Source organism: Solanum lycopersicum, chromosome 7, assembly GCF_036512215.1.
Source record: "Solanum lycopersicum chromosome 7, SLM_r2.1".
Classification (NCBI taxonomy): domain Eukaryota; kingdom Viridiplantae; phylum Streptophyta; class Magnoliopsida; order Solanales; family Solanaceae; genus Solanum; species Solanum lycopersicum.
In genome coordinates this window covers 5,278,644-5,350,732 of record NC_090806.1, presented here as the reverse complement: position 1 = coordinate 5,350,732, position 72,089 = coordinate 5,278,644, and the positions used below count along the sequence as shown (strand labels likewise).

At 30.6% G+C, this 72,089-nt stretch overlaps 6 protein-coding genes and 1 pseudogene across 13 annotated transcripts; 6 read left to right on the top strand and 1 right to left on the bottom strand.

Moving 5' to 3' along the window:
- Window positions 1-20,662: 20,662 nt before the first annotated feature.
- On the top strand, window positions 20,663-25,003 carry TRM5 (TONNEAU1 recruiting motif 5). 6 transcript variants are annotated; one of them, XM_010325039.4, is made up of 5 exons: window positions 20,663-21,071; window positions 21,955-22,133; window positions 22,243-23,745; window positions 23,847-24,036; window positions 24,155-24,988. In XM_010325039.4, exons 2-5 carry the CDS (start codon window positions 22,014-22,016, stop codon window positions 24,733-24,735), a joined length of 2,394 nt encoding a protein of 797 aa, XP_010323341.2. In that variant the 5' UTR covers window positions 20,663-21,071; window positions 21,955-22,013; the 3' UTR covers window positions 24,736-24,988.
- Window positions 25,004-38,095: 13,092 nt separating this feature from the next.
- Window positions 38,096-38,596, top strand: LOC138337186 (protein EIN4-like). Its single transcript, XM_069286817.1, has one exon. It carries the CDS (start codon window positions 38,096-38,098, stop codon window positions 38,594-38,596), a length of 501 nt encoding a protein of 166 aa, XP_069142918.1.
- A 2,994-nt stretch (window positions 38,597-41,590) lies between these two features.
- Window positions 41,591-44,553, top strand: rps16 (30S ribosomal protein S16). Its single transcript, NM_001247515.1, is given in 3 exon segments — window positions 41,591-41,723; window positions 41,954-41,999; window positions 44,334-44,553. Coding segments are annotated over 3 exon segments (399 nt in total).
- Window positions 44,554-45,563: 1,010 nt separating this feature from the next.
- Window positions 45,564-55,765, bottom strand: LOC101257873 (tRNA-specific adenosine deaminase TAD2). 3 transcript variants are annotated; one of them, XM_069286698.1, is made up of 8 exons: window positions 54,890-55,765; window positions 51,616-51,669; window positions 50,671-50,708; window positions 48,436-48,502; window positions 47,015-47,174; window positions 46,833-46,929; window positions 46,635-46,738; window positions 45,564-45,844 (listed from the first exon to the last, which is right to left on the bottom strand). In XM_069286698.1, exons 1-8 carry the CDS (start codon window positions 54,899-54,901, stop codon window positions 45,807-45,809), a joined length of 570 nt encoding a protein of 189 aa, XP_069142799.1. In that variant the 5' UTR covers window positions 54,902-55,765; the 3' UTR covers window positions 45,564-45,806. The 3 variants fall into 3 exon arrangements, with proteins under 3 accessions (XP_069142799.1, XP_004242811.2, XP_019070494.2); XM_004242763.5 differs by lacking the exon at window positions 54,890-55,765 and adding an exon at window positions 52,597-53,291; XM_019214949.3 differs by lacking the exon at window positions 54,890-55,765 and adding an exon at window positions 52,224-52,403.
- Window positions 55,766-56,100: 335 nt separating this feature from the next.
- LOC101257578 (receptor-like protein EIX1) lies at window positions 56,101-59,445 on the top strand (annotated as a pseudogene).
- A 3,369-nt stretch (window positions 59,446-62,814) lies between these two features.
- Eix2 (receptor-like protein EIX2) lies at window positions 62,815-66,008 on the top strand. Its single transcript, NM_001375921.1, is given in 1 exon segment — window positions 62,815-66,008. A coding segment is annotated over 1 exon segment (3,066 nt). The 5' UTR covers window positions 62,815-62,841; the 3' UTR covers window positions 65,908-66,008.
- A 2,085-nt stretch (window positions 66,009-68,093) lies between these two features.
- On the top strand, window positions 68,094-71,349 carry Eix1 (EIX receptor 1). Its single transcript, NM_001247498.3, is given in 1 exon segment — window positions 68,094-71,349. A coding segment is annotated over 1 exon segment (3,096 nt). The 5' UTR covers window positions 68,094-68,101; the 3' UTR covers window positions 71,198-71,349.
- The last annotated feature ends 740 nt before the right edge of the window (window positions 71,350-72,089 follow it).

Below are 72,089 nucleotides of genomic sequence, written 5' to 3'. Positions count from 1 at the left end.
TTTTTAAAATTCCTCATTTTCGCGCATCGCATTAGTGTATCATGTATAAAATGTACCTCGCGTAGTGTATCTCGGGCATCAAATTAATGTATCTCGCGCATTAGATTAATGTATCAGTGCTTATATTATTATATCTGTTTTGAGGGATTTTTGTTATTATAAACTTTTAAAGGGTTAGATTGTAATTTTAACTTAAAAATATGTAATTTCTGTAATTTGCCCTAATTAATATACGATTCCGAAAAACAAATATTTATGCACTTACCCACCAAAATAAGGGGCCCAATGTTTTTTGTCTTTGGACTAAAATTTACTTTTGGGCTAAAGCAGGTACAAGGCCCAATTATATTATGCAGCCTTCTATACATGGGCTAAATATTTGAATCTTACTTCTATAGGTGATGTTTACAATAATAACTCTTAAATTTATGTTTTCAGCAAATTAATAAATATTGGCAAAAAAATATTTAATGTAATTGATTATACTCCATACTTACATTTGATAGGGTTACTTTGAAACAATTACAAAATATAGTTATATATTACATTTTTATAGCAAAATTCACATATTTCTAAATTGTAAATACAATTCTTATGTGTGTGTGTATATATATATATATATATATATATATATATGCAACCTTTTCCGGACTCCACCTATGAAATTTACTGGGTATGTTTTTTGTTGTGAGCATACAGTAAATATGTTATCATCGTATACATAATATACCAGTGTATACATAATTTAAATAATGCATTATTTATGATGTCCACATGGACACAGATATATCATTAAAATACAATATTAAATAGTGTAGGATAAAAAGTTCTCCATAAAGTTTTGCATCATAACAATAATTTCGATTAAAATTTGAATATATTTCAGACATTTTTCCCTAAAATAATAATTCTTTATATATTGTAATTTTTTAACGGAATTCATCTTTCACGTTGAAATGTCACGAACCTTGTAAGTAGGAGCTAAATTAGGTTATAGGTGGATGATAAATAATGTAATCTCAAGTATTGCATTGGTTAATGTTTTTCAATGAAACAAAAGGAGGAAGGGGTGCAAAAAGAATGTTAATCTAGGTTAAGTTTAAAGGAATAATCAATTATTATTATATTATTATTATTATTATTATTATTATTATTATTATTATTATAATATAGTAGAGTTACTATTTATTAATATTATTACCCACTTGGTACATAATTCCCGGGCCAATTACGTTTCAAGGACAAGTTTCTACATTGGTAATCACATTTAATCCTCGATTTAATTGAAGAATTTTTATTATATTCAACGGCAAAAGAAACAATAATGATGTCATTCAAACTTAAGCAAAAATAATTAAGAATTTAAGCATTGCATCAATTTCGAAAAATAACGGATATATATGCTTAGCATGTTATATATTTTTTAGAAAAATATATCATTGATATTTGAGCCCCTTAAGATTATAATATAAAGTTTGCATAGAGAAGTAAGATCTTGTGATATTATTAATTTAATTAATGTGATCTGGATTGCAATAGAAACCTCATTAACATATTCACTGCATCCATATGTTTAGAGATAATTGCTTAAAACACTTATATATGTTTTAAGATATACTTTTAATTTATCACGTTACATAAATTACATAGTAAGTGATCATAAATTTTCATAAGAGCGTGTAACTTTTTAAGTTTTAAAAAAGAAAAAAATTGAGAGACTGTAGAAAGTATATCTAAACTTGACGAGAATCTATGGATGTATTTCACTTATGTTGCAAGATCGTATGTGTATTTAAGTTTAGTTATTGAACTATTGATAATCTTATGAATATTCTTATATTTGACCTAAATACATCCTTGATCTGCCATATGACATAGCAAGTGATTTCAAACTCTTGTAATAGCATGTGATTCTTAATAATAAAAAAGAACGGAGAGAAGTATTGAAAATACCTCTAAATTTGGCGAGAATTTAAAAATGTGTCTCAGTGTTGCAAGATCGAAGTTATTTAAGTTTAATTAATCAACTAAAGAGATATTTTTAATGCGATCAATAATACAAAGATAAAACTGACAATTTTTCACCAAATTTGAAGTTGTGTTTCAATACGTATCTCGTCAAATCATAGTATATCTTCACTTATATTATACAACTTGATGTTTGAGTAATTAGAATAAAAGGTCGTTTGGTATATTGAACAAGTATATATAGTATGGGATAAAATTTTATCATCATCTAATTATTTTTTTGGTTATTAAATAATTATTAAATTATTGTCACTTATTTTTGACAAATGATTTAATTAATGATATCGGAATCAGCTAATCTAGTATAGATAATAAAAAATAACATAAACACCGCTAAGATTCCTTAAACCATTTTATATATCAAAAATAATGTGGAGAATATTTTTATAAGCAAATAAGTTGTTAGAAATTACATAAAAGTTATACCATAATTACAAAATTATTAATCCATAATTTAAAACTATACCAAATATAAAATAAAATAATTCCCCAATTTATCCATAATTAAATCTCACCTACCAACTTTTTTTTGTGGAATTAAAAAGCTATTATATATAAATTTTTTTCTTTTTGTGATCCTATGAGCAGCCTAAAGTTTTATTTTGAAAAGTCTGAAAACTGCACATTAAAAAGTATCTTATTTTTCAAGTGGCAAATTATGCAGAGAACTATTTTTTTTTATTGTTTCAATAATATTTTTCTTGCAGATATATTTTTTTAAAAATAAATTAATTATATGGTAAAGGTAGAGACAGATCTAAAACCTTTAGTGGGATTAAGGATTATCTTAGTTTAAATTTAAGATTAGATTTATCTATTTTTCATCTTAGTTATTCTCCTTATTGTAGTCCTAGAATATAATAAATACAATATTGTAAAAAATATAACAAGAAAAAAATGACTATAATTAATAATAAAGATAAATTAGGAATTAAACTTAAAATTATTTATTGATTTCATAAAATAAACGAGTATTGTTGCACATTCCAAAATAGTAAAGTAAACAACTATTGTTGAAGCGAGAAAGTATATAAATTCATTCATAACTACTCCTCCGTTCCCTTTTACCTGTCACTTATTTCTAAAATAAATTTTGATTTTTACTTTTCACTGTTGAAAATCAAGAAAAGACGATTATTTTTTTTTCATGTTTTATCTCCACTATTAAATATTTATTCTCCAAATCATTTTTAAAATCTAATACTAATACATCATTTAATATGAGATAAATTGAAAAAATAGTAAGTAATTACTTTTTCAATGGACGTGTTGAACTAAACAGTGACAAATAAAAATAAATAGAAAAATAATTTTTACATTACTAATACTTGCGTAACTTTAACCAACTATTAAACTACTCAAATTTAATTTTCCAAATATATTAACTAAATAAAAAGTAAAATTTTTTTCTCAAGTTGTGTGTGTATAGTGGGGTGGGGGTGGGGGGTGGGGTGTGCATGTGAAGGAGGTGAGGCTTCTCATGGCTTTTTGCATATTGGTTTATATTCCCAAGCATAGTGGAAAAAAAAAGAAAAAAGATTTAAAAAAAAAAAAAAAGGAAGCAAAGCACTCTGTGCAATTAATGAGTATTTTATAGTAATAATGAGTTATCTGTCAAACACTATCAAGCATCTCTTTTTACCATCACTTTCACCTTTTGTCTTCTTTAGTTCCCTCCTAAAATTTTCATTTGCCCCTAATAAATGTTAATTTCCCCAATTGATACACCCCACAACCCCACCCCTAACCCCACCAATGGTGGATTCGTATACGGAGTAATCGAAGGGGATTCAATATCTATTATATAATACATAATATATTAGTTTAATCATGTATAAATAATATAATTTTTTATTGAAAAAGATTCGAATAAATCCTCTTATACCAAGGTGGCTCCGCCCTGACCCCACCCCACCCTACCCAACAAAAAAAAAGACAATGAACTTATCAAATAAAGAAAAAGAAAAGAAATATCCATTGCTCTTGTGTCAATCATAATATTCTTTTATTTTAATATATTGGTAGTAAATCCTTTTTCTCCAACTCTTTTTAAGGGAAAAGAATCTAGGACTTATTTAGAAAACTTTGATGGAGACAAAGAACAAAGAGAAAATAAAGACAAAAATTTATTAAAGAAGAATTATGAAAAGAAAATATGCATATCATTTCGTCCTTAATTATTTGTTCAATTTTCTTTCTAGCTTATCTCTTTTTACTTGTCTATTTGTCAAATTAAGAAAGAAAAAAAATTGTTTACCAATTATACCTTCAATTAATTACTTTGAAAAAGATAAAATTATTTGAAAATCTTAAACTTTTAATTCGTCAACTCTATAATTAATAGGTTTAAAATGGTAAACTCACTATGTCAATCGTTATTTTCTTAATAGATGTTTTAATTCAAAAGTGGACAAGTAATTAAGTACAAAAGAAGATGTAAGAAGTTGTTATAGAAATACAAGGAAAGGTAGAGATAAAGACAAAATAACCCTTACGAAAAGGTGATTAGATAAAGGTGTTTGGTACGAAGAAAAATATTTTTATTCATTTATCTCATTTTTGGTTGGTTGAAATGTTTGGAAAAAAAAATTCAAATCAACTTATTTTCCTCAAATTTAAGAAAAATGACTTACCTTGAAAAAGTAAAAAAGACATTTTCCAAAACTTAATTTGAACCTCACACCTCAACTTCTCATCCTAACTCAAGTCTCAAGTATCGATTCTCGATACAAATTCTGATTCGGCTCCTGATTCTCAATTTGAGATACAACTCTTGACTTCGAATTAAGACCCAACTCTCGAGTTTTGATTTGAGACGGGATCAAATCTCAAATTAGGATTAGAGGTTTAATTTTGATTGAACGTCGGGTCGGGCCTCGAATTAGGTGTTAGGATGAAGTTTTGAGTTAGGTGTCCTAATTAACTTTGGAAATGACAGTTGAGGATGAGTCTCGTATCATGTCTTGGGTTGAAGTCCAAAATTAATCGTTAGGATCAATTGTCAGGGTCAATGTTGAAGTTGGATCCCGAATAAGGTATTGGGGTCAGGTCTCGATTCAATATCGAGTCTTGATTTTAGTGTTGGGTCTCAATTTATATGTTGATGTTAGGTCTCAATAAGAAAGTCAAGACTTGGATGAGTCAAGATCGGAGTTGGGTCTTGGGTCGGGGGTTTGGGTCAGTTCTTGGATCGAAGTCAGAAACTAGGTAGAAAGTCGGGGGGTCATTCTAAGGTCAAGGTCAGGTCTTAATTTGAAAATCAAAACCTAGGTTGGAAGTCAAAGGCGGGAATGAGGATGGGCCGCGAGTTGGGACAAGGTCTTAGATCAGGTGTTACGGTCAAATCCTGGTTCAAAAATTTGATCACGAGTCAAAATATTGAGGTCAAAAGTCAAGGTTAGGTATTGGGTTATGGACAAGTCTTGGGTTAGGGTAAAAAATAATGTCTCTATCTTAACTAGATAGAGGTAAAACTACGTACATAATAACATCATCATATCCTAATATCTCGTTTGCAGAATTATATTGAATTACGTCATTGTTATTGTTGAATGTGTGGTCATTTCTAGTAGATTTCACAACATCCATTTTGAACTTATTCAATTAATTTGAATAATGAAAAAAACTTTAAAACTTCCGATAGTATGAAATAGAGTAAGTATTAATCTTAAAATCATAAACATAACTCTAATAGATCTCAAATTGATCCTTGATAAAAAGATTGGGAGATTAAAATTAAATGTTCATGTTGTTGGAACATGTTAATATTCACAAACTACTAAAACAAATTATACTATTGATAGCTAAAAAAATGTAGTATAGGCACTATGTACCTAGTTTATAGCTCTAGATCCAGATTATTCTTTTTTCTTTGTATTAGTACTTAATTAATGATAGGATGACTCTGACTATCATGTGACATAATATATTATATTAAAATTAAATCCTCCCATGTAACGAAACCTCTCTAAACACATTATAAGTTTGTTAATTGAGATTTAATGATATTTTAACTCAGTCTGATCTGTAAAAGTAATTTCTGATGGTTTAATCTAAAATAAGTCTACAAATTCATGTCACACATAGTTTCTTAGGATAGTGATGAACGATCAACTTATTTGCATCTTAATTATTTTATTAAAAAAATAAAATTTTTATCGTTTTTTCTCTATTTAATGACGGAATCACAAAAATATAGATATTTCACTACAACTCTCGAGTTATTTTTCAAAATTGACTGCTATTGACTCACATGTACAATCTTTATAACTTCATGGTATATCCATATACTAGTCAGTTCTAATTGGAGAGTTAAAATTTCTTATAATGCTATGTTATAAGCGTAGACATTAAAAGTTTCGTAGAATTCAACAAGACGAGTTCATTTCAGCTAGGGTTGTTAGAGACTTCTCTATTCTAAACGTTCCTAACTCATGTCTATATGAAGGATAATTATTCTCGTGAATACATATCTAAAAAAAAATTTAAATTCGTGAAATATTCACAAAAATTGAATCAAGATGCGGTCGAGCACTCTTCTTGACAACAAATATGAGGAGGTCCACATCATCCTAGTTCGAGAAATATGCTATTAAAGAACCTCGAATCACGAAGAGATCTTAAGAGAAAAAATCAATTTGTACTCGCATTATATATTTTATCAATAAAATATTTGTGTTTTTTCATATTTTATTTAAAAATAACGATTTATTTTCTACCATTTTAAAATTTATTTTAAAATTATATATTGTCTATAATAACATTTCGTTATATATATTAACAACCAAAAATTTTCCACTTGCCACCATCCTCTTCCCTCTATACTACACTGAAAATTTTGAAGTGAAGATTTTTACAAAATTAAAAATTTTATATAAAAAAAATGGTGAAAAGTGGGGACTAAAAAGAAAAAAAGTGAAAGGGGAAAAAGATAATTCACGTGAAAAGTTGGAGCAAGATCTAGCACAAAAACATACTAATAGGATGTTCATGCAATGTCATGTGCAAATTCATTGGCTCATTTTTAGTCTAAAATTTTATAAAAATATAAATATAGTCATGTGCATGTTAGGTGATTCTTTGTTACTTTTTTTTTTTTTATTTCACAAATTTTGGATGATTATAAAATGTGTAATTTCTTGTTTAAGGAGGCATGTAAACATATTAACTATTGTAAAATTATCAATCACATATTTAATGTGCGAGAGAGTTAAAAGGGATATATCAAGCTTTAAATGACAAAATTAAAGGATATATATAAATTACTTTTATAATAAAAAATATATCAACTCTAAATGATAAAGTTGATAAATATATCAAATCTTTTTCCGAAAAGAATATATAATACGAAAAAATATATGTTCATACTTCATATGATGATAGAACCCTTACATGATATATCACTATAATATAAATATGCTTCTATCTCTTCTCATCTTTAATATTGTTGCAGATTTAACTATACTATGATTGAAGACATATATAATGACAACGGATTTTTCTTTTGGATAAAATATTTATTGTTACAAAAATATTTAATGATAATTAAATTAATGTTAATACATTAAATCTTTAGAGCTTCTAGCAATATTTATAGAGGTCCTAGATAGAGAAAAATGCACAAGTACCTCCTCAATCTATGTTCAAAATTTTAGAGATATACTTATACTATAAAAAGGTCCAATTATCCATCTGAACTTATTTTATAAGTAATTTTCTAACATTTTCGACCTACGTGGCACTAACTTGAAAAAAAATCAACCAGAGTTGGACCCACAAGATAGTGTCACGTAGGACGAAAAATGGTAGAAAATTATTAATAAAATAAGTGCAGAGGGATAATAGAACCTTAGTATAGTATAAGTGTGTCTCTGAAATTTCGGATATAAATTGAGGAGTACTTGTGCATTATCCCTTCTAGATATAAAAAATATTATACCGATTATTACCGCTAAATAATTATAAAAAAAAATATTATTTGTTGGACTATCATATCATCCCCTAACTGGCTTAAATATATAAGGATAATAATTATAAGTAATAATGACTTTTTTTAGAGTTGTTTTAGTTCATTGCATCAAACCATTTAGGGTAAAATCAATTGACCCACTACTTACAAACATGCATGAGAACTTTTCACATGGTGATACTTTTATTATTTACTCTTTCTTTTTTATTTTTATGTCTATATTGTTTTAAAAATTTGTGTAAAATATTAGAATACTCAATTTATGATGTATTTTTGAGTTAGTAAGGACACTATATGAAAATATTAATTAGAGAACATATAGTAATATGTGTAAAAAATTTATAGGATAATTAAAGGAGACAAGGAGTCACAAGGAGGGTTGGGTAGCATAGTCTTCAATGTGGTCCAACTACTAAAACCTAGAAAGAAAAGAGGAATCAATTGAAGAATGGGATCCCAATTTTATTCTCATCATGATTGATTGGCCATTTCCAAAATTCACTTTAAACCAATGAAATAATTGAAAAAAATATTGAAATAGTAGTCCTTAGAGGTATATGGAAGTTGGACTGTATCTAACTTGGGGCACAATTCCCTTTGGACTTTAATTAATAAAGGAAATAATATTTTATTGATAGCGGAGATAGTTTGTAGTGATGACGGTAGTTGATGTTTATAGTTAATAACGATGATAGCTATAGTTGTAATAGCGAAGATGGTTAGTATTGTAGTAATTGACAGGTTAGTGAAGGTTGAAAGTGAAGGTGGTGAAAATGATTGTGATGGTGAATTTAGGTGATGCTTGTAGTAGATGGTATTAATGGTACTGATGACTTAATGTGTGGTGATTGATGATGTGAGAATGATAGTTGATGTCGTTGCTAGTTATGATAAAGGATTCGATTGGTTGTAGGATTGAACGTTGTAATAGTAGTGGTTGATAATGACGGTGGAGGTGGTGGTGATAACAGCATCGAGATAATGATCATATCGATGAATATAATTATAATAATGTAGATGGTAAATGTATAGCAACTGATAATAATGTTGTCGTGACAATAGTCATTGCGATGAATATAATTTATACATACAGAGTATTAATCCATGATCAACGCATATACCATTCTACTTGGCGCCAATTCAATCTCAACTAACTCAATTCTTAAAATTTAAATTCAAAATTTTTGAATCTTATAGTAAATTTTGTTGCAAAATCCTAGGTTAAAAAATTTAATAACTTTTTTTTTTTTACTATTACCATCACTTTGACTGGAATAAAATAAAGTATTTACTGCCAGAACTTCACCGTCCATATACATTATCCTACACAAACTTCCTAATAAACTAACTAGATATTCCCATTTCCCTATTCAATCTTTTTTATATTTAGACCAAAAAAAATATTCATATTTATTTTATTATTATTTGTATAAATAAATGTAACATAGCACAATACTCTAGACTCTCTTAACCAATGGAAACATGACACATATAGCTTCAAAACAAAGGCCAATTATTTTTTTTTTACTTTACCACTTTGTCTATTTCAATGTTGGCTAATAATTGTTTCTTGGTAACTCTATTATTTTTTTATGACATATATATCATAGGTTAAGATAAATTATTGTGTTTTTTTATTTTAAAATAAATAGAATTAAGGGATAGAAAGTGTCTACTTGACTATGTCAGAAAAATTGAATATTCATAAGTTTTTTTAGAAACTGAATGTGCAGATGGTCAAGATGTCTATTTATCAACAAGTGTTACTCCTCAATTGAATATAAGGGAAGTTACAGATATATATTATTCGATAATTAGTTTATCGATATGATCAAAATATATATAATGTGTATGTATATTCGATGAAGTATATCGTATACTTTATATATTTTGAAAATTATTTGGTCGAAGTGTTTGATCAGTTATATATAGATTTTGATGCTTTTTCTTTTATGTTTTTCCTTATAACAAATCATTTCTTAAAATTTTAATAATTAGATGACTTTAAAATATTCATGTGTCTAATGTTGGGGTTTGAAGCTGTGTTTTAATTAATTTGGGGATAAGGGTTTGAAAAATATTCGATTGAAATTTGTTGTTATGATACTAAATTTTCATGAGGATTTATTACCTCACTGAACTATTTAATAGTATATTTTTTACTCCTTGAACTATTTAATAGTGTATATATATGACCACGTGGATACATTACTGTTTATAATTTTACATTATTGTTTATGTTCATATGGCAAATATATATGTTTAAAATATGATATTAAATACTCTAGGAGGATAATAGGTGCTCATGAAAGTTTGGTATCGCAACTACAAGTTCGATAAGAGTTGAAATATTTTTCAGACGCTTATCCCATTAATTTGAATATACAAGAACCAAATATAATTTGACTACATGTATCATAATCGAATTAAGATATGTATTTTAACTTAATGTATATAGAGTGTGAGTGATAAGAGAGTTTTTTCTTTTCACTACGAGAACATAGATGTTAGCTTAGTTACAATATTCACCAAATACCTTTATCAATTGAGAGATTTTTTGATTAATTGGTAAATCTGAACAAATTGTTACGAACTTGAATAATTAGTTCTTCTTCAATAATAAGAGAGAATAATGGTGAAATTTCGATGAAATAAAAAGAGAAAAGTGAATGATGAGGATGATGAAACTGAAAAGTTAATGAAAGAGAAAAAAAAAATTGAAAAATGAAAGATGAAAAAAAAAATTAATAGTACTAAAGCATAGGAAGAATTTTAAATGGGTAATGGATGTAAAATTTGATTCAAAGTTGGACTGTTTTGAGAAATAAAATTTGAATACAAATTATTTTCAAAAATATTGACATTTTTAATAATTATTTTAAAGTGTAGATATTTTTACTAATTAAATTAGAGATTACGACTAGTCTGCTAATTTTTCCAATTATTTAAGTTTCACAAGTATTAATTTTTATTTTTTGGTAGAGAATATTTTCTTTTTTACTTCCGTAATAAGCCCATATTGCACATATATTCAAATTGATAGAGTTAATAATTTTGAATAAAGAATATCTAAAAACAATAAAATAAATTAATCCGTGCAAATATTTTATATGCAAAGTAAACTCGATCTACTTTATAGAGACGCAAAATATTTTTTTTTATCATTTATTATATTATTTTGTTTTGCTATCTCACTTTACATTATCAAAAACTTTTTCTTTAGTTATTTACTTATTCAATAATTAAAATAGGCCGCATACTCAATTTTCAATTAATGATCAACTAAAGTCATCTATATTTCAACCTTTAGCTAAACATTAAAGTATATTTAAAGCAAAAATTTCCTAACGTTTTAAAAATATGTAAATTTATTTCAAATAAATTAATGAGCCAGTATTTCAATTCACGCAGAAAATTAATTAAATTAAAGCTGTATTTCAAATCCTATCAATATTTTTTTATGAGATAGAGAGGGATGTGGGGTGGGGTGGTAGGGTTTGGGAGATGTTTATTTGGGACGGAATTTGTCTCTCCGTTCATTGTATAAGTAAGGTTGTATATATATTGGTTCGGTTTAGTTTTTCACTAAAGAAAATTTAAATCAATTATGTCGGTCTATTAAATTGAAAAATCAAATTAAACTATGTAAATTCAGTTTTTTCGGTTTCGGCTTTAGTCAGTCCCTTTGGGTTTTTTGATTTTTTTACCACTATACAATATACAATATTTGAAAAAGCGATCAAATATTTTTTCACTTACTTGTGTGATAAAGCAAAATTAAAAAATGTTAACTGAACAAAAATTTTCAAAAAGACCGTAACATTCACACGAGTACAAAAATATTTGTTTTTGAAAAATATCAATGTTCATTATGTTAATTTATTAATACTAAAGGCTAGAGGCAAATCAAATACACAAAATATTTACAAGGTAAATTATTAACTTTGAATTTTCAAAACGATAACAATATAATTGTAACTTCGAATCTTAATACAAAATAAAATATTAACAATTTTTACAAGTCCAAATTTGAAATAAAACATATAAACATCGAAAACTATAAATTAACTAAAAATGTATAACGATTTAGTTTGGCTTCGATTTAACATTTTTTCTTTTAATATCAAACAAATCAAGAGTAATCGATTTTTTTTTCAACCAACCAAACCTGATCACAAGTAAATTTTTCTTTTTTCGATTTGGTTTACTTCGTCCATTTAATTTAACTTTACGATCTGACTTGCACACTTCTATTTAGGAGAATTAAATAATAAAAATATTATATTAAATTGATATTATAAAATATGAAAAACTAATTAAAAACACAGCAAGTACATGAATTTATATTCCTGAATTTTACCGTTAGTATTGAATAGGTTGAGTGAATTTGACAAATGAGAATTAATTATAAGAGTGAATTTTTTTTTTATTTTCTGTGGGGCAACCAAAAAGGTAAATAATATATCAGAAAATGCATGTGAGACTGATAAATTGAAAATTACGACAGAAAAATTAAAGCAACATATTGAAAGGGGCTTCTTGCTTTTTTTCATGATGTTAATCATTAGAGTATGAGATATCGAATAGAGTTTATAAGAATAATATTGAATATAATGTAAAATAATATATGAAGAAAATTTTAATCAGAAATATTGATTAGAGTTTAGTTAAAATGATAAATAAATATTATGTTATTTATTTTTGTAAAATATTTTTTTAATTAAAAAATTAGTTTAGTTTAAAATAAAAAAATTATAAATTTTTTAAATATCTGGCCAAATTTTCTGGTCATTAGACCCATGATATATATTGGTATTAGTTATATTGCTAATGATTATGTTGAGATTGTTTATTATGCATTATTTTAATATATTAAAAATAAAATGCATTATATATTTATTTATAAAACATCTTCGGTAAATATAATAAAAAAGATATTAATTTTTATTGAAAAATAATTACATCATATCAAAGACCCTCGTATTATTAATTCTATGAAATATATAAGAATATAATAGAAGAAAATTACATTGAGATTATACATCAACAACAATAACAATAAATAAAATCAAAGAAGAATAATATATAAGCGTATATTCTTTGTGATTAAATTGTTGTTTATAATTGACCTTCAATTAAAAGAATATTTTTCAAAACAAAAATGAAAGAAATTATGGAGTCCATTTAATTCAATCTTTCGTTAAAAGTCTTTAAAGATTAAATATTTCTTACCAAAGGCAATTTTACATTAGTGTTACTTCCTCCGTTCATTTTATTTGTGCAATATACTAAAATCCATGCTTCATTTATCTATCTTTTTTATTGATCATAAAGTCTAAATTAATTTATATGTCGTTCAATTAATTTTTATGAAGCATCTGAGTATCCACAAATCTAGATGATCGATATCAAATAAAAAATTAACCTAATACATTTAGCTTGGGCAAGACAAATGAAAGTTGATCAAGAAACATAACCATACATTTTATTTAGTGTGTATCTAGTACTCCAAATATATGATACTTATTTCTTTAACAATAATGACTTATTTAACGAAAAAATTAACCAAATTAACTAAAAGATTCTTTTTTTATATATGAACAAAAAATACTGAAAAATTATCGTATACCTTCCTGTATTTGTTCAGAGTATAATTAATATTATCCTAAAATGACACGTAAGGAAATATAGACAAATGAGACCATGTGAAATTTTTTATATACACATGCTTCCCTGTGCCATTTACACCCCCCCCCCCCCCCCTCTAAAAAATTATGAAATAATCTTTTATTCAATAAAACGAAAAGATAATTTTATGTATATTTTGTCTTCTTCGATCTTTATAGACTAGAGATTATATTTTCATCAGCGAGGATGGATGAACTATATTAACTATTCGTTTTATCAAATTTTAACTTTTATATAATATATGTCGAATAAACGGAACAGATAACATTCTTTCACTCTTAATTAAAGTTTTAAATATGAAATTTCGAAAAAAAATTGATGGTAGTTATCTCCTTTTAATGAGCTTTACAAAATGTATATTTGGCTTATTTAACAAAAACTTTCACATATTTAGACTTCACTCTTAACGTAATAATATTTTAATATCATAACGTAACAAAATATATAATAGCTACAATTATATCTGCACACATAACATGCATATATTTTAAATATATCAGTGTGTATATAATATCTCCATGTCATATAATAAATGTATCCCCATATATACCATATTTCTCCTAATTGTATCAACCCAAATAATAAATATATTCACATATATGACATATTCACTATAAAATCCCAAACTATAACTATGGTGAAATTTTTTTTCCCCCACTATTTTGGTTGGATATATTCCATAAAAGATGTTTTTTTTGTATCACATATTTTTTTTTCTTATTTTTAAATTCTCAAAGCAAATATCAAATTGAGTTTTTTTTATAAAAAAATACAAACAAAAAAAAGTCTCAAGGAAGAAATGACATCAATCAAAGGGACATAAAGGGTATATGTTAAATTTAGTATACTTGCCCCTTTTACAAAATACTTCCACCGTTCACGATTAATTCTTACGACTTCTTTTTTTTAAATTAAATTATAAGAATTTTGACAAGCATTTTACGATATATATTTTCATCATATTGATAAGTACAAAATTATAATTTATAGTATTTTTTGTATAATTTTTTAATGTCTATTTTTAAAAAATATATAAATTAAATTAACATAATCTAATTTAATTTTAAAAATTAATTAAATTTATTTTCAAAAAGTACAATATAACGAATAAACATAGACATAGAGAGTATCCACTATGGTCATCATTAAATAATGTGGTGCAGTCATGCTGCGAATAAAATTATTTTTGAATAAAGAGTACGAAAAACCCCCGTAATAAGAAGCGTTTTTCTCTAAATAGATTCATAAAAAACATGAATTCAAATTAATCAGAATCTAATACGAATATCGAACTTCAAAATAAATAAATAAATAAAAAGTTGCAACTACCACCACTATCATCCAAAGGTCAAATCATTGGGTCAAGCCTGGCTACTACCTAGGTACATTCTGCAATGACTTCATAAATTGTTTCCACATAAAAGTTTTTTTCCTTTTTTTTTGTCTTTAAATATCCATATAAACTTTATTGTACTTATATAGTTTTAATTTAAGAAAAAGGATAATGCACAAGTATCCCTTAATTTATGCTTAAAATTTCATAAATGCACTTATACTATACTAAGGTCCTATTACACCGTTAAACTTATTTTATTTATAATTTTCTACCCATTTTCAATCTACCTGACATTATCTTGTGAGTCTAACGTTGGTTTATTTTTTTTTTAAGCTAGTGCCACGTAGATCGAAAAGGGAGAAAATTACTTATAAAATAAGTTCAGGAGATAATAGAACTCTTATACAGTATAAGTGTGTCTCTGAAATTTCGAATATAGATTGAGGAGATACTTGTGCATTAAACGACATAGTAATACATATTTTTTCTTTTGGAGTGAAAGGATTATGACTCTCTCAATAATTTTTGAATGAACAAATATCATTTTAAAATTAAATAATAAAAAATTCTGCAAAATATGTTGAACATTTATTATATTCTATACTTTTCATTTGTTGGAGGTTAAAAATTTTTTTTAAATAGTTTTGGAAAACGTTGGGGATCGTTTAATTAGTAATCATGATATAATCACATATCCTATGTCAGATAAATAATATCAAAATTTTGATGGATTTTTTTAAGTTATAACTTACAACCAAATACAAGACAAATATAATCTTAAATTTCATTTAGTGTCGATAACCAAATAAATATTTCGGATCTAAGTATTAAAACAAATAATTAAGTAGTACTGTTTTTACCAAAAAACAATTTAGAAAACTTAATTTGAGATGATTAACTTAAATCATGACATTCCTTAATTAAAGTACTTAAGGAATTAAAGTAATTCTTGAAATGCATTAAGAATTAATTTGAATTTGTGAATATTTATAAATGAAGGATTTTATAAAGTTATTTGAACTTCTCTTACATATTTCAATTTTTAATAATGCTTTTACAATTAATTTTTCTTTCAACTATATAAGTGGATTATAGAGGATTATTCACAAAGTAATTTTTCTTTAGTAAATAAATTATTGACAACAATTCAAGTGCATGATCTACTATATTACCTTCATGTATCTCACAATAAAATAAATTAAAATGCACTGAAATTGTTAAGATCAAGATTACACCATAATGATATATAATGGTAGTAATTAGTAACAAACATTAGTTGATTTAACAAGCAATGTTATGAGAAAACCATGTTAATCTAATCATTTTTTTACTTTAAAAAGTAACTTTACCGTTACTTGGAAAAATCAACACTCAATCTCAATAAAAACAATAAGAAAATACACAAAAATATCACAAACATATTTTACACCCCCCACATCTCAATCCACATTCCCATATTTGTCTCATTTTATCTCGAAATAATTATCACTTTAAGAAATTTTAAAATTGTCTAGTGGATTAACTTATCTCTAACCCTTCCTTGATTGTTCCAAGAATTTCCTCCGTCTGTTATATCTGTTAATTTTTAGATGAAAATTTCAATTTTTTTCTGCTAATTGGGAAAACTCTCAATAGATTGGCTTTCGGACATCACAATGCAATCAGATAGAGATAATCGAGAACAAAAAAATATCCTTATCAGAATTAATCTCGTTAGGTTATGATCGATGAGAAAGAATTTCATTACTATAATCTAATCTCGTCAGATTATGATCGATGAGGAAGAATTTCAGTACTGTAGTCCCTAAAAAGGTTCACACCTTATTGAAAAGGAAGTGAAAAGAACGAACCTACACAAATTTCTTTCAATTAGATTCTTAAAATTAAAGAATATAGTTGAAAATAGGGATAATGCACAAGTACCCCTTAACCTATGTGCGAAATCTCAGAGCCACACTTATACTATACTAAGGTCTTATCTAACCTCGTCAGATTATGATCGATGAGGAAGAATTTCAGTACTATAGTCCCTAAAAAGGTTTACACCTTATTGAAAAGGAAGTGAAAAGAACAAACCTACACAAATTTCTTTCAATTCGATTCTTAAAATTAAAGAACATAATTGAAAATAGGGATAATGCACAAGTACCCCCTTAACCTATGTGCGAAATCTCAGAGAAACACTTATACTATACTAAGGTCTTATTACCCCCTAAACTTATTTTATTAATAATTTTCTACCCCTTTTCGATCTACGTGACACTATCTTGTGAGCCCAACGCTGGTTGACTTTTTCTTTAAAAGTAGTGTCATGTAGGCCGAAAATGAGTATAAAATTATTTATAAAATAAGTTCAGGGGTAATAGGACCTTAATGTAGTATAAGTGTGTGTCTGAGTTTGTACTTGTGCATTTTTCCTTGAAAATATCTAATAAATTAAAAATATTAATAAATTATAACTTATAATTGTTTTATTTTTTTTTAATATTGCAGAGGGAATATTTATTTGTATATTTTGTAGAGACCCCAAAAAATTGTTGCAAGGTACGTCATTTTTAGTTTAGAGCAATATTATCGTACATCATAAAATTTTGGTCATTTCGTTAAAATCACGCAATCCCTGCAAATAGCAATAGTTTATTTTAACTGTTTATTTTATTTTTAGAAAATCGATAGACTTTATTGAATTACTAAATTCATAATAAAATGCGTATTCTTTAAATTATATTTTTGTTATAATTTGCTGATTGTAAAACAAATAAATATAAATTATAGATTTTACATCATAATACTCCCTTAGTTTTTTTTAAAAAAATATTTAATTTGTCAAGTTTGTATTTTTAATATTTATTAAATTAATTTGATTGTCACAGCTTGAATAAGTTTGAAAAATTATTACTTCATAAGAATTGATAATTTTTTTATTTTTTTTAAAAAAAGAGAAACAATTCTATTTATTTGTTAAAAGGAAAAAACAGAATCTACTTTGCTCTTCTCTCTGTCTTAATTTATGTAACATATTTCATTTTTTACTCATGACATCTTTAAATGTTTTAAAATGAAAATTTATATAACTGTAACTACGTAAAAGGAGTGACAATAATTGACAATTCAAATATTCAAAAGACATATGAAAAATTTATGGTTAAAGAAATATTTATTTGATTCTCAAAATTCGAAAAAAGAGAGCAAAAATTAAAACTCATTATTTATTTGTTCTTAAATGGTCATTATTCCTCTAATTAATTTGTTTTTTTAACGTAAATTTTGTTAAATGAATCTTCAATTAGAAGTACATCTAAGTGCAAAAATATAAGATTTTTAAAAAAGTAAAAACACAGGAATATTAAAGTTCAACTACATGCAAAAGAAAGTGACATATCTATAGTTTTTAGTATCTTTCATTTTAGTTGGGACAAATGGGGGTCCAATATAGATGCAAAGTTAAATTTATAGATATTCACCATAGCAAAAATACACTTGTTAAAAAAAATAAAAATATTTATAGTGGAGAGACGGATGAAAATCGTTAAAAATACATATTTTATTGGTGTGATTATAAAAGCTAGAAATCGATTTTCTCTACCATCAATACCTTTCCGATTGAAATTATCGCATCGAATGCATCTGATGCGATTTAAATTTTTAATCTAATAATTTTTGTACATAAATGAATATATTTAGTGTGCGTTCGAAACATTGTAATTGCAAATTTTCCTAGCTAAGAGTTCCAAATATGCTATATTAGCCTAGAATATGAATATATGTGCCAATATCAAATTTATGCTATATAAGATCGAATATTATAAACTTTATATACACCAATAGTTATTAAAACTTTATATTTATTCAGAGTACTTTTTCTTATTCTTGGTCCCAACCTCTGAACTCACATATTGATCTACCAATAATGTATCTTCAAGATAAGAAAAATAAAATAAAATTCAAATATCAACCTTAAAAAAAATGAAACTACGAGATGAGAAATAAAATAATAAATATATATTTGTAGAAACATGAACATATACATTTAATATGCATGTAAACAAAAAAAAAAACTTTTAACTCATAATTTTACAAGTAAAATATATGAAAAATGAAATATATACGTATAATTCTATCCTTACTTCGTAGAGAAAAAAATATTATTTTTAATAGATATCTGTATAAACATTTAATATGCACTTGTTATATATTATATATATAAATATAAGAAAATAAATTAGTATAACTTTTGCCTGCAACATGTTGTACATTTATCAAAATAAATTTCTTTTCAACCAATCTCGTGATTCACATAATATCCTTTATTTATATCTTCCTCCATCAAAATGATCCATATATATATATATATATATATATATATATATATATATATATATATATATATATATATATATATATATATATATATATATATATAAATTACAATATTAACCAATTTAACCATTTTATACAATAATTAATGGCTTAATTGCTTAAAACTTTTTTGTAATAATACTACTACATAATTAAAAAATTAGAAATTTTATTAAAGATATTCGACTTTTAAATAGTATTGTATAAGTAATATTTTTATTTTAATAAATGTTTAGTGGATTAGGTGTATAACTACTATTATGTGATGTCATAATGTTAATGAAATTCAACACATAATATATGCGCACAAAATAATTGACTTATTTTATAAAAGTAATTTTCGTTAATTGACTCCTTTTGGACAATACTAGCTACGTCCCTAATAATTGCTATCATGTTATTAAAAATAATAAACACTATATAGCTACACTTAGAAAACACAATTTTATTTTTTTTAAAATTCAAAATTCTTTGTATTTGAGTATTTTCTTTTTTAATGAAGGGTAAAAACACACCAGATATATAATTTTAAAGTTTTGTATATATCTAAATTATTATGTGTAGGAGTTTACAATATTTAAATTATAGTCAAATGTTTATCGAAATATTTCTCAATTATTAGTTATTCACTTCTTATTCTTATTTTTTATAGATGTTTGAATTTTTTATATGAATTATTATTAAATGTTTATCAAAATACATTTTAATTATTAGTTTTTAACTTTTGCCAACATAAAACTCATTTGTTTCATTTTTTTTATCCTTAATGAAATAATTTAATGTCATATAATATCTTAAAATTATTTTAGATCATAAATTAATTTTTTTTTAAAAAAAGCTTAAACATATCATTGAACTTTGAAAAAGTGTTTATTTATGCCACCCTTTAAAAAGTTTGACTCATCAATGTTATTTTCGTTTGAGAAAAAACACATCTATGCCATTATTTATTTATTAACTGAAATAACATTGATGAGCTAAACTTTTAATGAATGACACAAATAAACTCTGTTTTAAAATTTGATAACATACTTGAACATTTTTCTCTCTTATATAAAGTGACTTTAATTAATAACGTGTAGAAAATATTTTTGTAAACAAATAATGACATATATGAACCTTGTATCAATCAAAAATAATATAAAGTTTAACGAAAGACACATGAAGATTATGTATTTTTTCTCTCTTAATTATGATATCAAGTTAAATATTATCACGTAAAATAAGACGGAGACGGAGTAAATTAATTTGTTAAATGTGTGTTTGACGGTCTAAGTTCTTTCAAAGTTGGCATCACAAAACAATGATACCCCCCCACCCCCCCGTATCACTCACTCACTCTCTCTTCCTCTTCTCTCTCTCTCTCTCTGTCCTCTTTGTTTTCTTCCTCAAATCGTTTGGGAACTTCCATAGCTAAACATACTTGCCTATAACTCTATAAACTTAGCCACATATACAATCACTACTTATAGCCATGAATGACCACTTCCTTTTCTTGAATTGTCTACTCTCTTTACACTGTTTTTCCACTTTCAGATCTGTGTAGCTCTCTCTTTTGAAGCTTCAGACATGATTTTCTTCCTATTTCCTCAATTGGGTTCCTTTCTTTTTGGAAATTAATCTCACCCATCTTCTCATTCAATTCGTCAAAGAAAAAAATTCACCAAAAAATAAGGTCAAATTTCTGTAAAGGTCTGATTTTTATTTTTTTTTGCTTCAATGGGGTTCTTGTTCTTCTTGTTCTTTGAGTGGTGAAATGACATTTTCATCTAGTTTTATTGTTGGGTTTTTTTTTCAGCATTAATGTCAATTAGTACAACAAAGATGAGCAAAATTTAGTGTTAAAGCTATGTTTTTTTACTTAATTAGGTTTGTGTTAATGTGTGATTTTCATTCATATTTTGAAGGATTTATGTAAAGGTGTGATTTTTATCTTAATGGGTTTCTATAAATGTGTTTTTTTTTTTTTTAAATAGTGAATTTCCAAATTGAAGGAAACATAGACAAATTAAAGGATCTCTTATCTTTTTTAAAGTTTGGGGGAAGTATGTTCATTGCTTCTATGTAATGGCATTGTGAATTGATGAAATCTTGAAATTGATAAAAAAAATGGAGTAAAAATTGCTAGATTTTTGGTTCTTTCAATGACCAAACAAGTTTTTTTTTTTTTTGCCTCTTGAAAGCATTATCTAATCCAGATCCCAGTAAGTTTTAGCTGCATTTGTCTGTTTCCCTTTTGAATCTGATGTGTATATATTGTATCATTCTGATTCTTTAGCATTATTGAGATTAATAGACCTCAATGCTGTGAAAAAAGAGACAATCTTGAAACTTGTTTCTTCATTTTTTTTATGATTTGATATTAAAGGTATGATAATGAAGGATATGCATATTAGTCACCTGATTTTGCAAAACAAAACACCCTATAAGCAATTTACATAGTAGTGTCTACATCATCTTAATGGATTCTGCTGTACTGATAATAGTAATAAATAATTGGTTTATGAACTAAAGCTGTTTCACTGTAAATTAACTTATTGTCATTATGGACTGACTGACTATTAATGTTCATCAGGAGCTTAGTTAAGTAGTAGATCCAGAAAAGAAGAAGAGAACAATCTATCTGGTGGCAATATGGATGGTATGGATGATAGGAGAATGGGTTGTATGGGTGGATTTCTTCAGCTGTTCGATCGTAATCACATTTTAGCTGGGAAGAGACTCTATTCGACGAAACGTTTGCCACATTTTACGGTATGTCTTGTATTGATTGATAAGTTTCTGTTTAGATGTATGCATTGTGTTTGTATGCATTGTGCTTGTATTGGTGGATGATTGTGAGGGTATTTGTTTGAATGTTTAGGTTCCTGATGATGTGTCTGAGTCCGATAAGTTTGTTGCATCGCCCGCGGTTTCAAAGGAGCTTGTTAAACCACAGCCAAGTCTGGATCAGTCTAAGCAGGCTGCAGTAGGTGTCATTTCTGTTGAGCCAGTTGTTTCTGTCTCGGTAGAGACACCGCCAAAGTCACCGCTCCCTCTTCCTATATTCGAAGTAAAAGAAGGGACGAGGTCTTCGTGGAAGTTCTGCAAAGAAGCTCCGAGGCTCTCATTGGACAGTAGAGCTGTTGTTGATGCTAAAGGAAGTCTTCGACCGAGGGAGCTACGAACAAAGGGTTCAGTTCTATCAGCTAACAGAGGTGAGAATACTGAGGATGGAGTAGTAGCTGATGGTGATGACAATCAACGTCCGTGCCCGAGTGTCATTGCAAGGCTAATGGGACTTGAACCATTACCCCAATCAAACAATGAAACTCTACCGAAATCGGAGTTGAGAAGATCTGCATCAGAATCCAGAGTTTCAAGAGATTTGTTTAATGGCCGTTATGTGGATGGAAACAATGTGGATTTCAAAGAGCTAAACAATACTCGAGCTAACGTATCAAACAATGCTATGAAAGACAATGCAGTGAATGAACGTAGAAGCACAATGCCAAATGCAAGACCTACGGACCGGATGGGTTATCCGCTGAAGAATGAGAACACTGAAAGACAAAAGGCTTCTAACAGAAGTTTAAGTTCATCGCCGTGGAAGTCACCTCAGCACAGGAAGTTTTTCTTCGATACAGCAGACATTTTCCCGGAGCCAAAGCAGACGGTCTCACTCTATGGTGAGATTGACAAGAGACTGAAGATGAGAGGAATTGATGAGCCTTCTAAAGATCTTGAGACATTGAAGCAAATCCTTGAGGCTTTGCAACTCAAAGGACTCTTACATAACAAAAGACCGTCTGAGCAGATTGGCCACCGGAATTTCGTATATGATCCTACTTTATCATCTGATGAGTCCCCAATAGTACTTATGAGGCCTTCGAGATCAGTTTCACCAAGTCATAGAAGAATGGCAAATGGTACATCCCCTTCAAGCTTGAGAAACCGAAATGTAATTGGTCGGAGACTCAATCTTTCTAGTGAAAGCCTTCCATCTGTGAGCCCATGTCGGGAACGGCCTGCTACTGAACGAAATGCTCGGAGTCCATTAAGATCTAGAGATTCCAGCTCACCAACTCAAAGAGAAAACAGTGTGAGGCTTTCTAGTTCTGTGGCCAAACCAAAGAATCTGAATGTTGATAGTCGTAGAAGAGCAGGAGAGCCAGCTGAGAATCGAAGAGTTTCTCCAGTACAATCACCGAAGCTTAGTTCGAAGAGAAACAGTTTGGAGCAGAATGGCGCAAAGCGATCACCTAGAAACAGAAGAGAAACGACAGAGAGTAAGCAGAAAGAGAAGATCACAACGTTTGTTACAGAGGACGAGTCATCTTCCATCTCTGAAAGTACCGTTAGCTCATCTTTCCAAACTGATGCGGAGGTATAGTAACAAATCAAGTAACTAAATTTATCTTGAAAGATAATATAGTAATCACTAATGACTTGAATTTAATCGTTGTTTCTTGAAATGTGGCATTATAGAGATCAAATTTGGAAGATTACAATGTAGGAAGGAGCCTTTTGGAAAGGTGCGATAAGCTTCTTAATAGCATAGCAGAGATGACAGCCCCTGAGTCACAACCGAGTCCGGTGTCAGTTCTTGACTCATCATTCTACAGGGACGACTCACCATCCCCTTCGCCTATTATGAAAAGGAACATCGATTTCAAAGGTAAACAGTTAATACTTTCTTCAAGTATTGGTGATTTCCATATACATTTGATAAGATTTCCATATATATGCTTGTGTTTATAGCTAATGTTACTTAAACACTGAATCAGATGTTTCAGGGGAATCGGAGGAAGAAATATGGCTCTCAGCATTTTCACCTGTCAGATCAAAGTGTAACGATTCAATGGATGACACTCATCTTGGTTACATTTCGGACATCCTTAGAGCTTCCTGTTATCTGCCTGAAGACTCTGATGTATTTTTATTATTGGAAAAACAGCAATATCTCAAAGGAAAGGACACCTCCAAGGTCTCCAGACTCCAACGGAAGCTGATCTTCGATACTATAACTGAAATTCTTGATCGAAACAGACAACTTCCCCCATGGAAAGCATTTTCCTTGTCAGGTTCATCTATAGCAAAGCCATCACTCGAAGGCATTTGGACGGAGTTCCAAAGAATCCAAGAAAGGGAAAGTGGTAACAATTTGGTTGAGATCATCTGTGAAGTTCTCAAGAAAGACCTGGCTCAAGACACTGTCAATGGTTGGGGAGACTGTCCGGTTGAGATGTCCGAGGCTGTTTTGGACATGGAAAGGCAGATATTCAAGGATTTGATAGTCGAAACGATTCAAGACCTTGCTGTGATTGGCTTCAAAACTACCCTCTTAACCGCTTCGCGTAGGAAGTTAGTTTTCTAAACCCTCATTAATCCATTTTCATGTCCAAGCTTTCCTTGTTTTCATGTTCTTTTTAATTTGTTTTACCACTTTTTAGGTTTTGGTTACTATTGATTCTTGACTACCTAGGAAGGGTACTTATGTGTTGTAATAGTAGTCACTTCCCAAGATTGTAAAAAAAGGGAAAGTGTTGTTAGACTGAACTCTCAAGTTTGAAAATCTCTTTTCTTTTCTGTGAAATGCAAAAAAGTTTTGAGTTAGTTGGCAAAAATAATTAGTTATCATGTGACTTGAGTGAATCAAATTTGGTGATATTAGTAAATGTTCAAGGTTTGATAAAGTGGTTGTGTGTTAAGTTGACATCATTTTCTGATATTCCTTTTGGTTGGTTGGCAAAAAAAAAGTAATCCGATGCACTAAGTTTTCGCTTTGCATAGGTCTATATGGTTTACTGTATATAGCTTTATCTTGCATTTCAAACTCATGATCTTTTAGTCAACGTGTAAATAACCTTATCAGTTAGCATCAAACTTTTGCTATCCACGTAACTACGAGATCTATTGTACATAGCTCTACTTTGCATTTCTATAAGATGATGTTATCAGAATTTAAACTCGTAATTTTTTAATCACGTGATAATAATTTTATCAGTTATGTTAAAGATTTCTTTTTCATTGGCTTGTCTAAATAAATTAGACACAAACAACAATAGAATACACTGAAAGCCAAAAAGGGATGTTTAGTGCATACTTTGAAAAAAGTTGAACCAAAACCTCTTACTTTGGGAATGAAAAACCCTTTTGTTAAATTGGCATTCTTTTTATGAGTTATTGATACGGATGGTCATGGTATGGTATGATATTTGAAATTTTTTGATATCGTAATTTAGATATAGTAATTCGTGATATACCATATCATGTCCACCTCTGGTTAGGTTTAAAAGTTAAGTTTTATTTGGGTTATATTTTTGTTAAGAACATTTGAAATACTAATGTATCTGGATGTATTTAAATGGAATTTTAAAAGTGAATTATTTTATAAATCAAAATACAGCTTCAAAAAGAAGAGAATAATATTATGGATATATTTTATTTTTTTTAATTACAAGGTATTTTCGCAACCTTTAAAGGAAGTCATATCACACTAAAGTTACATGAAAAAATAAATCATAAATAACTCTTTAAAAAATATTTAGTTAAAGTAACTCCTATTTTTGCTTATTATATCATATAATATGTCTATTACAAACATGAAAAGGGGCTTAAAATACCCCTTAATCAGAGCTGTATCAAAGATTTCCAAATAATAGATGCACTATTACGAAAAAATGTATCTAAAATATAAATTTAATCGATTTAATTTTTACATTCTTAACATCTCGAGATCTTATAATATCATGTCACGTTAGGATATACTTTGAATAGTGACATTACCTAAATTTTAACTCCTTTCACCCATCATTCATAAGCTTACAATCATGTATTAGAGTGAAAACAAGGGATATTAAATTTGTAATCTAAGTGTGGACAAAAATACTCTACTAATCGAAACAATAAGAGTAGATTTAAACTAAATAAAGTAATAAATGACTTCTTATTTTTTTTTTTAATTTGAAACAAATCCAATTTGTCAAATGAATTAATATTTGGCAATGGAGAAAGTATTATCTTTCATGCAAGTCATTCACTTTGAATTTTTTTTAGAGAGGAAGTATTAAAAACAGAGTTCGGAATCTAAATAAGCCACAAAAATATAAAAGTGACCAAAATAAGTCTCTATTTTAGTATGTAACTAAAATAAGCTTAGTGGAAGAAAAAATTTCACTTTATCAAATTTTTTAAATGTTTTTCGTTAGTGTAATAACACGTATTTTTAATATATAACAGAACTTTTCCTTTCACTTTATAAAGTGAAACTTTTTTTTCCACTTTACGAAGTGAAACTTTTTCTTATACTTTATAAGAGGAATATTTTTCACATTTTGAAAAAGTTTTTTTAATGTTGTCCTACAATTATATGATTTGACATATAATAAAAACGAAAAAAGAGTTACATTATCCATTTTATTTTTTTATTCAGAAAAATCTTCCAATCTCTATTTAAGAACGTTTAAACATAGTTGATAGCACCTACAATATAAAGTCTTTTATTTTTCTTCATTTCATTTTTTTTAAAAAAATATCTTCTATGCCTAAAGTTAAAGTTTCAATTTATTGGGATGGTGAAATTATATATGACGGAAATACCGTTTATTATAATTGTCCTCCCAAACACAACGCTAAATATCCAATCAATTTTTCACAAGGCATACCGTTTAAAGTTTCAATTTTTTACAAAGTGGAAGATTTTCTTCCACTTTATAAAGTGTAAGCATAAGTTCTACTTTATAAAGTGGAAGAAAAAATTACACTTTATAAAGTGTAGGAAAAAGTTTCGTTTTATATTAAAAATATACGTTATGACACTAACGAAAAACGTTTAGAAAATTGGATAAAGTGAAACTTTTTCTTCCACTAAGCTTATTTTAGTTACATACTAAAATAATGACTTATTTTGGTTACTTTTATATTTTTGTAGCTTATTTAGGTTCCGAATTCTTAAAAACATTTATAAACTCAACACGAATTATTATTTTCATTTTAAAATTATTGACAATCTAAAGAATACTTCTTTTTTTGACTAATCAAATTTAAAAATATCTTCGATCTTGTAACATAACTGAAATATATCTTAAATTTTCATCAAATTTAAATATTTTTATTAAAAATTATATACTTCTACAATCGTTTGAGATCACCGGCTATGTCATAGCGTATCAAACAAAAACACTATTATCCAAAGAGGTAGTTGTGTAGAGGCTCTGAAACTTATGAGGTCAGATAGTAATTATAATGGTAAGTAGTAATCTTTTGAGTAATTTAATTATCTCTGAATTTTTTCCATCATACTTATGTCAGAATCCAAATCTACAGTATTGACCAAAACAGTACTTCTTCAACTTTGTGGAATCTACCAATTTAGTACATTCAACTTTTTTTTTTTTCAATTTTAAGGAAATTTCACTTCACTTTTTCAACCAAACTACAAAGCGATCGTAAATATGATATACGTAGATTTTATTTCTATCGTAATAAAAATATAGATTTTTGATTTAATATTTACATATCAATTGATTAAGAGATTAAAAAAAAATCTTTTTTATATTCAGTGCAATTTCATAATTAGAGTTGAGAATGATATAATATATGTGGATCTTAGTCCTATCGTTTGAAGGTGTAGATCTATGAAATAATATTTGTATATCAAGTTATATCAATTAATTATTATAATAAAGTAAAAATTAAGCTATACGTGCATAATAATTGCGTATCGTTATTGTTAATTAATTGATAGAAGTGTTAGAAACCATTGTTTGAGTATTTTTTTTTATAATTTTTATTATCATGTGGTGTTTTCGAATAATTTTTTGAGAGTAATTTTTCATCGTCGTAAAGCTCAATAGTTATATTTAACTATTTTTTGTTCAATCGTTGTATTTGGACATACATACAATTTTAAAAAAACATTTGAATTCTTGTAAGTGATTTGGAGTAAAATTGAATTTCAAATATTAAATTTGAGTTTAAAAAATTACATTTTATCAACTTTTAATTGTCATAGTTTATTTTTTAGTGTTAAATTATTGAACCTTTGACAAATATTTTATGATATATTTTTTTATCATATTAATCTGCAAAAATTATAATTTTTAGTATTTTTCGTATAGTTTTTAAATATTTATATTTTTTAATTAAAATATTAAATAACTATAATTTAATGTAATATTAATTATTATTCAAATTAATTATTAAAAAATATAACAAATAAAAAAAAACTAATAATTATGTTCAAATATGATATTAAAATTAGCATGTAATAGAACTACATTACAAATCTAGGGAATAGTTGGGATGAGGCTTGGGTACTAGTTTGGATTCAAGTGGGCATATAACTCCACATTTTGAACCTTATATGGTGACTCACGTTCTACGGGTTCAGACGAATCTAATAGCTTTAATCAATTTAATTTTTATTGTTATTTTTTATATCATCATTTTATATCCTTATTTATTGGTTTTTTAAAATTACTTTTCAATAAATAAATATATTTTAACTAATAAAAATGATAAATGAACAGAAATTAATTATTTATTTATTTTATGTTGGTCACATTCCTACTTTTAAGACTTATACCTTTCATTGATAAAATAGAAAGAATAATATTATTTATGTATTAATTTTATGAAATATTAAATTTAATAAAAATGATAAATAAATTTTAAAAAAAAATTTACTAACTTTAAAATCTGAATTCACTTCTAATATAACTCATAAGTAGATCTCATTCTCTATGTGAGTTTGATGTGACACTGAAATGATATTGTTTTTTTAGGAAATTGATCCACTTTAGTTGTTGCTACTTGCTATCTCTCTCACATGTTTATTTTTGTGTTTTTAACTTAGAATCATATTATAAGATTTTATTTTCAAAAGTCTTGTTATAAAATTTGATAAATTTTTTTAAATATTTTTAAAATTTTCAAAAATTAGCTCAAACCAACTTCCAAAGAAATATATTTCACTTATGAATTTCATTTTCAAGTAAAATATATGTTTATATATAATTTTAATTTACAAAAGTGACAACTTAAAAGATTGAAATTTTGGAATTTCAATTTTAAAATTTATGCCAAATGAAATTTTTTCGGTTTTTAAATTCAGAAAAGTTTAATTACTTTTCTTATGTTCACGTGTTGGGATCCAAGAAAGGATTAAAGTGAAATTTTATGAAAGCTTTTTCTACTTTTCAGTAACTTTTCTCATTCATGGGTGATAATAAAGGTTAATATCTTGAAATAATTTATTACTTATTAACAGAATATATTTCCTTATTATACCCTAAAATATAGAGAAAATGCTCCTTCGGTTCCTTTTTAGTTAAAATAGTTTTTTTTTTTAGAGTCAAATAATATAAATTTTGATTAATATTTTTAATATATATTTTTTATTGATATAACAAGATTGGAATTAGTAGTACTTTTCATATGGATTGGGCGAAAATTGTTTGATTTTATGATATTGCGTTGAGATCGCCCGTATAAATACGTGAATATTGTATGTGTCGGTATATGGACCTCGCAAGTCCCCATGAGTCATGCACTCTCAATGTATTTTCGAGGAGTATCATGTATATACGATTGAGAGAGCATTAGAGACATATCATTTGATGGTGTCACATTGCATTGCATCCTTCATTCTTATTTGATTGTGCGCTTCATTGATGTGTGAACATTACGTGACATTTGATTATTCCTATTTGATGAAAATTCGATTGATAAGTATTATGTGGATTTGTAAAAATTAGGAATCATTTTCTTATATACTCATGTCACTACTTTTTTGTTGTCGATCCATGAGATATATTGGGTACACGTGGTTTCGTATTCATACTACGATTGTGTCACGCCCGGAGCCTACAACCTTGTCCGACACTCGAAGATCATTGCTGACCCCCAAGCGAACCCTTGGTCTATTTACTTAACTCAGCGGAAGACTCAACTCAACTTAATTAAGAAATAAAACATGTTTAAAAGAAATACTTCATGTAATATTTTGGCTAAAATGACATTTATGTCTCAACAAGCAAAATAGACTCCATCTGAACTACTAATTGTCTACGAAGCCTCTAAACTGACTGAGATGGATGTTGGGACAAACCCCACAACACCCTAAAAACAAACTAAACTAGTAAAACAGATGAAAAAGATGTCCTCCAAAATGCAAGGAGCCTCACCACTGACTCTGGAGCTCGATCTGGATCAACGAAGCGCTCCGTGATAATCCTAGTTACCTATGTCTGCATCATAAAACGATGCAGGTCAATTGGCATCACTACATTGAATGTACGAGTATGCGAGTTGGAATGCTAAACACAACTATAAAGCTTGAAATGGAGTAAGGATGAATTTACCTTGGCTCTGCTCAACTCATAAGATAACAACTCCATATAAAGCAATAAGAACATATGCAATATATATATATATATAAAAAATTGGTAAAACAGTGTAAACTCTAAGTTTATTAAAGATGAAATGATAATAAACTCAACTTTATACAATAATAAACTCAACTTTACTTATACATGAAAGTAGTATAGTTTCTGTGGGATTTTCTCTAACCGACAACCACCACTATGAGCCTAAGTGATGATACATCATCTCGTATACGCTGCCAGAAGTGTCCTATACTTTGCTGTCGCATAAAGCATCCTCAACCTAGTGGATCCACTGGCTAAACTCACGTGATCATCTAAAAAGTATGACACGTTAATACCCATGACGGCTACATGGTTTACATGGGGACTTAAGTTATCTAAACTCTCATCCCCACATCTGTGCTCAATACTACTTCCAAAACTTGCTTTAGCTCACACTTTTAATAAAACTTTCTTCCTTTGGGTTGAGATAATTTACTGAACCCTTTAGCTTTAAAAGCTCCTCTTGGAATCAATGTTCACGTCTTTAGTTCAAAACTCTTTTGGAACTTCTTAGTAGCCTTTTAACTCAAATGTGAAATGTTTATCAACCTTTAGAGAATACTTAGTCCCCCTTATAACTTTAGAGAAATGAACTCAAGTGTTGCTCTTTATTTAACTTGAAACTTTAAGTCTTAAGGAATACTTAGTTTTCTTATAGCTTTTGAGAATTTAACTCAACTCTTTTCTCTTTGCTCGACTTGTAACTTGAGCCTTAAATCAAAGTTAAAATGATTGTTTAAGACTCTTTAAAAACTTTAAGAACTCATCTTAACTTTTAAACTTGACTTCTAACTTTGATTTTAACTTCCCTTGAATTGAATTATGGATTCAAGGATCATAATCTCATGTTTAAGGATGATTTCATGATGTTTAGATGTACTTTAGAGTGTTGGAGTCAACTAGGAACGAAAGGTATCCCTTAGGAACTAATACGAAAAGATAGAAAAGAACGGGGTCTCAAGGGGTCTTGATGCAGCGCGCCAGGGCCTGTCAAACAGAAATTTAAGGCACTTTGGCAGGCGCGGCGCCCCAAGGGTTATCTAACGGGACCTCCGACTTTTCTTCTTCATTTTTCATCTCTAAACCTCCTAAACATCCATGGATCCCACCCCAAACACTTACGATCCCTAAATACCTCAATACCCAATAGATTAGACCCGAATACAATCCAGAAATATGAATCAAAACTACTAGAGATCAACTACAATTCAACCAACAAGAACTTCACAACTTTTCATCTCAAGATTTTCATCCAAATAAACTCTAATTTGCTGTATTGGGTGAAAGTACCCAACACCGAATGATCTCACAGACTTCGATAGGGATCATTCCCGACGAAATCCACGCAAAGATCTTGACATTTCTTGGACAATTCTTGATCTTCCTCTTTTTTCTTCTTCTCTCCCAAGCCATAAGCGTTCTTAATTTTTGTAAAACTGATTTGGGACTTAGTCTTTACCCCTAATTAACCCTTAAAACAAATTATGCAATACTAGGATGAAAACATAACTTTGCCCTTACTAAAATTCGGATAGGATTTCCTCAATTCAATAGCCCAACTTCCGAATGGCATATCTCCCTCATACGACATCGAATTTGTGCAAACTCAGCGACGTCGGAAAGATCTTCCCAAGTTCTTTTCAACCATATAAAGAACTCATCCAAACTCTTTCTAAGCTAGAAATTATGTCCGTTTGAAAATGAACAAAATTCACTTTTGAAAGCTAGAAATTTTTCCAGATTTCCTTACTTTTTCCAAAAATTATTATTCTTGGTTTCTTAGCTTATTATTAGATAATTCAATTTACGAGATGTTACAGCTTGTTGCACTCTTCTGTGGTCTAGATTGTATTTCAATTTTGAGCGCATTTTTTGGAGTTTCAGTCTTGATCTGGATTATCTTGGAGTTGTGGTGAACTACTTGGCTGTTCTGTAGCCCACACTTCCCTCGATGTCTTTAGTTATCATTTTATTTTAGTATTTAGAAAAAAAATTCCTTACGTCTAAGTTTGTCATTCTGTTTTGGACTTGTATCATAATTTAGAAACTCTTATACTTATGACACTAAATCTTGGGATGGTAGTTTAGTTTTTTCGCATTTAATACTTATGAAAGACTTAGTTGTTGGGATTTTCTACTTGTCACTTACTTTTTTCATTATTAATATTGAATTGACTTGGTAAAAGTCTTAAGTCGAGTTACCTATCGGTTGATAACATAGGTTCCATCAAGACTTATGAATTTGGATTGTGATCGTCTGACACATAGCAAATGATACATGAAATATATACAGATACATAAATATAAATTGGATTCACTCTAATTAAGTTTAAAATAACTGAAGTTATTTATCAATAATAATACTTATACCAATTACATTATACATAAACAAAGTTTATCTAAAGAAGGTAGAGTGATATATTCAAATGTTGAAAAAAAGAAAAAATAGAGATATGATAATGATTTTTAAAGATTTACTATGTAATTTTTCCAATGAAGTGGGCTTCCTTGTCCTTATCCATGTGATATTAACTCCTGCAAGACTGTTCTGGGCTTCTGGCCCACCAAGCTAGTTAAATTGGCCCACCTATTAACAAAATGTCCCTTCCCTTTGGTTCCACAGAGAAAATATAGAACAAGAAAGAAAAGTTTACATAGATATGCTATACATTTTCCGTTCCTTTTTTACGAGGCACTTTTTACATTTTGAGATTTAAATATATTTATTTTTGATGGTAAGTTTTTCATAGACTTTTTGACATTTTGAATTATCAATTATTGTATCTTATAGTACTCTTAAGATAGTTAACAAATATATATATTTCATTTTAAAAAATTTGAAAATTTCATACGCAAATGTCCGGTCAAAGTTAAACTGTTTCACTTTCGAAAAACGAAAACTGTCACATGAAATGGGACAGAGAGAGTATTAAATAAAGTTATTTACTGACCACTTGTAATACATTTGTAATATAGTTTTAATACATATTATAAAGAATAATTTAAAAAACTAGAAAAAAAGATCTGAAATATATTCAAACTTTGATCGAAATTAATATTATGATATCAAACTTTGGAAATAATCTTTCACCCTCTGCACTATTTAATAGTGTATTTTAAAAATATATATATGTACCCAGGTGGACATAAAAACTATTGCGTAACTATTAATACCTTGAGATTACACTGTTAAATAGTTTAAGGGTAAAAGGTCCTTCATAAAGTTTGATAGTGTAACAACTTTTTCGGTCAAAGTTAAAGTACTTTTAGACTATTTTCTTTTAAAAAAATACATTGCTATAAATTTTATTCATGAATAATATTTTTTGACAGTAAACTGTAACTATTTTCTACATCTTTGATTGAACTTTGTGGAAGAAAAAAATACATGTCCCGAAAACTTTTGTAATGAGAAAATCAGAGTTTATTATTTGGTGCAGTTTTACAAAGAGTCTAAGCACAATTCACTCGAGTTGATCTATTAAGAGGGAAGCCTGTGTGCATATGAAAGATGTCTGGTAGATAGATAGTACATTTATCACATATTTTAATATATTTATAATATATTGTGTTTAATTTTTTATTAAATAAATATAATATATTTAAAAACATTTATATTGCATGCAATTACGTCTAATACATATTCGATTTATCATAATATTGCCATAGATGATAAAAAATAAAAACTATTATTAAAATCATATTATTTATTAAAAAAGTAGGCATCAAAGTAATTTTTCATAGAAAATGGGATTTGGAAAAATACTAGTGGTAATGAATATTTCTAATTTGAGAGAATATAATTATGAAATTCAAGCATGTTGTTTCATTAACCATTGAACAACAATAAAATTTTATTATTTTTTTTTAAAAATAATTTAACATATTTAAAAATAAAAGTAAATATATCAAATCGAACCGATCGATTCATTTCTAACTGTTCAATTAATTATCCACAAGTACACTGATTCAAAAAAGCACGCGTAAGCTACTATAATTGTCAATATGTCAATCAAAATATGTACCTAGTTACCCTACATTATAATATAAGTAAACCTATAATTATTTTATTTAATGTATAGAAATAAATTCCATATAGAAAAAAGTTTAAATAAAAAATTTGAGGGTCCAAATGTTATCTCAAAAAGGGCACAAAATTTATCTATATTCTGCACTACTCAATGATATAAAAAAAGTACTCTGCAATGGCACATGCCAATATTTAATTATACATAAGTCTATGTTCATATATTAAATGTTTTTATATATAAGAAAAAAATTATTGAAATAGTTCTGTTTTAATACTTGTCTTTGTATGGACATTATCTACTCTGAAAAATTGTTTGCTAACCACCAACATAAGGAAATAAAGAGAAAATGACAGTTTCTTTTTGGTTCGTCGAAGTTTCTGTCTATCGATTAAAAGTTGCCTCTTAAGACGGAGACGAAATCAATTGCTCCTAAACTATATAAATGGGCATTTTATTTTTAAAAAATTATTTAATTATATATAATTCAAATCGAGAATAAAAATTTCGAAACGAATTACAGTTCACAACCCCTCATTGATTTGATTCTTTTAGCCTATACATAAATTTGAATTGGAAATAAAACCTAGTAATTCAAACTATAACACTCAATTACTTCTATGGCATTTTTCATTTTTTAAATGTATGTTTAGTCAGTAAAAAAATAATTTTTTTTAAAAATATTTAAAAACATTTTTAATGAAACTAAGATAAACAAGCTACATAAGTGACGCTTCAAATTAATTGTCTTCTCCTTAAACTCCAATACATAACACCTCCACCTTCATAGCCAACACCGACATCTTAAGAGGCCTTTTGATAGGTAGTTTGAAAATGAGTTATGTAAGAATAAAGTTTCGCCTCATATTTGATATCTGATTAGGAAGTAAATTACTTACATGAAAAATTAACATGATATTCAATTAGCAATTTAAAATCCTCATAGCTAACAAATGTATAAATTAAGAGGGATAATATATAAATAATTAAAATTTGCATAGAATAATATATAAATTCCTCATAATTGATACATAAATAAATAAGGGCAACTTTCACATATAGCAAACAAAAAATTCATATTTGTATTCTATAGCAAATTTTGCATAATTGCGCTTCATAGCAAACATAAAACTGTATAATTCGCTATACATATACAATTGTATAATTCGCTGACCTAAATTGTATAATTCGCTGGCCTAAATTGTATAATTCGCTGGCCTATTTCGCTGCAATTGTATAATTTGCTTTGCATACAGTTGAATCGAATTAAAATGTATGTATATTGCATAATTATAAGTGTATAGCAAGAAGATATATGTTTTTCTCGCTTTATACAAAAACAGAAACACAATATATACACTTCTGTTATATAAAGCTAGAGAAAATTGTATTTCACTGCAATTGTATAATTCGCAATTGTATAATTCGTTGGCCTTTTTCTCTGCAATATTTGAAGTAAAATGTTTGTAAATTGTATAATTAAGTGTATAGCACGAAGATAAACATTTTTGCATGTGTATATACAATTTTCTCTCGCTTTATACAAAACAGAAACAGAATTATACACTTCTGTGTATAAAGCGAGAGAGGCGAGCGATATTTTTGGGAGAGAGACGCTGGCAAATTTTAGCTAATGTTTGCTATGGAGCACAATTAAATCAAACCCTAGCTATTCCATTTAATTTAGGTTATTAGTTTGCTATTATATACAATTTTCCCAATAAATAACTAATATTATAAAGTTTTTTTTTCTTCCAAACTTTGGGCTTTATTAAAACATCTACTATCGTAATTCGTAAAGCCCATTTGGCTTAGGCCTTAGCTAATTAACAGCAGGTTTAGAGTGACTTCGGCTTGTGACTTGTTTCTAGAAAATGGCTTTCGATATATTTTTTGTTATTTAACTTAAAAGTTAAACATTTATAATTATTTTTTAATTTTATTCAAACACTTCATACTGTTTAAAAATTATTTTGATTTAAAAACAACTAAATTAAACCAATCTAAATGGATCCAAGTTTGTGTAATAGAGATAAGTGACTTTTAACCATAAAATAAAATAAAGTGAAGTGATAGAAACACCTCCATACTTGGCGTAAAATGTTGCTTTCTACCTTATTTTGTGGGTACTTAAAAACCCTTAGGCTTGACTAAATGACCTTTAAAACGCCCCCCTCGTCAAATGACATGTCAAGTGGTCTCAACCTTATTTGTGGGCTTGAAGTGCTTATAAAAATGGTGACATAAGCTGTCAACGGTAAAAAAAAAATCTTCAAAATGACAAATAACTACGCCAATATTTTTTAGGGTCAGTATGTGACTCAAACAATTACAACTCCAGAATAGCTAAGTTTGACTCTTTCAAGACAATTTTTTTTTTTTTAATTTTATAATAATGATATTTTATTATATAAGCCTCAGCAACTTTAGAATAACTAAGTTCGACTCTTTCCAAAGAAAAAAATTGTTAGAAAGAAATTTAACTGTATAGCCCTTAATTTCGTATTAGCTAAGTTCAAATCTTATTAGACAAAACATAATACTTTATAGCATCCAAAAAGTGCAAGTACAGTTTGCAATAAGGAAAAAAGAAGGGCAAAATTTTAAGATCCTAAGTTCTATTATGGATTTTTATATATTCATCCATATTTTTGATTATTTTTTATTCTCGTACTTAATAGGCGTTTGATCATGTAATATCATGTCATGATATGGTATTGTGAGATAGAATCAGCGTTTGGACATGCGATTTTACGCTGATTCCATCTCACGAGATGTGATACCATATTCTCCAAAAACCATGATATGGAATCATATGAGAATACCATATCATGATTTGAGTTATTTTAAGAGAAAAGACATAAATACACCATCGAAGTTGTTTCATATTTGCATAAAGACACCTAAACTTTCAAAGTGTCCTATCACACCACTAAACAACTATATATCGTTGTAAATGGGTCATTTTTACCCATTCCCTCGTCTGGGTTGTTTACACGCACGTTAGGCGCGTCATGGACCAGTTTTCACTTTCATTGACCAGTTTAAAAGTGCCACATGTCATTTTCTTTCTTTATTATTAATTATTTCATCAATTTATATCATCTTCCCCAATTTAAACCCAAAATAGATGTGGTAGCCCTAATATTTTGATTTTTATAACAAGAACTATGTTGCTTTAGATTTCAAAGGTGTGACGGCTGAGTTGATTGACGCTCGTTATGCTATTTTAGTTTTGGTTATTCCGAGTGCAAATGATGATTGGAGCCATAATGAGATGGAGATAGTGGAAGTAGTTGTTGATCAGGTGATTGTGGCCCTATCCCATGCGACTGTTCTTGAAGAGTTAATGAGGGAGAAACTAGAAGCGAGGAACGGTTTGCAGCAACAGGCTAAGGAGAATGTTGTGAAGGCAAGCCAGACAAGGTATTCGTTTCAGAATTTAATGAACAATGAGATGAGACGACCAATGCACTCGATTTTGGGTTTGCTTTCCATACTTCAAGATGAGAAAACAAGCACTAACCAGAAGATTATTATCGATACAATGGTGAGAATGAGCACCGTTTTGTTAAACTTAATAAATGATGCAATGGATATACCTGACAAAGACGAAGGGAGATTCCCAGTAAAAATGATGTCGTTTCAGTTTCATTTACTTATCAGAGAGGCTTCTTGTCTTGTTAATTGCATGTGTGTTTATAAGGGCTTCGGATTTTCCATGGATGTTCCCAATTCTTTAACTAATCTGGTGATGGGTGATGAGAAGAGAAGGTAGACGACTTTTCTTCAAAAGATAAGGGTCGGGTCGGGTAAATTCTATCCTAGGGAGTGAGCAACACGCGCACGACGTAGACGAGGGAATGGGTAAACATGACCCATTTACAATGATATATAGTTGTTTAGTGGGGTGATAGGACACTTTTGAAGTTTAGGTGTCTTTATGACAAAATGAAACAACTTCGATGGTGTATTTATGTCTTTTCTCTTATTTTAATACAAAAATTGATTAACGAGTTTATATTTTGTTAAGATTCTACGTTTGTATCTACTAACCATTTATTTCACATGTAAATAAAATTTATAATCACATCATTACTTTTTAAAATTTTTATTCTCACCGACATATAGTCACTTTAACTTACACTTCACGATTGTTTAGTAATAAGATCTTGAAGAGCCCGTGAAAGGTGTTTCATTTCTACTCAAATATATTGATGAAACAATTATTTAAGTGGAGAACAAATAACTTTGTAATAATTTATTATACGATTTTTGTGTATAATATTGAATAAATAATTGAGGCTATTTTAATAGTTTTAAAACTTATGAGATTTTTATGTTTATGAGAAAACACACAACACCAAAATTCCATATCGCATGTCCAAACAAACTCAATTTCATCGCATGATTTCATATCATGATGCCATATCATGAGACCATATCGCATGGCCAAACAAACACTTATTGTAGTAATTATTTTTCCCTTACTACACATTAGTTTCTAGAAGGGAAATGATGTCTCTAATTGACGCTTTAGGGAATACACCCTGATCCCCAAGATATCTACATAACCATTGTTTCAAAATAGGAAATAGTTTTCACCAGATATCATTTATATTACAGTCTTCTTCGTGATGTCAAATTATCAAAGGCTAAAAGCGCTTATTCCACTTCTAGCTCATTAGGGATGAGATTTCTAGGACTGCTGATGCTCTGATTCTCAGTCTCAAGACATTCTCTATAACGCTAGAGTCATCGATTTATCGTAATAGAGTTTAATCACCAATTTCAAAATAAATTGGTATGATTCCTCTATGCTTGAGAAACCAGAGTACTGAACTTGAAATAAAGTCATCTGCTTAGCATTTTTTCAAAATGTATTCCCCATATAAGATAAATACTTGGGATCAATGAGGAATCGAATTACTGTTTTGTACTTGATAAAAAAAATGAAGAAATCATAAAACAAAACCATGTTCTATAAACAAATTTAGACAAACTCAGGAATGGGGGTTCAAACACATGAATAGTAGAATTACATATGCTTCAATGTGAAGGTGTGAGAAGTTAAACGTGAGAGGAGAGAGATAAAAGTAACGGTAGGCCGCCAAAGAAGAATTGACAAGAGATGATTAGGCAGTACATGCTCCTCTTAGAGTTCTACTCACCTTATACCCCCCCCCCCCCCACATCCCTTCCTCTTCTTAAACTATTATTTTTGTCATTCTATCATTATCTTATTCTTCAATTTTTTACTATTATTATTGCTTCTTTTACTTTGCGTATCTTTACTATTTTTGTTGTCATTAATTTCTCCTTTGTTATTTTCATTACATCTTTTTACTCCTATATTTCTCAAACCTTTTTTGAACATCTAAAGGTCTTTCAAAAACATTTTATCCACTAAAATCTACTTGTGCAATTACATTAGTTATGTTTGTTAGTTTTGATTTTTTTTTTTTTGTGATGGTCATGTATATTCTTTTTGAGGTGCGATAGTAAAAGATTTATACATTAAAACAAGATAATATCATTATTTTTTAAATAAATGCAGTGTTGAACCACTTTATCAAAACTCGACTAATTACACACGATCACGTAATTCTGTCCATTAAGTCTATGACAAATGAAGAAATTATCTAGTATTGTTTGTCACTATTGAGATCTTACGATCATATTTCATGATTCTCAATCAATTGATTGACCATTAAATCTTTTTCTTCCATTATATCCTAATTTTTGCTTAGTTTGCATGTATATGGATACCAAGAAATTGTGGGTCTTTCAACACAACTTCCTTCCAAGTAATTTTAAATCTACCCTGTTCCCTTTTAACATCTTCACTTATTACGAATAATTATATTGTATTTTAGATTAAAAAAAATTTAAATGCTTTAAAAGGCAACTATGATGCTCTGAACAATTACCAAGAAGCAGGAGATATACACTACAATACTACCTTCTCTTCGGAAGCGGAGTGACAATTTAAAATTTATATATTTGAAATTCTATCTTTTTTAAGTTTTAGATTAATAATTTATACATATTTAATAATTTATCATTATAAATTCAAAATTAAATCAAATTTATCAAATTCGATTAAATTCATATCCAACACACTTGGAGGCCAAAAGCATATGCCTTATCCATAATAATTTATATTGTTATTAAATATACCTAGTATAAATGAATTGCTACTTGAATTTTGATTGCTATGTTCCCAAATTACTAGTATGAACCAATTATTTTATTTTATTTTATTTTTCTGTTTCGCTTATTATTTTTATTATATTCATTTAATTTTATATAAAAGATAAGTTTATATATAAAATAAAAATTCTATCTAATAAAATTTTACTAAATATATTATTATTATTGTATTACAAAAAATACCTTTTTCATTTCAATTTTAATCTATCCTTAAAAAATATATTTTTATATTAAAAAGTATCATAGATAATAAGTATTAACTCCTAATACGAAAACACACTATCATAATTTGTTTTTCTTTTCCTTTCTTGAAAAACATCTTAATAAAACTAGGTAAAAATAAGTACATTTTTAGATCATAACTTATTTTTAAAAATCTTATAATTTATTTGAAATTAAAATAAAAAGTGTCATTTAAATTAAAAATTGGGACATTAGTAGTAAGTATTATATTTTTTTGTAACAAAAAGGGAAAAAGGGTGTTGTTGTTACCCTAGAGTCACAATTCGTTGCCGGATTGACAGTCGCAGTTGATTCATTCGCCGGAGAGCAGTTGAAAATGGTGGTAAGATTAAGGTTATCGAGGTTTGGATGCAAAAACAAACCTTTTTACAGAGTAATGGCCGCCGATAACAGATCTCCGAGAGACGGCAAACACTTGGAAGTACTTGGTTATTACAATCCTTTACCAGGTAACAAACACAATTTTTTGATTGATTGATTATGCTGTTTATCATCGAAAATTGATTTTGTTACTCATTTCTCCTTACTTTGGATTAACCCCATGTGAAAAAATTTCATCTTTTAGCTTTATTTGTACTGTTGTTGAGAGAAACCTCAGTTTTTGAGTCTTGAATTCAAATATTTGTTTGTTTTGTTGAGGTGCTGATGTATAAGTTTGTATAATTTTCTTTTTGTACAGGGCAAGATGGTGGTAAACGGATGGGTCTTAATTTTGATAGGTTGAAGTAAGTAAAGTTCCAAACTTGTTGTTTTTGTTGTGATTGATTCCCAATTTCATGTCTTCCTTTTGTAATTTGGAGATTCTTGAATTGCATTTTTCTCTCTTATTAAAGTTGAGATGACTGACAACAAGTTAAAGGGTGAACCCTTTTAGAGTTCAGGTCATGTATTGTGCTTTTGTTTTTGTTGTTGTCTGACAAAGAATAATGTAACACTACTCAAAGGTAATAGTTCAGTTGCTTCTGCAGGCTGTGGAAGCTCAACGTTAGTATAGCTTTTCTATTTAGGCAGAGCTTATTTGATCCGGAAAATCATTGAAATTCTTGTATGGCTATGTAGTGGTACGGTTAAGACTGGTTTATCGCTGTAGGATCAAGAATAACATTGTAGTTGCGTAAATCAGATTTTGCTAATTGGTCATTTTAAATTTTCTGTCCATCTCGTTGGTAGTCTTTGAAAAGAATATAGTTGACTTAGCGATTGACTGAATACGCTGGCCAAACCAGATTGTTGTCAGATGCATATCAGAAGTGCCTTAATCAGTGACCAAAAATGGACAATTTTCTCATGAGCTGCCTCAAAGAATGAGTGAGCGGAACAGGGAGCTGACTTAATGCAGTACTTTGAAGTGTTAAGGGAGTTTCTAGGGTGATTTTATATATATATATATATATATATATATATATAGTGTTTTGGTTAATTTGTAGGGTGACTATTGTCAGATATGTATAAAGGATCAAATAAGCTATTTGAATTTAGTTATCGAGGAAGTTGTATGGAATAGGTGCAACTGGAGCTAAGGAGATTATGGACCAATGTTAATTATGTTGGCGAAAAGGCAAAGATAACTATGCAATTGAAATTCATTGAACATATTTAGTTTCAGAGACCAGTAGCATTATACCACAGTAGCCCCCTCATTTTTTTGTGTGTCGGTGGGCGGGGGTTGTCATTTTGGGTGTTACGTATTCCTTTGGGCTTTGTATACTTAGTTGTATGTCTTGTATCCCCTTAGGTTCTTCATCCAAGAATTTATTACTTCTAAAAGAAAATTATAATTATGAGTTCTTGTGCTATAAATTTCTTGTGAGTTATTTCTGCGTACATTTTGTTGAGAGCGTGAAAAGTTGAATGCTGGCCCACTTGATTGAGATGCATCTTTGGAAAAACAAAATTCATCTGGTTGAACTGGTGAACAATATGCTAACTCATCCTGGGAAGTTGTTAATGGTTTGCTGTTTTAGACTTTCTTGATTTTTTTGCTTCTAAAGATGAGGGTTTGTCATCTTTAAGGGAAATAGGAATGATGTTATCCGTTCATAATGATGAGAATAATAAATGGTTCTCTGCTGCACTGTTAACTTCGAGTGGCAATGATTGTTTAGGACTTGCTTGGGTGCAGATGGGGCGAAACATTAGTGATTGTTGTGTTTGGTATAATCAAAGATCTTACATCTTTATTCTCTTGTTTCTTCTGTTAATTGTGTACATGGACCATAAACATGATAAGATGGTTCATTTGTTGAGTGTGCTGTATACTACACATAATTTAATATGTATTTGTGGACTTGGCTTAGCGTATTAGGAGTGTGTGGCTGTGATTTTGGAAGGTTAAAAATGATCATGTAACACTGAAAAGACAAATTAAGAAATGACATTTATTAGTTAGTATCTCTTTTTTAACTCCTTTACTTTGCTCCAGGGACTCATTTTGGCTGGGTTAATTAGAGAGTTAAATTGTAGTTGATATATGTCGGATCTTTTTCTTCCAATTTGTAGAAAAACATTAGTACTGACTTTCTTGTTTTTGCTACTATTCTCATGAGTCATTTAAAGGATTAAGTTAATTAATGTTTTAGAACAGGCTTTAAGATAAAGCAATTTTATGTAAAAAGCTCAATATAATTCCAAATAAAGGTGTGCAGTCTTGCAGCTATTTGCAAGGTGGACCTCTTGAAGGGACTGAAACTCCTTTCTAGTGTGTATCAGATGACTTATGACCGATCATCAGTCAGGAAAAGGAAGGTGGCTAGTACTGTAGGGATGAAAACTCAAAGTGCTTGATTACTGGTGCGCGTTGATTCATACAAGACAGGAGCATAACTAATGATATGATAAATTCTGAAGCTGATATTACTTGTTTCCTGTTTATGAGATTGTGGCCGCACAACTTTTAGTCTGACAGGTTTAAATGGAAAATAGGGATCAAATTGTTATACTGGGATTTTTTGTAGTTGTTGCAAGAACTAAAGCTTATAGGTTCTTATACTCTTAATCATCAGATATTTGTCAGGATTATACAATCATGTATTCTTTTCCTGATATTTATGGTTCTGCAGGTATTGGTTATCCGTAGGTGCACAGCCTTCAGATCCAGTTCAACGCCTTCTTTTCCGAGCAGGCGTACTACCTCCTCCACCTATGTTGGCTATGGGACAAAAAGGCGGTCCACGGGACACTCGATTAGTTGATCCTATGACTGGACGCATCACGACACCTGAAAGTACCAAAAGTGCCGTTCCAACAGTTGGTTCTGAAGTTGACGAAGACAAAGATTAGAATCTGACTAGTTGATTTTGTACAACTTCAATTCAAAGATCTGTTTTTTAGTATGTGACAATTGCAGCGCTGATGTTTGTTGCTATTTGAAACTTGCAGTCTTAGAATGTGTCATCTTCAGATATGCCCTGATCCTGTCTCAATTTTGTCTCGTCTCGTCTTAACTATCTATGTTTGAATAAAATAGTACCCATTGTATGTGAATTTTGATAGAAATGTGAGAAAAGATGCTGCTGCTTATTGTCAATACCTAATCTCTGCAGGCCATTTCAGTTACTTCATCTGAGTTGGTAGACATCTGATTTCCTTATATAAAGGTTATTGACACTATATTTTGTTTCTAGGTGCATGCAAATAATATAAAACAGTTCTGCAATGTTATCTGCTTGCACAGGCCGTTTCATTCTAGTTAGTAGAATCATTGTTTTCTCTAACTGCTCATGTGTTTGGAATCTATAGAAGGATGATTGGAAAAAGAAGAAAAGAGCAAGCATTTCCTTGAGAACTTAATGGTTATGAGTAGTTAATCTGGTCTTGTACTTATATTATTGCAATTTGTGACAATCATATATGATGTTTAGTAGCTTGAGTTGTGTTTTATAAGCCTATAGGTATAAGGTAAGTGATGGCCAAAGGCCAATTCTTTTCTTTGTGTTTATCTGATTTTTATTAGTCACCACTAAATCATAATTGCTTTACCATTTAAAGAGTTTGCAATGATGGTGTCATTGTGTTGATTCTCCATTTTCTTTCACAAGCTTAGTGATCTGGTACACTAAGCTCCTGCTATGCGTGTGTTTGTGTTTTCTTAAAAGACAATTTGACTAAACATTAACAAAAACTACTACTTGGGCAATTTGTTTCTTTTGCCTAATATCAAAAGCTAGTCCAGTTTTGTGTTTTTGTACTTCAGCAGCTCAAGTACTGCCTAGTGTCTCACTTTTACCAAGAAAAAGTTAGAGTAGCTTATATGATATAAGTTCAATTTCTGGTGTTTTGAATTTTGAATATGAAAAGTAAACTCATATCAAGTGATATTATTAAAAACACTTAGAAATTCTATTATTGCTATGACATAAATGGTCGTCTCAAATACGAATACTTTTACACTTGCCCCTTCCTATTAAAGCAATCGATAATCATAAAGTATTTGAACTAATTTATAAATAATCAATAATATAAAACCGTACCAATATTGGATGATAACCAACAAATTGTACCAGAAGTTGAAGGAATACTGACACTTGCTACTTCTATACTTGCTGCTTTAGAGGTCTGTGAGGCTTTGGTGCTGAAATCATTGATAGAAACAAGAATTACTCAAGCTTTTGCAACAGACAAAACAAGTTTGATGTTGGAGAAGAAAGGATCTTTATGTTATAGCAATTCAAATGTAAATAAGCTTGAAACATGAGTGCGCGCTCAAGAAATTTTAAGTGCTTCAACTGTTGGTGCAAATACGTTCAACACATCAAACTCATATGACCTGTTTGACCTCTCTATCTAAATACCAGAACTCACCCCCTTCCCTATAACCCTACTGATACTTTCAGTGCATGTTTTCTGAAAGTATACATGAACATCTTCTCTACTCCTTGAACCCCCTCCCAATTCATTTTTTAATAAAAGACTTTACCCTGTCAAAGCTTGAATGAGACCTTTACTTTATAAGCTGAAAGAGATTATTGCAGTTCGCCAGTTACACTCCTCTTTCAGAAAATGGTGCAAAACCTCATATTTATGGATTGTTAGTAGACCACTAACAGTCACGTCGGGGCACTCTTTCTCCAGACAATACTCTGTAATATGTGATAGTTATGCTGAATGAATGAGATCAGAAGCAATATCAAATAAACCAAGACACACGAATTGAGACCGGACTTCATTCCAGGGTAATTTCTAGCAGGATTTCTAAATATATTGATTCATGTGTGAAAACAACAACTTCAGTGACACGATGACTGATGAATAAATTCCAGGTTGAAACTACTAGAGTCTGTCAGTCATCTTCCACTATATGTATAGTATCTAGTGTCAAACAGCATTTACTTCATTATGATGTTATGGAGATAGAGATATACCATTTGGATTTCCTTGCTCATAGAAGCTCCGAAGAAGAGAAACTGCTTCAGAAGCCATTATTCCCCCAGTGCATTTGAAACCCTTTTTTGATGAGGCTAATTCACTGTTATGTTTTGTAACTTCCAATTAATTTCCCATTTGTCACTTTTTCTTGAAAAGCTGAATTGTGGAGAATAATATTCAGTATATTATCAAACCTAGTTGGAAGATTAGAGTTGCTGGTATGAAGTGATAGTACAGATCCACAGCCTCCAAATTTATCATTTGCACATCCATAATATGCCTCCTTTATTCCTTGCAGAGGAAACATGTTATGTTAGAGAAATGTGCTAGTGATATATAAAGCAAGACCAGCAGATAATGAAATGCTTCAACATACCAAGATATGACAAGGCTGCTGCGCACATTATACATGGCTCACAGGTGACATACAGAGTGCACTTTGAGAATCTTTCAGAAACTTCAAGAGGTGAAAGTCCATTTTTCTGCCACTGTTGAACTAGAAAATCAATTGCTTCCATCTCTGCATGTCTTGTAGCCTGGATTTATAGGAATGCTTAGTCAGGTTACATGATTAGGAAATAAGTGCACCTCAGTATCGAGTGTTAAATAATTAGTGGAAGTCAATAGATTAAGCCAAACCAAGCAAATAATCATGCAACTATCATCTGCAAGTAATGGGTCTTATCCCCATGCGGGAAAAGATCTTTTCAAAAGGTATCTCAGCGCAACAGGACTGAGAGTGAGAACCACAAGGCAATCTATGCATAATGAATGAAGTAAAAATCCAAAGTTACATATATAAACTACAACATGATATGGGAGGAAATAGTAAGAAGATACCCATCAAGAAAAATATCTTTCAAGCGTAAATATATTTAGGAGCACATGCATTTCTAGAGAACATCTTTTTTCATGTCTATGGTAAATCTCCACTCTGAACCCCCCAAACCCTCATCCTTGCATGATAACGGCAGTATTTTCCACTTTTCCCTTGGTGACACAAAACAATCTCCATTTCTTGGAGAAGTATTTTGTGCGGAAGTTCATTCTATCCTCTACCCTTTTTGTGCCAATTACATGATTGACAAATAACGACAACTACGCTTCTCTCACAAATTCAAGTTGGGACCAGCTACACCAACCCACACACATGTCACTTCACTTAAGCTAATCGGAGACCAATATCATACAAAATAAAAATACTGAAAAATGTAATAGTTTTTTTCCTATATTTTCTTCTAGTGTATAAATCTCTCATATGACTAAGAGACTCCTAAAAGCATAGGACCTAAAGTAATTGGTGTCAGTAGAATGGATCTTTTTCGTCCGTTATACCCTAGTATTTGCTAATTTTACATGTATATGGATTCCAATTGTATGTCTTTCAAGACAACTTCCTTTGAAGTGATTTTAAGTGTACCCCATCCCTTTTAACACCTTCACGCATTATGGTTTCACACCTACACTTATGGACAATTACATGACTGAGCTAAAGGAAAAAAGTTCAAGTGGTTCAGAGAGTAAACAATGATGCTTTCAATAGTTACCACGCAACACGAAACAGGAGATATCACAACTGCAATACAACCTCTCCTGCACTGAACATCTTTTTCTCTGGTATATTTATTACAGCATGCATGTGGACATTGGGCGTGAATGTTTATCAAATACATATGAATATCGGTGGGCAAGACAGATTATCTCAGCATACATATCGACAACAATTTAGCACCATCTAACATAATGGAAGATACCTAATACAGATCTTATTAAGGAAATTAAGAGTTGAACACATACATTTCTTGTTTCAGTTGTTCGATTTCTTCCTGAGGCAATGACTTCCCCATCCTCAACAAAGACACAGCTGAAACGTGGAAAAACATAATCAAATATGCTAACTGAACAAAAACGATTGAAGAAACTTCAACAGACAATTTTTTTAATTCCAGCCAATCCTGTGTTTTGCTACACCATTGCATAGGATTAGTTATCCAAAAAATCTTCACTATCTTAAACCAAGACCACTACACTTCGGAGGAGAGCGGGAGGGAGGGGGGAGGGGTTATATCCTTTGCCCATCAAGTTCAAGTAGAGACCAACAGGTCCTCATTTCTTCTTCTTATTTATTTAACTCAGCAAAATTTTCTCCTTTTTCTCTTCTTCTTCCTCCTCCTTGAAACTCTAGACAAGCCACCCCCCACCAACCCTTCCCTGTGCTCACACCAGCAACTCTCACCCTGACAATGCATCTTCTTCCAGCCACCTTGGAATTGCTACATTTATTTTGTTTACTCCTACCACCACAGCTTTCCATAAGCTGCCTACCTCCTTTTCTAATCAGTAAAGAACTTTTTTTGTAAATGGAACAAAGCCAAATGTCAAGAAGGTGATCGGACTGTATAAAAGTGAGATATTACCTACATTTAAAAAACAAAAGAAGGAGAATATCTTGTTCAGTAGGTCCTACAGGCTATGTCTGTAGAGTGCTAATGAAAACTATCATTCTGTCAATATCATGTACATCCTGAAATTTGCACCATAAAACCAGCATATAAAAGCACTTGTATTTCAGCTCCTGGGCATTAGTTGCTTTACCCTCTAACACCCAGAAATTCTCTCTTTCCGAACTACCTAACACACAGGCAAGGACTGTTTTCCAGATTCACTTCAGTACCTTGTTTCTTCCTTTGAGGCTCCAATGTAGCAGCAGATCTTTCACAGAGACTGGCACGGTCCAATTCAGTTTAAACATGCCGAGAAAGAAATCCCAGAGTTGCTTAGCTACCCAGCAGTGTAGAAAGAAGTAGCTTCCATTCTCTTCATGTTTGTTATATAAATAGCACATGTTGCACATAGCTATACCCCCCTGATCCACCTACATCCCTGCGCCAATTCTTTCCATGACCTCAACCCCGGGACTAGTAATCTCCCTCCTCCCACACCATTCACGTTTTTCTTCTTGTCCTGCAACTTCATTTTCTTTTCTGGCACATTTTTCCTTTCCACAGTTCTTACCATTTTAAAATTTTAGAATTTGGATCACTTTTCTATAATAGTTGTATTCTATTTCAGTTTATCTTTTATGGTATTATTATTATTATTATTATTATTATTATTATTATTCTATAAATTTCCTTGTTATCTTTTCAATACTTGGTCATCTTTTTCTCTTCACACCAATTGTCTAGCTTATATAAGGGGAGAATGGAGTTTTAGTGAATTACGTAGACCAATTTTTCACTCCCACATGATCTAGCCAACAAAAACTAATACAACTTACAAGAAAAGGAAAACATAATACAATAGGTGCTCTCCAACTGTTCTTTTCTTTTGATGTCCCTGCACTAAAAAGAGAATAGCCTTACCAAGGAAAACTTAGTTCTAGTCAACAAAGGTACTGGATTAAGCTCTAATGGACAAATAAAATTAAGTGAATAAATTGCTTCCACCATGGTAAAAATGTTCTATATTTAATTCTTTTTGGGATTTGAAGCACAGAGGATAGCAGAAAACAGTAGAGGAAGTAACTAGAAACAAATAAAATAAGTAACTTTGTTTCAGGCTAAAGAAATTGTCAACCTTTAAAATGGTCATGTTATTCTATACATTGAAAAGAAGTTAGCTCTAAGCGAATAAATCTAAGTTTGTTGAAATAAGACAATAAGAGGCAAATAGATAATTGAAAAGCTAATCCGAGGGCACCTGTGACTGTAACAAGACTTTATATTGTGCTCAACTCTACATCAAGGTTTAGGGGAGGTTTTTGTTGGAAGGAGGGTTTGACTTGACTTAGAAAAATGTTCCTCTACTAAACAAGTGGAAAAATCTGATATGCATCCATAATGATCAACAAAGTAGACAACAAGGAGGCACAGATGCCTATTGTTGGCATGGCCCTAACAAAGATGAAACATGACCAAGCCACTGACTTGTAGAAAGAACGTTCTTTAGATGATACAGTTCCCTAACAGAAACTAATTATTTTAAGAATTTTATTGCCAAAGTATCAAATAACTTCAGCAAGAATCTTACCCAACTGGAACTTCAAGATTGGCTAATGCATCATTTGCCTGAGAAAAAAATATAAGTATTAGGAATGTGGGAAGAATAACAATAAAAGAGCAAAAGGGTAAAGGAAATCTCTGAAGACGTTCTGTAATATGGTGGCAAAGGAAGAAAGAAAGAGCACACTGTCCCAGTATGTAATTGCACATATATGCAGTATAAAGTAAGAGATTTGAACACCTAAGTCCTACCAGATCATTTTACCACTCTTTTTTTTATCATAACACCAAGCAGTAACCCTTTTCATTCAATTTATACCCATCTTTTTGGGAGGAGACTTGCTTAAAGATTTTGTGCTAGTGAAATAAACTGGAATGAAGTAGTTGAAAACATCTACAACTATGAAAGAACTTCAAAAGCTCACCTGATAAGTATATAAATCTGACCTCTTAATTTGTGTATTACTGAATATGCAACCTAACTTCCTTTTTTCCGACCAATACCACCAATAAGACATAAATAATGTAACATCATGCAAAATTGAGGTATATAAGAATTTGATTCCTTTAATTTTGTGTATCAATCCATATGGAAAAAAGCAAAGTATGTGTAAAATATAAAACAAATTGCTTGCTCTGAACAAAATAAACAAATAATGAAGGAAAAAAAGATTCAATTTCACATTTTCACTCACATTACAGTACCAGGTTGCTTGAATTACATTGGGGTTATTGTGTAAAAAAGTCAATTCGGTCTATAGCAATGTGACCAATAAAGTTTTTCTTTTTAGTCCTCTGTAGAAAATTGGTTCTTCATCATTCTTGTTAGGTTGGAACAAACTTGATTATCAGTTTCCTCTTTTCGATCAACTTGTAGTTGTTCATCTGATTGGAGATATATGCACACATGAACTAAACTGGCAATATAAGAGGCTATACCTTCTTTTTTTTGATTAAGTATAAGAGGTTATACCTGTTCTAAAGCAAGCTTCATAAATTCAAATGTCTCTTTCGCATAGCTCGTCATCTGAAAGCCAAATAAGCAGAAAGGATGGAACAAGATAAAGTTATCACTAGCAGACAATATATCGTTATAGAGATTTTCTGAAACAGATGGTGTACTACTATGAAAAGTTACAAGTAAATCACCACAACAATAAACTAGATCACAATGTGTCAATAAAGTAACGAACTTCAGTCATTCGGCAAAGTAGATTATTCAATGATAATGGGTTTGCAGTAAGCAAACTATAAAAAAAAGAGAAGGAATCAACTAGAGAAAAGAGGTGTGCTTGAGAGAGAATGGCAACGGAGACAAAAGCACTATGCAAAGAAGGAAACAGCGTGCCTACTGCTGAAAATGGAAGTTTATGGAACCTGTTGCAAGTATGAAAGCCGGCTGTTTGCTATACTACAACTAGTATCGCTCAAGTAGACATTTGTTGCACTTGCAAGAGTTTATGTGGTGCATTTAGGGCTTGTTTGTTATGCGGAGATTATAATGCACAAATTGTTTATAGTGAAGGAATTCTTGTTGATGTGCATATTTATTCATTATTATATCCTTCGTAACATCCTTACCTGAATTGTTTGAAGGTTCAAGTTCGTAACACTTGTACTCTCCACATCAAACAGAGCATAAAAGGTAAAAAAACCATTCTGAATATCACAATATGTCTCAATGTGGCAATTCATCAAACAGATGGTGGACACTATTCATTTTAGTGTAGCCAATACATTTTTTCCTCTCCCAAATAAGTGGAATTAAAGTTCACCCAATATCATAAACCATCTACCAAGAAAATTCATAGAAACAAATTCAGATTAACAAGTGAACAAAAAAACTCAAAATTTCTGAATAGAACAGAAATGGCTCAATGCGGCAATTTATCAAACACATTATTCATGGAGTTCAGCTACTAAGTGGGTCTGAGAAAAAAGAGAGTTCCGTTACCTGATTGTTGTTCAGGACGGCGAAGTTGGCCGGAGTTGGTACAGGCTGCTCTACGTTTTTAGTATTTGAAAAATCTTCCATGTTAAATTTTGAAGGGAACACTGATTTTATTTAATACTTATGGTTTTATAAAGTGAATGAATCTTGAGAAACACTATTACATTCTTTTGTATACATAATTTTGATATTCTAAAAGTCATGAATTTATTCAATTTTAATTTTGTTTGTATTCGAAAAAATTCTTAGCCTTTTTTGATTCAGAAAACGAGATTATAAGATTTTCGACATTAGTCAGGTGATGAGATTATATGTCTAATCATTTTCGAGATGGTTTTTGAAGCATGGATCACTAATTTGGTCTGTTTCTCATCAACAATAACATTTTAGATGTTGGTCTGGTATAGTTTTATGGAGAACAAGTGGTGTTGATTTGGAGGATTGGAGAAGTCGAAAGCCATCTAACATTGCTACTGAATTTCGACTTCTCCTTTTGAACTAATTCTCCGCGTAAGCAACACTTCTTCTACAGAAGACTAAACTCGAACACTATCCTAAATTAGCATCCGAATTGTTCACTTCAACATCTAACGGAGTGTTGTTACACAACTTTTGTTGTTCTTGTTTGCAGTTAATCTTGGTCCAATGCACTGTTTTTAGTTCGAAACTTGACCTTATTATGTAAGTTATATGAGTTCATATAAATTTGTTATCTTAGACTACTTATATTGGATGAAGAATATTTCAAATCACATTTACACCATTGATGTCATTATCAACAACTAGTTAATGTGTCCACAAACTTTATTACACTGTCTTCTTTGGTTCCATCTCTCCCCATCAACTTGTGGAAAATAGATCATTTCTCTTTGTGATTTTTTCTTCTTTTCAAAGTGGGGTCACTTGTTTTTATGCCAAATTCAAGTTGTTAGTATAACTAGAGAAAAACCTGTATAACTTTTTCCACTATCATAAGTGTGGGTTCAAAGTCGGGATCGACATGTCTCGTAAAAAGGAAACAAATTTAAGGGTAATGTAGGCATATACATATATGTATACATTGTGTATAGATAAGTGACCTTGAAACTTATGAATAAGTGAACATGTACCTTCTCTTTGTCATTCCTTTGGATTCTAATGTTTCATTTTCATCTTGGCGATTGCATGAACGTAGAAACTTTTGAATGAAGACATGAAGAAGTTTCAGAGTTTACAGAGGAAGAATGCTATGCTAAGTATATAATCATGTCATTTTGGGATACATTACTTTGGCAGGTCATTAAGGGCTACATTTCAAACGACGACAACTTTTCTTGCAAATTTGGATCACTATGGCAGGCCATACTGTATTCAGATTCAGAGGATAACAATTAAGCAAGGTGTTCTCAGTTTGAGACATGTTGATCAAGATGCCCTTAAGCGTTCATAATCCAAAATCTAAAGCAAAGGAAAAAACAGAATATGAAGACAAAAAAATCTACCAAAACATCATGACTAACAAAGAGGGAAAAGTTGATTTAACTATGCACTTTCAAAAACAGTGCAATAAGGTTCACGAGTCACGTTTCTGCAAGATTTATTTCATGCACAAAATTTGATAATATTGTTGTCTTTTTATTTTGTTTCTTAAATAACGTAGAGTTCAGGTCAATCTGTGGATAAAGAAAAACTTCCACACGAATATACACAAGCCAAGATACATTACTTTCTCGTTATTTCATTTTTAAAGTAATAAGGTGATTTACAAAATGACTTTGTAGATAGGTGATGTTATATTAAGATGATCTGAAGTTTTGATGATTTAACAAACTTCCAGATCTAACAAGGGACCTGGTCGAGGAAAGACTGCGTACATGAAAAGGACAAAAGACAGTTGTCTAGAAGCTGTCAAATCTGACATGGTTGGTGCATGACTTTTTACGATAACAGACTCTCAGCCAATGGCTTTGCTCCAAGGGTTTGTGTTCCGCACTATTATTCTATCAAGGGACCTAATCCAGGATCACTAGTGGACACATACATCTAACAGGTGAGAAATGAACTTTTAACCTTATTTATAGGTGAAATTTTAAGTTTAACAAGTTTTGACTTTTCACCACAAATTGCATTCGCAGCGTAGTTCCTCATTTGTACTCTCGTCAGCACCTAAGCTTAGATTTCCTTTGCAGTTAGTATTACTAATTTAACCGGCTTTCCATATAGAAAGGAATTAATCAGACTATTGAAAGGCTTAAGAGCCAATCTGAATCTTTGTTTTTTCAATTTTAGAGAAATTTTCGTAGTAAGAATCTGTTACCTTTGTTGTCATGTTGTGATATTAGGGGGCACTAGGAGCAGATTCCACCATTTCACTCTGTTTCTTGCTGACCTAAACAACCTGGACCAAAAACACATGGTTTAATAATCTATATTCCCACGGTTATACGGTTTAACATACTGGCATAAGGCCGCTGTAGGTTAGTTCTGATGTTTTCTTGGAGCCAAGAGGAGGGTTTTAATTGTATTTGCTTTGCAGCTTAGAGTTTAAAGAGGTTCTGCAGCTTCCAATCTATGAATGCCGTATGAGACTGTCAAACTGCTTTTCCCAGCAGATGGTTGTGTTTCTTTTCTTCTGGTTGCTGATAGAATGTTCTCTTAAAAAACAATGGAGTAAACATTAACAGAAACTACTACTTTCACAATTTATTTCCTGCTAATATCACAAGCTGAGGAAAGTACCTGTTTTTCGTTCCCAAGTGTTGTTGCAATCCTGATAAGTTTCTTATCCAATGAATATGATGAATCAGAAGATGGTACAGTTCCCTTTTTCTGGTTATGTCTACAGTTTTAGTAGATGGAGAAAATATGTATCATTTCACTTGCGGACAATGACACATCCTATAGTTTATTCTGATGTGAAAACCGAGGCTCCACACTCCAATATACCACCATGATGTCAAGGAAAGGATATATCTGAAGGCTTCACCTTTTTATATCTTGTGAAAGAATGACAATTTTTTCATGATTTTTTGCTACCTCGCCTCATCCCGCTAAATAAAAAATGACACTTGAAGGAAAAAAACATTAAAATAGGTGATAATGTTGGAAGTTTTACATGTATATTTGGTGTTGTTAGTTTCCTAATTTTTCCATCCTCAGTACAAAACATTACCCCATCATATCAGTTATATGTAGGTTCATAAGTTTTTTATCTTAGACTACTTATATTGGATGAAAAGTATCTCAAATCACATTTACACCATTGATATATCATTATCAACAACTGGTTAATGTCCACAAACTTGGTAATAAGTGTAGCAACTACTAAAGTTGAGCACTTCTCTCTCTTTTCATTTCTTAATTCTTTCTTTTGTATAAAAGTCATCTCCCCATGAACTTGTAGCCAAAGTGGAAGAAAATCAGATGCAATGAATCATTTCTCTTTTTGATCTTTTTTACCATCTAAAGTGTGGTCAATTGTTTTTATGCCAAGTTCAAGTTTTTAGTACAATTTTTTTTCCCTTAAGAGTCCCTTTTTTAGGAAAATATGCATGCAAGAAACAGTCAATGGTAAAGATATTAATGGAAATTTGAATATAGTTGAATAAGCTAAAGATTTCAAAAGTAAAAGAGAGAAAATTTAGTTGCTTCAAGCAAAGAACAATGGAAAAAAGGAAATATCCAAGATTAGCTCATTTTCTTGTTATTTTGTCTTTACTGTTCGTAGAGACATCGTTTGGATTAACTTCAAGAGAAGTTAACAAGACTCTGTGAATAGAAAAGGAGAGAGATGCCCTTCTTGAGTTCAAAAGAGGCCTTATTGATGGTTTTGATCATTTATCTACATGGGGTGATGAAGAAAATAAACAAGAATGCTGCAAATGGAAGGGTATTGAATGTGACACAAAAACAGGTCATGTAACTGTTCTTGATCTACACAATGAGTTTCTTTGTTCTACCAGTGGTTGTGTTACATCAAGATTGACAGGTAAACTTAGCCCTTCTCTACTTGAGTTGGAATATTTGAATTTCTTGGACCTCAGCATGAATGACTTTGAAAATAGTGAAATACCAAGATTCATAGGCTCTTTTATGAGACTAGAGTACTTGAACCTCTCAGATTGTTCTTTTTCTGGAGTAATTCCGATATGGTTCCAGAATCTAACTTCTTTAAAAACTCTTGATCTTGGAGACAATAATCTTATAGTAAAGGACCTTAGATGGCTTTCTCATCTGTCTTCTCTAGAGTTTTTGAGTCTGAGTGCTAGCAACTTCCAAGTAAACAATTGGTTTCAAGAGATAACTAAGGTCCCTTCATTGAAGGAATTGAACTTGAGTGGTTGTGGACTCTCTAAGTTGGTTCCATCTCCAGCTGATTTAGCCAATTCATCTTTGATCTCTCTTTCTGTCATTCATTTAAGAGGTAATGATTTTTCCACTTCATGTGAATATAGCTGGTTATTCAATATTAGCACAAGCATAACTAGCATAGACCTCTCTTATAATGTTCAACTGACCGGTCAAATGGATGATCGCTTTGGAAGTTTGATGTATCTTGAACATCTTAATCTTGCTGGTAATCTTAATATTAAAGGTGGGGTTCCCAGTTCTTTTGGGAATTTGACACATTTACGTTATCTGGACATCTCTTACACTAAAACATACCAATGCCTTCCTGAGTTGTTTCACAGGTTAGCAGGCAGTAGGAAATCACTAGAGGTTTTGGCGTCGAATGACAACTCAATGTTTGGTTCAATTGTTAATCTCACAACATTTTCATCCTTCAAGAAATTATACCTGCAGAATAATGTGTTGAATGGTTTTTTCATGGAAAGTGCGGGACAAGTTTCTACCCTCGAGTATCTGGATTTGTCTGATAACCAAATGAGAGGGGCATTACCAGATTTAGCATTGTTTCCATCATTGAGAGAGTTGCATCTTGGCTCTAATCAATTTCAAGGGAAGATACCACAAGGTATTGGAAAACTCACAGAGCTTAAAATTTTGGACGTCTCGTCCAATAGACTGGATGGATTACCAGAAAGTATGGGGAAACTATCGAACCTGGAAAGTTTCGATGCCTCCTATAATGTCCTGAAGGGTACAATCACTGAGACCCACCTTTCAAACCTCTCCAGTTTAGTGTATTTGGACTTGTCATTCAACTCATTGGCTCTGAAGACAAGCTTTGATTGGCTTCCACCTTTTCAGCTACAAGTTATAAGCCTTCCATCTTGCAATTTGGGACCTTCTTTCCCAAAATGGATTCAAAATCAACATAACTATACTTTTCTTGATATCTCTCTTGCAAGTATTTCAGGCGCGCTTCCAAGTTGGTTCTTTGGTTTGCCCCCTGATCTACTGATCTTGAATCTCTCAAACAACCAAATCAGTGGAAGAGTTTCTGACTTAATAGAGAATAAATATGCTTACAGGGCTATAGATTTAAGCTCTAACATTTTTTCAGGGCCTTTACCACTAGTCCCTACCAATGTCCAAATATTTTATCTGCATAAAAAATCAGTTTGTCGGATCCATCTCTTTCATTTGTCAAAGTTATACTGCCACCACTTCTCTTGACTTGTCACGCAACCGATTCTCAGGAGAACTTCCAGATTGTTGGATGAATATGTCTAATCTAGCTGTTCTTAATCTAGCTTATAACAATTTTTCTGGAAAAGTTCCACCTTCATTAGGCTCCTTGACAAGTTTGGAGGCTGTATACTTACACCAAAACAGTTTTAGTGGAATGTTGCCTTCTTTTTCACAATGTCACGGTTGCAAATCTTGGATATTGGAGGGAATAAGTTGACATGAAGAATCCCAGCATGGATAGGGACTGATCTATTCAATTTGCGGATTCTAAGCCTGCGGTTCAACAGATTCTATGGCAGCATACCATCAGTTATCTTCAGATACTGGACCTTTCGGCAAATGGATTATCAGGGGAAATTCCACATTGCTTCAACAATTTTACCTTATTGTATCAGGATGATAGTTCTGGTGAACCAATGGGATTTTATATTGAAGGTTGTAATATTCCTCTAACTTACTATTCGTACATTGGTGACTTATTGGTTCAATGGAAAGAACAAGAGTCTGAGTACAAGAATCCTTTATTATATCTGAAGACTATTGATCTTTCAAGTAATAAATTGGATGGCAGTATACCTAAAGAGATAGCTAAGATGAGAGGATTACAATCTCTTAATCTTTCAAGAAATGATCTGAATGGAAGTGTCATTGAAGGCATTGGTCAAATAAAGATGTTGGAGTCTCTTGACTTATCAAGAAACCAACTTTCTGGTGTGATCCCTCATGGTCTTGCTAATTTGACCTTTCTTAGTGTGTTGGACTTGTCGAACAACCAGTTATCAGGGAGAATTCCATCAAGCACTCAACTGCAAAGTTTTGATAGACCATCCTACAGTGATAATGCTCAACTCTGTGGTCCTCCTCTTCAAGAATGTCCCGGATATGCTCCTCCTAGACCCCATATCGATCATGGCAGCAACACAAATCCACAAGAACATGATGATGATGAGGAGTTCCCATATCTGGAGTTTCATATATCAATGGTGATAGGTTTCTTTGTCACATTTTGGGGAATCTTGGGCTGTTTAATTGTCAACCGTTCTTGGAGGAATGCCTACTTCACATTCTTAACGGACATGATGAGTTGGAGTTGGCTCGATATGATATCAAGAGTCTTGTTTGCAAGACTCATGAAAAATCTTACAAGGGCCTGATAAATGTAAAACTTGTGTGTACTTTGTTTTACTTTTAAGAAAAAACTCGATAATTAAGGTATATGCAAGCTGATCCGAACATTACTATTATATATATAAAAAAAATATGAAAAGCTTCAGCCTAGCCCTTAGAAATTTCTCAATTCACATTCACATTATTGATATATGTGTCTGGATGGCCTACTCTAATGTTGACCCTTCTCCCGTTTTGCTTTTCTTACTATTTATTTAGGTATGTAAAAGTCAAATAAACTCCATCTTTTTTTTTGACTCTAGGTACTTGTTTATGCTACTTAGTCAAAGTAGAAGAAAATTAAATGTTCATATGGTATAATTTTTCTTTTATTTTCTTCTCAAAGTAGGGTCACTTGAGTATGATATCAAGCTTTGTTAATATTCAAAAACAACCTCTCTACCTTCACAAAAGTACCGGCAAGGCTGCATACACACCACCCTTCCTGAACCCCACTTCTCGTAATATAATAGGTATGTTGTTGTTGTTGAGTCTTCTTCTAATATTCAGAAATAGTCTCACTACCTTGACAATAGTGTTGTTGTTGTTGAGTGTTTGTCTAATATTTTGGTTGGGTTTGAGAAGACTTCAAAATCATGGATTTCTGTTTCCTATCATATATTATTATAAGAGAGAACAAAAAAGTTAAAAGTTGAATTACAATTTTATCCTTACTATAAATTAAAATATTATAAAAGCATTTAATTATTTATCATATCATATATTATTATAAGAGGGAACCAAAAAAGTTAAAAGTTGAATTACGATTTTACCCTTATTATAAATTTAAATGTTATAAAGATATTTAACTATTTAATTTAAATATTAAATTATATTATTTTAATCAAAATGTTAATGACTTTTCCACTTCTTTAGAATAATTTTTAATTAAAATATCTAACTTAATTTATTTTCTTGAAATTATTTAAAATATTGTTTTTTTCGTTTAATATTTATTTCGGGATTCAATGAATTTTGATTATCAAAGTTGAATTACTTTTTTGCCTTTTACTTAATAAAAATATTTAATAAACAAAAATAACTAATCTAATTAGTAGTATTATTTAAATTGTTACACAATCTAATTAAATAGGAGTAATATTTTAATTTATCACTCAAATTACAACAGCCTATATTCAATGTTTGGGAATTGCTAGCTTTTTCATCTTCCTAAAATTGTCCTCTATTCAATATTTTAATTTCGTTTCAACTTCCGGAAATTATGAAACATTAATGTGAAGTTCATGAATCTATCAAGCCCTTAGTATAATTTATCTTTTACTATATAATTATATATGCATTTATCCCATTAATTTTAAATTTGTTATTTCTTTTAATTTTCATCCGTTAGAAAACTTTTCATGTACTCTATTAAGTTTTATATAAATACACATAACATTTTTTTTTAAAAAGCATAGGATGCAGTTCCAATTGATTTGCACAGTAGTTTAGATAAGTGTATTACTATTCAAATTATATCATACGATTGAAAACTTGAGATTCTTATAGCCGATTGCATATTTGAGGCAACAATGTCAAATAACCATTTCGTGGTAGTTTACCTATCAGGTGATGTTGGTTAATTAGTTAAAATTGTTGTGTCTTTATTTTGTTATTCTTTAATTTATCTTACACTTTAATATATGTAAGTGCATGTATTACTATAGAAAAAAAAATGTTATATATGAGATTATATACTTTAGAGGTTTAATAAAAAATTTGAAGTTATTAGTTTAATATGGTGGTGCAATGCATGAAAAACATTGATTTTAATAGTTTGTCATGTTACATTCAATATACATATATTTTACTAATTATGTATGTTGAACTCAAAAAAGAAATGACTCAAAAGTTTAAATCAGACAAAAAGTAATCTACCCTTTCAAATCTATACAACTCATATTATTTTCTTAAAAAAATTACTTAACGTGAAATATACGTGCAACACACGTATTCGAGAACTAGTATTATTATAAGAGGGAACAAAAAAGTTAAAAGTTGAACTACAATTTTATCCTTAATATAAATTAAAATATTATAAAAGCATTTAATTATTTATCATATATTATTATAAGAGGGAACAAAAAAGTTAAAAGTTGAACTAGAATTTTATCCTTACTATAAATTAAAATATTATAAAAGCATTTAATTATTTAGTTTAAATGTTAAATTGTATCATTTTAATAAAAATGTAGATGACTTTTGCATTTCCTTAAATTAATTCTTAATAAAATATAAACAAATAATTAAATGTTTGAAATGTGAAAAGATATATTTTAATTGTACATGTATATCCTAGAATAATTACTGGCATATGAAAAGAGTGACCCCCCATTTATCCGATTAATGTCATTGATTTTATTTATTTGATTTATTACCAAGATATTAAAAGTGTGTTATTATATATGAATGAATTAGTAATAAATTATTGAGATGACTTGTAATTGACGCATTTATTACTAATTACAATGATTTATGTTTTTCATCTTTTTAATTATTCGTTCAAACTAGACTAGATTCCAAATTCAAAGCAATAATTATTAGTGGTAATGTTAGTTCTCTTATTAAGTCTAACTATGATTTGTATTTTTCATCTTTCCATCTATCTATATATTAAAGAATATTATTTATAATTGAAAAATATAGAATTTAAACAGACATTTTTACTACTATTTAAGAACTAGGTGATGACCATTGAAAAATGAAAGAAATTGTCATTCAACTGATAATCAAAAAAGTATTCCATCTATGATAGGCAAAAAAGCCATGAAAAAATAGAATACATGAGGTGGGGAGAAGAACTTGAAGACTTCTTTTTAGACATGCCTAAGTCCTCATATCTCTTTCGATATATATTCTCCATCACGAAGATTAGTGTTGTTTCTAATTTCTTTTGCATTTCTAATAAACTCATTGTGGTGTTGTAATCTTTAGCTATTATTATGAGCTTTTGAAATAGATGTATGTATGAAATTCAGCGTTTAAATTATATATCTGTCAATTTTATATTTTAAATGTAATTGCTTTTAATCTTGTATAATTTTGATAGTACAGTCTTTTAATTTTAGAACCTTACTTAAATAATATAAATATTTCACTCTATTGTATCTCATTAAACTAAAATAGGCAATCTGATCAATAAATGTGCATGTACTTTTAATATCCATTTATGGCTATAAAAGGTTATCACTGATATTTAGATCATAAAAAAGACTTATACAAAGTTAAAGGAGACTATATTATATTAATTAATTTCACAAACTTTTTGCTTGGTGCGAAATGCGCAATCCCTTTTTATTTATTTTTGTTGATACATGAAATATAATTGGTAAAATTAATATTGTTGATTTAAACATTTTCTGTTTGATAGCACAATTTTAAATTATATAACAATAGTAAAAAATAAACGTGCAACGCACGTTGTCAGAAACTAGTTTATATAAAAACAAGTTGATGCTAAAAATTTCAGAAATACAGAGAATTTAACAAGACCTTTTGTATAGAACCATGGGCAAAAGAACTAATCCAAGACATTTCCTTATTACTTGGTCTTTACTGCTCCTAGAGACAGCTTTTGGATCAACTTCAAGAGAAGTTAACAAGACCCTTTGTGTAGAAAAGGAGAGAGATGCCCTTCTTGAGTTTAAAAGAGGCCTTAACGACGATTTTGGTCGTTTATCTACCTGGGGTGATGAAAAAGAATGCTGCAATTGGAAGGGTATTGAATGTGACAAAAGAACAGGTCATGTTATTGTTCTTGATCTCCACAGTGAGGTTACTTGTCCAGGCCATGCTTGTTTTGCTCCAACATTGACAGGTAAAGTTAGTCCTTCTCTACTTGAGTTGGAGTATTTGAATTTCTTGGACCTCAGTGTTAATGGATTTGAAAATAGTGAGATACCAAGATTCATAGGCTCCCTTAAGAGACTGGAGTACTTGAACCTTTCATCTTCTGATTTTTCTGGTGAAATTCCAGCACAGTTCCAGAATCTAACTTCTTTGAGGATTCTTGATCTCGGAAACAATAATCTTATAGTGAAGGACCTTGTGTGGCTTTCTCATCTCTCCTCTCTAGAATTCTTGCGCCTTGGTGGTAACGATTTCCAAGCAAGAAACTGGTTTCGAGAGATAACTAAGGTCCCTTCATTGAAAGAATTGGACTTGAGTGTTTGTGGACTCTCTAAATTCGTTCCGTCTCCAGCTGGTCTGGCTAATTCATCTTTGATCTCTCTTTCTGTTCTTCATTTATGTTGTAATGAGTTTTCTACTTCATCTGAATATAGCTGGTTATTCAATTTGACCACAAGCCTAACTAGCATAGACCTTTCTCATAATCAACTCAGTCGTCAAATTGATGATCGCTTTGGGAGCTTGATGTATCTTGAACATCTTAATCTTGCTAATAATTTTGGGGCTGAAGGTGGGGTTCCAAGTTCTTTTGGGAATTTGACACGTCTACGTTATCTGGACATGTCTAACACTCAGACATACCAATGGCTTCCTGAGTTGTTTCTCAGGTTATCAGGCAGTAGGAAATCACTTGAGGTTTTGGGGTTGAACGAAAACTCATTGTTTGGTTCAATTGTTAATGTCACAAGATTTTCATCCTTAAAGAAATTATACCTGCAGAAGAATGTGCTGAATGGTTTTTTCATGGAAAGAGTGGGACAAGTTTCGAGCCTCGAGTATCTAGACTTGTCTGATAACCAAATGAGAGGGCCATTACCAGATTTAGCACTTTTTCCATCATTAAGAGAGTTGCATCTTGGCTCTAATCAATTTCAAGGGAGGATACCACAAGGTATTGGAAAACTTTTACAGCTTAGAATTATTGACGTCTCGTCCAATAGATTAGAGGGGTTACCAGAAAGTATGGGGCAGCTATCAAACCTGGAAAGGTTTGATGCTTCTTATAATGTCCTGAAGGGTACAATCACAGAGTCCCACTTTTCAAACCTCTCCAGTTTAGTAGACTTAGACCTATCCTTCAACTTGTTGACTTTGAACACGAGATTCGATTGGGTTCCTCCTTTTCAACTACAATTTATAAGGCTTCCATCTTGCAATATGGGACCTTCTTTTCCGAAATGGCTTCAAACTCAGAATAACTACACTCTTCTTGATATTTCTCTTGCGAATATATCAGACATGCTACCAAGTTGGTTCTCCAATCTTCCTCCCGAGCTCAAGATTCTGAATCTCTCTAACAACCACATCAGTGGCAGAGTTTCGGAGTTCATAGTGAGTAAACAAGATTACATGATTATAGATTTAAGTTCTAACAACTTTTCAGGACATTTGCCACTAGTTCCTGCCAATATACAAATCTTTTACCTTCATAAAAATCACTTCTCTGGATCCATTTCTTCCATTTGTAGAAATACAATAGGAGCTGCCACTTCCATCGACTTGTCACACAACCAATTTTCAGGAGAAGTTCCTGATTGTTGGATGAATATGAGTAATCTAGCTGTTCTAAATCTAGCCTACAACAATTTCTCCGGAAAAGTTCCACTATCATTAGGCTCCTTGACAAATTTGGAGGCGTTATACATACGCCAGAACAGCTTTAGAGGAATGTTGCCTTCTTTTTCACAATGTCAGCTGCTGCAAATCTTGGATATTGGAGGGAATAAGTTGACTGGAAGAATCCCAGCATGGATAGGGACTGACCTACTCCAGTTGCGCATTCTAAGCCTACGTTCCAACAAATTCAATGGCAGCATTCCATCACTTATCTGCCAGCTTCAATTTCTTCAGATACTGGACCTTTCAGAAAATGGATTATCTGGGAAAATTCCACAGTGCCTCAACAACTTTACCATATTGCGCCAAGAAAATGGCACTGGTGAGTCAATGGATTTTAAAGTCCGTTATGACTATATTCCAGGATCTTACTTGTACATAGGTGATTTACTAATTCAATGGAAAAACCAGGAGTCCGAGTACAAGAATGCTTTACTATATCTGAAGATCATTGATCTTTCAAGTAATAAATTAGTTGGAGGTATCCCTAAAGAGATAGCTGAAATGAGAGGATTGAGATCATTGAACCTCTCGAGAAATGATCTTAATGGAACTGTCGTTGAAGGAATAGGTCAAATGAAGTTGTTGGAGTCCCTCGACTTGTCAAGAAACCAACTTTCTGGCATGATCCCTCAGGGCCTTTCTAACTTGACTTTTCTTAGTGTGTTGGACTTATCGAACAACCACTTATCAGGACGAATTCCATCAAGCACTCAACTGCAGAGTTTCGATAGATCATCCTATAGTGGCAATGCTCAACTCTGCGGTCCTCCTCTTGAAGAGTGTCCTGGATATGCTCCCCCTATCGATCGTGGAAGCAACACCAATCCACAAGAACATGATGATGATGAGGAGTTCTCATCTCTGGAGTTTTATATATCAATGGTGCTAGGTTTCTTCGTCACATTCTGGGGAATTTTAGGCTGTTTGATTGCCAACCGTTCGTGGAGGAATGCCTACTTCACATTCTTAACAGACATGAAGAGTTGGCTCCATATGACATCAAGAGTCTGCTTTGCAAGACTGAAGGGAAAGCTAAGGAACTGAACAATGTAAAGTTTCTATGTACTTTGTTTACTGTCAAGAGTTGTTAACTTGTTTATATTAGAAAAAATCCAGTAGTACTAAAGTTTAGAAGTGGCAAGCAATCTCTATAACAATCATTCATTATAACGATATGATTTTCTCCTGAATCGATTTTTCATGTTATATTTTACTTCTCTAAAATAACATGATCTGCCTATAATCGGAATGTGATTCATTATAACAGTACACTCTTTATAAAATCACCCCATTTCAACAATCATACCAAAATATTGCACACTAAAATTATCCCATTACAACAATCATACATATATGGAAATCATCATTAATGTAATGCCCATAGTAAATTTCAAGTATCAATATCTAAAAGGAAAAAAAAAAGTGTATTTTAATATTTACATCAATTATAGTCATAACTTCGCGAGAAAATACTATTGGTATTTGTCTTTTTACTTTCATAATCTTTATGTGTTTTTGGTTAAACTAGCTGACAAATACTGAAATATGCTCATTATTTTTTAACACAAAACCATTAAACTATTTTCTCTACATGCTTTTGTTTATAATAGAAATTCAAATATTAGTATACATATATAGTAGTATCTTACTATAATAGTTATGGAATGTTCAAACAAAATATAAGTTTAAACTAAGATTTCTTGTGCCAGTCTACTTGTTTTGCAATGAATTTTATGTATCTATATATATATACCTATATCTATTTATATTATATGATATTATATCAAAAGTTGAAATATCCATAATAATGTTTTTTTGGATTTTTTACCCTTCGTTGAAAGACTTCACTTTAAACAAAATCGTCTTTTTACTATTTTCCTTTTGAGTATTATATCACTATTTTAATACTATATATTGCATATTCACATTAACAAATATAATATACTCATTCGATAGTTACGAGCCTTGGTAGAAAGTATTAGGAGAAATCGTTCATGTATTATGTACGATATTATTTAATATTATATTTGGTATGAATTTTGGACCTATGTATAATTAATCCATACATTAGTTACACACTCTCCGTGATATTGTAGGATGTATTACTAATACATTCCATTTGGTGGTATTTATAATACATAAAATTTAATATATGTAAACACAAAAATATCCCGCAAATTATTTTAGTCATTCTATTTATTTTTTTGAGTTTATGTTTTATATTTGTATCAATAAATTTAAGGCAAAAGACAAAAATCACATACTTTTAAGGCAAAATTACATTTGTCCCTTATAAATTTATAATATTACAAAAATCTCTCAAACTGATATAATGATATAAGCGTTGATACATTAATCTGATGAGCGAGATATATTAATTGTTAAGTAAGATATATTACATTTTATATATGATACACTAATTGATGTACATTTTATACTTGATACACTAATCTGATGTGCACGATACATTAATATGATGCGCGAGATACATTAATTTGATAGACTGATACATTAATCGGATGCATGAAAATAAGAGATTTTGGAAATTTATACAACTAATAAGGGATATTGGTAAAAAGAGAACTTAAAAGGTGAAAATTTCTGTCATTTTTCCATAAATTTATCTACATAAATTAGCTTGTAAATTTTATTAAACAGATAGAGTAGTGCTTTTTCTATAGAAGTCTTCTTTGACTCCATCTCCATGAATTTGTTAATGCTACTAGCCAAATTGGCAGAAAAATCACATGTATAATATAACTTTTCTTTTGATTCTTTTTTTCTTCTTCTCAAAGTGGGGACTCACTTGTTTTTATGTCCAACTCAAGTTGTTAAAATAACTAGAGCAAAGTCTGTAAATCTTGGATTGCTAAGCATTAAATTTCCTAATTGATAAATGACCTTGCAAGTTTTCTAGGAAAAATAGATTCATGCAAGAGAAAATTAGGTGATATTGTTGGAACTTGGAAGTTTACATGGATATTTGATGTGGCCCTTTATTCATTTTGCTTTTCTTAGTCTTTTTGGTTTAGAAGTTTCCATGTAACTTGTTTATGCTACTAGCCAAAGTGGGACAAAAATGAGATGCAATGAATAACTTTACTTTTCATTCTTTTTTCTTATCAAAGTGGGGTCACTTATCTAGGAAAGTACATAGATACATGCAAGAACTAGTCAATGGTAAATATATATATGTATATATTAATTGCTTCTTGCTCATAGTTTCAAGCAAAAAACAATGGACAAATGGAAATATGCAAGATTAGCACAGTTCCTTTTCACTTTGTCTCTACTGTTCCTAGAGACATCTTTTGGATTAGGTGGTAACAAGACCCTATGTTTAGATAAGGAGAGAGATGCTCTTCTTGAGTTCAAAAGAGGTCTTACTGATTCTTTTGATCATTTATCTACATGGGGTGATGAAGAAGATAAACAAGAATGCTGCAAATGGAAGGGTATTGAATGTGACAGAAGAACAGGTCATGTAACTGTTATTGATCTACACAATAAGTTTACTTGTTCTGTTGGTGCCAGTGCTTGTTTTGCTCCAAGATTGACAGGTAAACTTAGCCCTTCTCTGCTTGAGTTGGAGTACTTGAATTACTTGGACCTCAGTGTTAATGAATTTGAAAGAAGTGAAATACCAAGATTCATAGGCTCACTTAAGAGACTAGAGTACTTGAACCTGTCAGCTTCTTTTTTTTCTGGTGTAATTCCAATACAGTTCCAGAATCTAACTTCTTTAAGGACTCTTGATCTTGGAGAAAATAATCTTATAGTAAAGGACCTTAGATGGCTTTCTCATCTGTCTTCTCTAGAGTTTTTGAGTCTGAGTTCTAGCAACTTCCAAGTAAACAATTGGTTTCAAGAGATAACTAAGGTCCCTTCATTGAAAGAACTGGACTTGAGTGGTTGTGGACTCTCTAAGTTGGTTCCATCTCAAGCTGATTTAGCCAATTCTTCTTTAATATCTCTTTCTGTTCTTCATTTATGTTGTAATGAGTTTTCTTCTTCATCTGAATATAGCTGGGTATTCAATTTGACCAGAAGCCTAACTAGCATTGACCTCCTTTATAATCAACTCAGCGGTCAAATTGATGATCGCTTTGGGACCTTGATGTATCTTGAACATCTTGATCTTGCTAATAACTTAAAGATTGAAGGTGGGGTTCCCAGTTCTTTTGGGAATTTGACACGTTTACGTCATCTGGACATGTCTAATACTCAGACAGTCCAATGGCTTCCTGAGTTGCTTCTCAGGTTATCAGGCAGTAGGAAATCACTTGAGGTTTTGGGGTTGAACGAAAACTCATTGTTTGGTTCAATTGTTAATGCAACAAGATTTTCATCCTTAAAGAAATTATACCTGCAGAAGAATATGCTGAATGGTTCTTTTATGGAAAGTGCGGGACAAGTTTCTACCCTTGAGTATCTGGATTTGTCTGAAAACCAAATGAGAGGGGCATTACCAGATTTAGCATTGTTTCCATCATTGAGAGAGTTGCATCTTGGCTCTAATCAATTTCAAGGGAGGATACCACAAGGTATCGGAAAACTTTCACAGCTTAGAATTTTGGATGTCTCGTCCAATAGACTGGAAGGACTACCAGAAAGTATGGGGCAACTATCTAATCTGGAAAGTTTTGATGCCTCTTACAATGTCCTGAAGGGAACAATTACTGAGTCCCACCTTTCAAACCTCTCCAGTTTAGTGGATTTGGACTTGTCATTCAACTCATTGGCTCTGAAGACGAGCTTCAATTGGCTTCCTCCTTTTCAGCTACAAGTTATAAGCCTGCCGTCTTGCAATTTGGGACCTTCTTTCCCAAAATGGCTTCAAAATCAGAACAACTATACTGTTCTTGATATCTCTCTTGCGAGTATTTCAGACACGCTTCCAAGTTGGTTCTCTAGCTTCCCCCCCGATCTAAAGATTTTGAATCTCTCAAACAACCAAATCAGTGGAAGAGTGTCTGACTTAATAGAGAATACATATGGGTACAGGGTTATAGATTTAAGCTCTAACAACTTTTCAGGGGCTTTGCCACTAGTCCCTACCAATGTACAAATATTTTACCTGCATAAAAATCAGTTTTTTGGATCCATCTCTTCAATTTGTCTAAGTAGAACATCTCCCACTTCTCTAGACTTGTCACACAATCAATTCTCAGGAGAACTTCCAGATTGTTGGATGAACATGACAAGTCTAGCTGTTCTTAATCTAGCTTATAACAATTTCTCTGGAGAAATTCCACATTCATTGGGTTCCTTGACAAATTTGAAGGCGTTATACATACGCCAAAACAGTTTAAGTGGAATGTTGCCTTCTTTTTCACAATGTCAGGGGTTGCAAATCTTGGATCTTGGAGGGAATAAGTTGACAGGAAGTATCCCTGGATGGATAGGGACTGATCTACTCAATTTGCGCATTCTAAGCCTGCGGTTCAACAGATTGCATGGCAGCATACCATCCATAATCTGTCAGCTTCAATTTCTTCAGATACTGGACCTTTCAGCGAATGGATTATCAGGGAAAATTCCACATTGCTTCAACAATTTCACCTTATTGTATCAAGATAATAATTCTGGTGAGCCAATGGAATTTATAGTTCAAGGTTTCTATGGTAAATTTCCTCGTCGTTACTTGTATATTGGTGACCTATTGGTTCAATGGAAAAATCAAGAGTCTGAGTACAAGAATCCTTTATTATATCTGAAGACTATTGATCTTTCAAGTAATGAATTAATTGGAGGTGTTCCTAAAGAATTAGCTGATATGAGAGGATTGAAATCTTTGAACCTCTCAAGAAATGAGCTGAATGGAACTGTCATTGAAGGAATAGGTCAAATGAGGATGTTGGAGTCTCTTGACATGTCAAGAAACCAGCTTTCTGGTGTGATACCGCAAGGTCTTGCTAATTTGACTTTTCTTAGTGTGTTGGACTTGTCGAACAACCAGTTATCAGGGAGAATTCCATCAAGCACTCAACTGCAAAGTTTTGATAGATCATCCTACAGTGATAATGCTCAACTCTGTGGGCCTCCTCTTCAGGAGTGTCCTGGATATGCTCCTCCTAGCCCCCTTATCGATCATGGCAGCAACAACAATCCACAAGAACATGATGATGAGGAGGAGTTTCCATCTCTGGAGTTTTATATATCAATGGTGCTAAGCTTTTTTGTTGCATTTTGGGGAATTTTGGGCTGTTTAATTGTCAATAGTTCTTGGAGGAATGCCTACTTCAAATTCTTGACGGACACGACAAGTTGGCTCGATATGATATCAAGAGTCTGGTTTGCAAGACTCAAGAAAAAGCTGAGGAGGGCCCGATGAATGTCAAGTTTCTGTATACTTGTTTACTTTTCAAGAGTTTAACTTGTTTTCTTGATCTTCTTCCTACCTGATAGTTGTTTTCCTCTTATTGTGGTTTCTATCTGTAACTCTTCTCTACAAGAAATCAGTGAACATGTGTATTTTCTTTATCATCCATTTTTCTTCTAATGTTTCATTTCCATATGAATGAAGACATACCGAAGTTTCATAATTTACGAAGAGAGAAGGCTATGCTAAGTGTATAAACCAGAAGGGTATAGGAACTACAAACAGTACATAGGATAGATATGACTTACCTTTCATCATGTCATTATTAGCTGCATCTCAAATGAGAGCAATTTTTTCTTGCAAATTTGGATCAATATGGCAGGCGTACTGTATTCAGATTGCAGAGGATAACAACTACAGCAAGGTGTCTCAGTTTCAGACATATTGAAGAAGATGTCCTTAAGCGTTAATAACCATTCAAATATGCCTCGGTAAGAGACGGTGTTGTATCTAAAGGAAAGGAGCACAGCAGAATAGGTAGATAAAAGTAGCACTTGGAGTAAAGAGAAATCCAAAACCTGCTTTCCTTTCATCTTAGATAAAACTTACTTTCTGAAGCAGTGGAATAAGCCTGACGAGCCACGAGCAACAGCTTGAACAGCAACCAATCTGTAACAAAACAACCAAAATAGTACATACGAAAACACACAACTATTTGGTTTATGATAATCACTTCTACAGTTCCCCATAAAGCTCTTGGAACACAGTAAGATGCTTTTAAAAACAGGAACATCAAACCAATTAACCAGTCAACTCACACACAACTTGTTGTCCTTAGCTCTATGAAGATTCCAATTGCTTCAAAAGAAACTCCAAGCTGATTACTTCACCTTTCAATCAAAAT

Bases quoted from the DNA above. Each gene is read 5' to 3' on its own strand.
- LOC101257873 (XM_019214949.3), bottom strand. From the start codon at position 52,337: ATGAATTGCCACATTGAGACATATTGTGATATTCAGAATGGTTTTTTT. The intron at 48,503-50,670 runs GTAAGATTCTTG...TCCACGTTTCAG, and splicing joins AATCTTGAAGTTCCAGTTGG to CTGTGTCTTTGTTGAGGATG. The intron at 47,175-48,435 runs GTATGTGTTCAA...CTATAAATCCAG, and splicing joins GAACAACTGAAACAAGAAAT to GCTACAAGACATGCAGAGAT.
- LOC138337186 (XM_069286817.1), top strand. From the start codon at position 38,096: ATGGAGATAGTGGAAGTAGTTGTTGATCAGGTGATTGTGGCCCTATCC.
- TRM5 (XM_069299803.1), top strand. From the start codon at position 22,014: ATGGATGGTATGGATGATAGGAGAATGGGTTGTATGGGTGGATTTCTT. The intron at 22,134-22,242 runs GTATGTCTTGTA...TTGAATGTTTAG, and splicing joins AACGTTTGCCACATTTTACG to GTTCCTGATGATGTGTCTGA. The intron at 24,037-24,145 runs GTAAACAGTTAA...ACACTGAATCAG, and splicing joins AAGGAACATCGATTTCAAAG to ATGTTTCAGGGGAATCGGAG.